Source organism: Uloborus diversus, chromosome 3 (assembly GCF_026930045.1).
Source record: "Uloborus diversus isolate 005 chromosome 3, Udiv.v.3.1, whole genome shotgun sequence".
Taxonomy (NCBI): Eukaryota; Metazoa; Arthropoda; class Arachnida; order Araneae; family Uloboridae; genus Uloborus; species Uloborus diversus.
In genome coordinates, this window is record NC_072733.1 from 64,419,721 (window position 1) to 64,482,118 (window position 62,398).

The 62,398-nt window shown below is 33.7% G+C and overlaps 1 protein-coding gene across 1 annotated transcript; it reads right to left on the minus strand.

Moving 5' to 3' along the window:
* Positions 1-15,617: 15,617 nt before the first annotated feature.
* On the minus strand, positions 15,618-60,707 carry LOC129218199 (DNA-binding protein HEXBP-like; the record flags this gene model as incomplete). The annotated part of the gene is given in 4 exon segments (XM_054852414.1): positions 15,618-16,622; positions 45,390-45,553; positions 47,106-47,236; positions 60,553-60,707. Coding segments are annotated over 4 exon segments (558 nt in total). The 3' UTR covers positions 15,618-16,510.
* Between the last annotated feature and the right edge of the window lie 1,691 nt (positions 60,708-62,398).

Sequence of the window (62,398 nt, forward strand, 5' to 3'; positions counted from 1 at the left end):
TTCACAGAACAATTGACAATTGTTGTAAACTACAATTAACAATTAATTGTGGTAAACTACAACTAACAATTGTTAACTGTAGCAAAATACAATTAACAATTAATTGTAATTTTTCACAATTACAGTTGATCAATTGTTAGTTGTGGTTACGTTTACCAATTAATCAATTGTTAATCTTTAATTGTCAATGCAATTAAAATTTGCCCACCTCTGCATGTCACCATCATAACGCTGTGGTTATGATCTGCGAAGCCTTCACACAATGCTGCGAGGTTCTTGGTGATATATCGCCAGTTTTTTTTGGTCGCCAACTCTTTTTTTTTAATCTGGTTTTTATTTGGTCACTGTTGGTGATATTTAGAGAGTGGACTATTGCATCACATTAAAACTGCCAATAATGAGAATGACATTAAATTGGAGTAAAAGGAAGTCATGTGATGCACACATCAGCTTGTTTGAATTCAATCCCCAACAATCTTTATCAACGGTAAAATTTATTAACAGAAAGCATTTCCACCTAGTATTAACAGTCATATAATTCTCCAAGTATTGTGAAACATGTAGAGCTCAAGGAAAACTATACGTACAAAGATCGTGTTTTCCATCAATTTCATCCACTTGGAGACTGGAGGAAAGAGGGCATTATTGAGAAGTGAAAACTTTTTACTTTCGAGTCCACCGATAGTCATTTTAGGTTATCCAGGAGTTGATTTTTTATGAAAACTAGAAAGCGGTCTCCAGCCGATTCGCTGTATTTCCCCACGCAATCTTTCAGCTAGCGCCGAAAGAATCGTTAAGCTATAATATGTTCTCACTAAATTTCATATCCTGAATAAAATGAAAATTTCGCTACATAAGTTAATTAAAAGTGTTCTCTGGCCACTTGTTGCGAAATTGTTTTTTGAATTTACAGATCTGCAATTAAGTAAATGCATGGGTGCCACTCTAAAAATTGGCCAGGACTGAAAAGCGCGTGGCTCCATTTCGCCACCAAAATGTTAGCGCTTAGTTTGATGTTTTAGACATATATAATGCCAATTTTTGATGCTGTAACTATATAATAAAACCAAATTGTAAGTTTAAGTAAAAATTAAAACCTAAATAAAAAAATAACATATCATTTTCCAAGATTTTTTGGAGGTAAAAGTAGAAAAAGAACCTAATAATAAAATACAATTAAAAAAACTTACTATTTGCTACTGCAGAAAAAAAAGCTTCCGATTGTATAGTTCATGTTACATAAATAGTTCATATTTCATACAAAAAAAAAAAAAAAAAAAAAAAAAAAAAAATTCAGGTATGAGATTCTTGGCTATAAGATGCATTGTGATAAAAACTTTAACGAAACTTTTCAGATTAAGATAAGAATGGTTGAAATCAACTGATTGAGTATCTTAGTTATTTTTTGGGGGGAAAAAACAGCTTATCTTTTTAACTTTAGCAGATGGGCCGGTTTTTTGTCCTCCAAAGAATAAGACCTTTTTTGAGAGTGAGAGATTCAAAAGTAAAGATTTGTTTCATCTATAAAAATCATTTTGAACATGAAAAAAAAAAGAACGATGGCCGAAACGTTTGAAAAGACGGAATTCCGTCCCTTGGACGGAAGTGTGGCAGCCATGACGTAAAGAGCTCCTTAAAAACCTTCATTTTTTCAAATGCCTCTAAAATCTGTAACGAAAAAGTGGAAGCTCTCCTTTTCAGGGAACGTAGTGCTGAGTGATAACTAATAAACTAAAAAAATGAAAACATTTGAAATCGACATATTTGAGAAAAATCAACATTATTTTAAACTTTTTTTGTAAAAGGACTGTGGGGAAAAAAAAACTGAAGCACATATTTCAAAATATTGCAAATTTTTTTAAACAAGAAATAAAGATTTTGACGAAAATCCCAAGCGAGAAATCATGACAGGACCACCATTGGCAACCTGTATCTCGGCCTAGGAATTTTTTTGGGGAAAAAAAAATTTCTTAAATTTTTATGAATTTTAACATATTTTAAATTTAAAAAAAAATCCGAGCCCTTGTTGAATTGACATGGATTCTACCCAATGCAAAAGAAACTATTCTTTGCCGTTGTCCCAATAGTTTTTATACAGGGTTTATATTCATTTTTAAAAGTGAAATTTAAGAACTTCTTTAAGGACACATCGGAAATGATTAGATAACTTTAGGTACACCATTTGAAAGTTTACCAGGGGCCGGGGGCAAAGTACTTGATACACAGGGGCATGCGACCCCCATTACTGAACTTCAAGGGGGGTACCACTACATCAGCGAGTCTGGTGGGTTAGGATAACTACCGGAAAAGGGGTGAAGGGCAGTGGCGAGGTCAAAAAATTTGTCGAGTGTATGAAAACGTTGCCTTTTCAAAAAGCATAATAAATAAAGAGATAATTTTAAACAAGAAAGCTTATTGATAAGTCTGGGAGTCAAACTTAGATCTAAATAATAGAAATATCAACCTAATCGTAAACATAAGATTCAGTTAAAAATAGGAGATTTCTCCCCCCGAGAAATTTTCGAAATTGTAGTCTTAAAAATGCATTTTAGACAATCTTTGGTAATGTTAAGGGGAAAAGGTTCCGCAATGCTTCCCCCGTCCATTTTTTCAAAACTTTATTCGGGGGGGGGGGGGCTCTCCCCGAAAAGTTTTCGAAATTGATCGAAGAACTTTCGAAGATTAACAACAATAAAGCTAGAAGGAGAAACGAGAATCCATAATGCCCCCCCCCCCCAAAGAAGAAGAATTTTAGATATATGGGTCTGAGACGAAAATCTAAATGCACGTTCCTGGGGAGTACCTGAGGCGGAGCCTCGCACCTCCCAAGTCTGTCATTGGTGGGATGGATCCTCCGGAGAGGAATAAGCTTATTGGTCGGCAAGTTAAGCCGATGACGTAGGAGCTTTCCCTGGCGGTCAAAAACATGACTTAAGAAATTTGGAGTCCAGAACTGAATTAAAATGAAAAAAGGGGATAAAAATGAATAAAAACTTAGTCCTCATCAATAAAGATTTGGACTAGAGTTGAAATTTTGCCTATAAGGTTTTCCTGACTTTTTAGAATAGGGAGGGCCGTCCTGAGTTTGGAAAAGACTTTTGAGAGGTTAAATATTTTATTAATTTCCGCAAAAAGTTGCATGAAATCAGTAATTTCGTTGCTGGAGTTAGGCTCCTTAATATTAGGGGTGGAATGCTCAGGTAAATTACTGGAAGTGGCCTCAGCGTAGGAAGTTCCTACTATAACATCCCCTATAAGAGGCTACGTGATCACCCCCACAATTAACACATTTAGGCTTTTCCTTGTTGATTTTGGCCGGGCATTTGTCACGAGAGTGTTCCCCCCCGCAAATGACACAGCGGACTTTACGAAAGCAGTTAGCTGCCAGGTGATTGAACCCCTGGCAGGTATAACACTGTATAACACGTCGATTGGTCCGGTATCGCTCGAAGGTTATGGCAGTGTGGAAGAGTGTTTTTAAATCGTTAATTTTAGTATGTTGCTCACCGGACGAGAGCTGGAGTTGGAATAGTGGGAGCTTAGTAGCGTCCCTTTTGGTCAATTGAGCGACCTTTACAATAGGAAAATTTAATTCGGAAAGTGCTTTCGTAATTTCCTCAGTGTCGGTGCAAGTGGGTAGTCCTCTAATGACATATTTCAATAGTCTGGGTCCCTTTGCCCTTTGAATGTAAAAGTATATGTTACTAGACTTGAGTAGATTAATAATTTTATTGCGATCAGTGGGGTCATCCACAAAGATCGCTGTTTCATCCTTCCTATTCCTAAGTTTAAAGTTCTGACAGTTATCATTTAGCTTGCGGATGAAATCAAGGTAGTTGGGGGGGGGGTCTCCACCACGAGGGGGGCAAGCTGATTAACTCCTCTAGCCGGAGAGGCAGAGGTAGTTTCCTGGGAATTTAAATTTGGATTCGAGACTTGGGGGAGGGTGGAGAACTTATTTTCCAGTGCTACAGGCGCAGCCTTTACGGGCGAAGGCGCTTTACAAGTTCTACGTGGCAGCTGGAATTCCTGAGCATTAAGGTATTCAGAAATGTGAAAGAATTTCTGAAAGGATAGGAATTTAATTTTGTCAGTCAATGCATGACTCACCAGGGCCTCCGCCACTTGAGCGTCCGGGATCCCGTCCTGGCCCAAGAGTTGGAGAATCTCCCGGAGAGTCTCATCCTCACCGTCAGGGAAGAAGATGTCTGTGTATCGGAACATATCCTTGGCTGTTTTGATGATGTCAGTCACCTCGCTGTATGACAGGGGTGAGTCGTACTTTTCTGGGGTGTTAGTGGAGTTGACTTCCATCTCATCATCAGATGGGGTCATGTCCGCCCATGAAGTGGACTGTATTGGGGAGTTTGTGCGGTGGGTGAAGGGGGTGGCCGCCTTGGCCGGAGTCCGCGAACCGGGAATACTCCCGGGAAGCTTCTTCCAAGCGCTCGGCGCCGCATTCCTCTTCGCCGCTACTCCTATAGCGGCGGGTTTTCCTTTTAGCCTCATTTTCCCACGTCCGTTCTTAACGGGATCCAAAGTGGGAATGATATATGGGTCTGCTCAATATTTCTACACAGCCAGTGGCACATGCGGAAGGGGTTAGGGACGGTTTTCCATCCTGGATAATCCCCCTTTTTCAAAAATGGGGCGGCATTTTACCTCAATGGAAAAAAATATTTTGAAACATTTTTTAAATAAGATACAACACATGTTACATTGCAAAATTTGCCGGGGAAGGGATGCCGAACTTCTCCTTCCATTTAAAAAGATAGTCTAAAACTGAGTTTTTTAACAGCAATTTCAAGGCTCTTCTAAGGAAGAAATACCTGGATCCTCCTACTTCTGCTGGAATATATTACTTACGATTAGGTTCTTGTGTTTCATATTAAATTGCTAACGTTATTTTCAAAAAGTGAATTTCTATGAAACAGAGGGGGGGGGGGGCAGCATAAAGTTCACCGGGGACGCTAGATCTCATAGATACGCCCCTGAGCACCTTAAATTTTCACGCGAGCATCTTTATTTCTCTTTCATGAAATGCACGCTATTCCTTAATATATTTTTTCTACTAAGTGTTAAAATGTTATGAACTTCATTTGCGTAAGAGGGTCCCTCAGGGAATAAAAATGCATCGGAGGGGGTCGAAAAGAGCTCCCATTCAAATTTAGAACAGGCTTGATTTCGTGAAATATAAGTTCTTCCTCTCTGCAGCACCGTTTCATGAAAACATTTCTTCTAAAACAAATGCAACATAACTGAAATGTGTATACCCAAAGAAATGATGAAGACTGGGTGTGTGAAGTAGAAGTTGGTAATAAGAATGTTCCCTGCCAGTCAGCCACCCCAGTCTCATTTTAAAACATTATGGTTCTCTGGACTTTAGTTTTTTTTGAGCAATCACGATTGCTCATTGCTTTCATTTGACTGTTTTTGGCGTGCTATGATTTTATTTTCCCACCAGCACCCTCTGGAGCATCACGGTCGACCGTTCGCCTCATGATACTGCTCCTCTAGCGAAAACTGTCTCCAGGTTGCGTCAATAACCTACACTTACACGCATACATCTACACACATACACCCCCCAAACACAAAAACACTCATACACACAACTACCCACACACTACCTGCTCACAGACAAACACATATGCCTACACACACATACCCCCCCCTCGCGATAGCGAAAAACAATTTGAATCAAAGAGGTCAAAATTCAAATTATTATTATTATTATTATTTTTTTTGAGCTAATGGGGGTACCGCAGTACCCCTGGTAACCCCCGTGATACATAATATATATACATCAGGGTGGTTCAAAAATACATGTAAAAAAAGTTTCTCATATAACAGGACAGCCCTCAATATTTTTAGACTTGTGGGTGGTAATATACTGGAAGAAGTTTTAACTTCCTAAAATATTTACAAAAAAAAAAAAAAAAACACAGCTGGGGAAATTATGTTTCTAAATTTTTGGCATTTTGTATGCTACGGCTAATGCTAAAGCCGTAATGGGGGGGGGGGGGTCATAAGCGGTCATTGAGCACCCCTTTTCAGTAAGAAGCTAAAACTTTTACAGCATAGTGTACTATTAGTAAGTCTAAAAAAAAAAAAATAAAGGGTGTCCTGGAAGCCAACTAAAAAAAAGTTCTTCTGAACCACCCTAATCCATACAAATGTTTCGAAAATGCAGGGAGAGATGCAATTGACTACATTCAGGGGTAGAAGTGACCGACTTGTAACATATAGGACATTTTCCACAAAAAATATAGGACAAATATAGGACACATTATATGAATAATTTTGCTATGAAAAAAAGAAATAATACATGTCATATAGTATTTAGTTATTCTTATCAATGATTTTATTTAAAAAAAACTTCAAAAACAAAATTATACCTTACATCTGAAATGACTTCCCTGTAGTTGAAAGAATAATTTTTGAAAAAACAGTGTACTTTATAGACTAAATAACTAAACAAAATTTGGACAAAGATAATTTTTATTTTTTCTACCTCACTCATGACCCAAGCACTAATTCCACTGTTCTTTGATTTTATATCTAAACAAACAGAGCTTGAGAAGGATCCTTCAAACGTTTTTCAGAGTTTTCTTTATGCTTGAATGTTTTAGCATGCTGCCTCATTTGCGAAAATCCACTATTGCTTATGGGCACTGAACAGTTGCAAAAATGGCAAAAAGCGGTAAAATCATCTTTTCCTTTAGTGCACCATGCACCAAAGTTTATTGAAATGATGTCCTCCCGGTTACACAACTCCACAGGAAATTTTGTTAAGCGATGCGATTTCGCCATTATAATTCCACTTATTACAACAAACTTAACATCATAAGGAACTAACATTCCACGATCCCAAAATCGAGACCCACGTGATAACAGGCCAGACAACTCCCCTCCCCCCGCTTCGTTACGCCACCAGTCGTCGATCTATGAACTTGGCGCGAAACTTTGAAAGCAGTGCAGTTTACCAGTAGTGTTGCTTGCTCTGGTTGATATAGATGAAATAGGAAATATGTAACTTCGGATGCACATTTTTGAATACAATTCTGTTGGATTTATCCCTTCTTTTCCACGTACCAGAATGTAGAGGCAATTAAAAAAAATATATATAATATAAGTCTTAAGTGTCTGCTGAGGAAAGTGAGTCAGCGATTTCCGCTTCCGAACAACCTGCATGTGAAGAAAAAAGCTGGGCGCCTCATGGAATAAATTTTCAAGTTCGGAGGTAAGTACTTTTCTCAGATAAACAAATTTACATTTTATGCAGTTAAGATGACTTAAGTTTTCCTCCATTACACAAACAATTTTCAGTTTCCTTTCTGATATCTTTGTCTGCAATTTGTAATTTCAGTATACTGCTTTAATATTTGAAACGGTAAACTTGCAACGGATTTTCCAAGCTGACAATATACATATGTCAAAATTTTCTGCAAATATACTTGTTGCTATCAGAAGCAACGTAACTTGGTGTTGATATTCAGTTTTTATGTAAACGAGTTTATTGAAACAGGCTTTTAACTGAACTAATCTTATATTTTCGGTTTCGATTAAATTGTTTCATACGCTAGCATGTGTTATTTTGATCAAAAAACATTCCTTGATGGGCTTCCGTAGTTCTGAGATAGAAGATTAGATTTGAACGCCGGAGGTCGTGGGTTCAATACTCAAACATTTCCCCCCAACTACGCCCCTGCAATGTTATTCAAACAAGCTGGTTCTGTGCGTAAATTAAAAAAAATATATATGGTTTTTTTTTTCATTGTTGTCTTTAAGTTTTATGTTATTTATGCACACATTGTGGTTAAGTTAACGGTATTCATAATTTCTGGGCTTGCGAAAGATGAATTTTGAGCAGTGGATACACAACGTGTTTTTCCCAAATGCTCTATGCTTGTTTGTTTATGCTTAAAAAGGGCAAAATGTCTTGAACTACATATTTTTTGAACTCCTTGGGTTTTCTGTTAATAAGCTTTCAGGAACTCTGAAACTGTAACATAAATTGAATTAAGGGGCTGTCTGTAAAGTATGTTGCAAACTTTTGAACAAATCCCCCCCCTCTCCTCCTTGTTACATGTAAAGCTGTTCAACATGAGCATATTGTTATAAACAACGCGTGATGTCACTCTTCTTGTTATCACCTCCTTCCCCCTGTCACATTGATTTCCTAAAAGAGCATACTCAGCAAAATGTTGATCTAAATGTAACATATATGAGATTTTAAGCATTAAAGTTGCTAAAATGGTCATTCCATGACAAGTTTTTTGAAAAAGGTTACTTTGTCATCAATTAATGCTTTTTAAAATAATTTTTCAAAAGCCTAAAATGATGAACTATTAAAGCCCCCCCCCCCCACACACAAGAATCATTAGCAGCAGAAAAAGCTGAAAATGGAAAAGTAGCCGAATTCCAAAAAAAAAAAAAAAAAAAAGCTGTTTAGATATTGAATACATTTTTTTGATGTACAAAATACAGTATTCATGATGTTGTATTCTTCATTCTTTAATTAACGTTTTTCAAGTTGAATTCCTGTGTAATATTTCGAGAGTGCCCACCGAAGGGGGGGGGGGGGTCGGAATCATAGTCTCATAGTAATGAGAGCTTTTCAACGGCTATAGTTATAAATAACAGTGCCCTTGAAATTTTAAGGGAGATGTTTTGGGTTTTTTTTTTTGAAGTTTTCATAATTGAAGGGGGTAGGGCACCGTCTACTTTGGGGGATGGCACCCAAGCATTCACGTCTTTTTAAAAGCATAAATTTGCTCAGCTAAGTTAACATTAATAATATGGTATTATGTACTTTAATTTGATGTTATGTCTTTGAAACATACTGCAGTCATGTTTCCCGTTTACTTTAGTAAAAATGTTTATTTTTTAAAATTTCATTTAATTCTTATTCAAATACAATAGTAATATTTTTTTTTTTTTTGATGTAATTGTAAAATGAAAGTTCATTTATTTATTTGAATACTTCTTAAGACTTAATGTTTCAATACAATATATGAGTAGAAAAACAATTTCTAATGAAAAATAAAACTGTGTTTATTTATCTCTTTGTTTTAACATGATTGTAAAATAAAATCGGTATGATTATCGGTTCCTTTTTGTTTTCAAATGAAAAAGTAGAACTTGTAATGCTACTAAAATAACAGAAGACAATAATAAATAAACCAAATAGTTTTATTTAACCAAAATATTAATCGAAGTGCTCACTTCCCAATATCATTGTGGATCGACAAACGATGACGTCATTTGCTAGTTGGATGGCCTTCCTATCTCGAAGGCCTCGCCAAAATTCCACAAAAAGAAAAGATAGCAAAAAAAAAAAAAAAAAAATCAGAGAAGGTGCCTGTTGCAGAATTTAGTCAGTTAAGTTTTTTAATTTGAAATTCGTTTGGGCACGTACTTTGAGCGAAAAATCCAATGTCAAAAAGTTTATTTACTGCTCTTTTTAAAAAGATATATACGAGAATATAGGAAATATAAGACATTTTAGAAAAATATAGGACGATTTTGATGCTTTTTTTGAAAATATAGGAAATATAGGACTACTTCGACCCCTGTACATTGCCCCACTATCAGTGAATTATATTTCAAAATTTCGTACATCACAGGGATGAGAGTGGTCAGAAAGCAAAAAGGAGGAAACCCAAAAAAAGAATTTTTAAAATCATGCAGAAAAGAGATGAGATCAAAATAACCTTGAGTCCATAACATTCCAAAATTTAACAAAAACTGGCTAATTTACCAGTTTTAAAGATTAGAAATTCCTTCCCTATCAATTATATTCAAAAAAATTGGTTTGTAATTAAAATTATACGTGGTAGTGGTACACATTGTCCTCAAAGTAGAGTTTATTTCTCATATTTCAGCTAAAATCTTTTTTTCAAGATATTTTTAACTATGGTGTTATTGCTTTTTATTTGTTATTGTTACTTGTTGAGAGAGCCAGAGTTCACTTGGCTGCATCACTCAATATCAATATTTGAATTTAAAGCGTTGAAAACGAGAACAAATTTTAAAATTAGGTTTGTTCATAAAATAAAAATTTACAACAGAGTAAAAAATAGAAGTTTTCCTAGTGTGGTAGAAAATACTTATCACAGCGAGAACTGAAAATAAATATGTATACATATAAATTGTTTATCCTTTTTCCTGACATTGTAATTCATAATTTGGATTAAAAAACTTCACAATACTATTATAGGATGCGAAGTAGCTTCATTTAATCACGAAAGGCTTGCAAGCCTAAACCATCAGGTTCACAATCAATATTTAGATCGCTTTCTTAAATACAGTAATATAAAAAAAAGTAACCATGCAAAGCTTCAATGCAATCAGACTGTGGGAGTTAAGCTACATTTTTTTGATTAACTTTTATTAAAACTTCCGTGTCTTAGAACCTCCTTATCTTGAATGTTTCTTCTATCCTGTGAAGTTTGCGATAGACAGGTCCGACTCAACATATGAATGGATATTTAAAATATGCATTGAAATTTTTAACTCTTTAAGACCGGGCGGGGGGGGGGGGGGGGAATTTTGCCACAGTTTTCCTGACTTTTTCGACTAAGCTATATTAGAAATGGAACCGTCCACGCTGAAGACCCCTCGACCGTTCCTCTTCCGTTCTTCTGTTTGCTAATTGCAATAGGCGTGGTTAACTGTCACCTTAATCACTCGCGCTTCGGGCACGCGGACTTCTTCACTATTGCTCTAATGGTTTCTTTGATGGCATTCCAACTTATGTCAAGTGGCATAACAGTCACCTTTTTTTTATTTTTATAGTAGGTAAACAAAGAAAAAAAATATTAATCATTTTTAACATTCCAGTTCAAGCACAAGCTTAAGATTTATCATGCAATAATTTAAAATTTCAATCAATTCCATTTGCACAAACTAATGAGAATAATTATATTTAATTACATTAATATTCCAAATTTCGGAAAATATTTTTAAAACTTTGGAAGGAACTGCACCCCTATCTCATCTTTCACTTCTGAGTATACTACGGACAACTAATAAAGGCTATCCCAGTTAGGTGGGGGGGGGGGGGAAGCAAAGTTAATAGAAAATAACAGAAAGATTCTTTTTCAAGAGTAAAAATGGAAAAAAAAAGTTTTTCTCAGAAAAAACGAGGGGCCAAGAGAGGGGTTAGTGGGGAAGCCACAAAATCTTATTTCCCCCTTTTTTTCATTTTTTAAAATAAAACTAGTCTATGTAATTGGAATTTGACATTACTTATTAAATGACAGATAAAAATGGAGTTTGGCGTCAAAATTTGGGATGAATAGCCACTGTAGATTACCTCTTCCAATTATAATTTCCATTCTAATGAAATAACATGAGAAAAGTTCAGTTTTTTGGTTTTATTCAGGTAAAATAAATTAATCTGTAAAATCAATCCAAGTAAGAATAATTTTTCAGTCTATTGTTAATTTTCAACTCTGAAAAGTAAGAGGGCAAGGCCCCTTTGCTTTTGAAAGTAAGGTAAAATTGCCCCACCCCCAACCCACACGAGTTTTCTATGACTTAGCGTATAATTAGCTAATCGAATACGATAAAGATGAGAAAAATTTACAACAACGTTTAATTCCTTTTTAACATAGAAATGCAAGATAGATAAATCTGTACTGAACGAAAGTTTTCTTGTTTTGATGCAACTCTGAAATCGCTTGGGGGAGGGAGGTGACATTTGTTTTCTCGTAAAAATCAATTCTAAATTAGTGCTAAAAGTGTAAATGCAACAGATGTAGAAGCACACATTTAGATTTTTTTTACATTTATCAGTAAGTAAAATGCTGTATGACATGATTTAAAAAAATATTCCCCACAATTTATTCTGATGCTGTTTTCCTAAATAATGCCTTTTATACAGAAGTAAATATGTACTTTAATTTATTTGAAGAATTGAACAATTAATTTGTATTTTCAAAGAAACAAATTAGTGGGATGTGCTACCTAAAGCAAGAGATAATGTCTTTATAAATTAATTAAATGAATTTAGGAAGGAATTAAATCTGATTTTTTGGTGTTAGTTACACTACAATCGTAAAAGGAATGTAACAATGAGACTTAGCGCCTAGAAATTTCTGTTTATCCCACTTCAGAGACAGCTGATTTTGAAGATTTAAGCAGATTGTCATTTTTCACCTTTTTTTTTGGTAAATCATGGTTCTGAATTTACATGTTGACAAACTGACTGAATTTAACAAATTAATGAATAGCGTGCTGTTCAGAAGATAATTAGAAAATGCTGTTTTGTGATTAAATTTTTAGAAGTGCAAATATATAGTATATTGCTAGCAAGTATCACTTTACTCAAAATTTTGAACTCCAAACCTAAAGTGGATAGTACGGTAATTTAAAAATTGTATATCGTAACTAAATTCTTTTCTTTCGACCATTCTGAGAGAACTAGTAGCGAAGACACTTTCTTTAGTCACACGTGCGACCTGAATACTGGAGTTGGTCGAACCATGCGTAAATTTTTACATATTATGTGTGTGTTTATGTAGTTGTAAGTCCTTATGCAATAATGACCTATCTCACTTTTTGTGGGGCGCTACTGTTTGGGTGACAGTTGTGTGGTGGGGTGCAGTATATTTTCACGAGCTCGTTAAAGCTCTGGGCAGATTTGTTTAAATGCCTTCCAAGCTCTGATTTGCTAAGTCTTACTTTTAAGTTTCTAAAACTGGAAAGAAATAATTACATTTGGGTTGAAAATAAAAGTAATGAAAATAGAAAAGGTTAATGGATGGCGAAATATTGCAAGTAGTAATTGCACACTCGTGTTGGGTTCCTTGTAACCCTGAATCATGTATATGCAGTTATTTGCAAAGTTTGTGCTTTATTAATGTTGTTTTGTATAATTTTTTTGATAATTCGTACATTAATTTATAAATCCTAGAATAGCATTTGTTTTTAAAAAGTGGTATAAAAAGTGAAGAGTTAAAAGTGCAGGAAATTGAAACGAAATCGTACAACGCATTCGTCTTTTCTCATTTTTTGAGGAAGCCAAGCGACCTCAAGTCATTAGCAGATCCCCATTCATGCAATTGTCGCTATCAATTGCTAAATAGCTATCGGCAAGAAGAAAGAATCTTCTTTGGGGAGGTCTCACAGTAGGGGGTCTTCTACCTACCACCCCAGCATTCGCAGAACTCGGCCGGATTCGGGCGGTCTCGGATCTAAGCTACAGGGCCGTTTTCGGCCGGCCTCGGTCTTAAGGAGTTAAAGAAAACAGTAAAAAAATTACTTACAATTATGTTTTGCTCACTACTATTTGTATGTTGAAAAAAAAAAGTTATGAAAGTTAGTTAACTTCACAGAAGAGTAGATGCTATTTCTGACACTTGTTCACAGCTTAGTTACCGATTTGTGATCCCAAGAATACATTACCCAAAGTGTCAGGTTCAGTTCACTAGAGAACGAGTGTAGATCGAGCTGATAAATGTCAGGATCTTGACATGAAGGCAAGTGCTAATAAAATTTGTTAAGCGGATGTTTGATGACTGCTACTCATTTCCGGGTCTTGAATGTTTAAAAATGCATGATACGTAGGCAAATTTTATCAGAAAGCTTTTGTGCCCTCCAAAAAAGATGTTTTTTAAAAAAATATAGGTGAAATACAGTGAGGCTCTGGTAACTTGATACTTGACCATAGGCCAGGTCATTTATGATTGGGTCAAGAGAAAAATTTTTTTGATGCAGTGCAGACTGCTTAATTATAACATGTGCAGTCTTTTTAACTTCAGCCGATCAGAAGTCCACTTACCACAGCCAGACTGTAACAAGAATTAGTATTAAGATTAAGAACACAGAAATTAAGTTCTTCTCAGGAATGTTTATTTCAACACTTTAACCTATTAACACCAGTATGTCAACTGTGCAAATATACATAAATTCATCAACGGGTTTATTTAAATGATATAAAGCAATTTTTAAACTTTGTATTTTGGAATAGTGTATATGGTATTGAGCAGTTGAAATATTTAGTTTTACTGAAATATCAACTCCACCTGTAACTTCAATACATGAATACTTGGAAGCAACAGCTTCAACTGCATTAAAAAAGTAGTCACTGAGTATACGAATCTTTGTTAAACTACAGGAAACTTTTATGGAATATTTTAAAGCATGAACAGCTGAGTTGAATGAAGCTAGATTTATTGTAATATTTCATAAATTGCTCAGCATCAAGTTCACATGAAAAAACTACACAGTCAACCAATGTATTTATTCAATGTACCCTTTTGAATACAAAAATTAGATTTTTAAAGAGAATCAAAACCACTTAGTTCAAATCACTTTTCATCTTATTCAAAAAACATACACTGAAAATTTTAATATCACTTAGCTTCAGAGTACTTAAAACTGTTGAAAATGAAAGTACATTTACTAATTACTTTATACAATCAAACACTGTTAGAAAATATTGAGAATAACTAATGCAGCCTTGAACATGCAGATTGGCAAATTTAAATGGGCAGTATCACTATAAGACAAACAATGAATAGCAGCTTTTAAAACAGTTTAATTCATCAATAAAATATGATTAAGGAAAAAACTTAAAAAGACCCCCCCCCCCCTCCCAAGAGACCAAAAGCTTTATATATAATTTAAAACTTTTTTTTTATTTTTATTCTTCATAGTCATGGCACATAATGAACAAAAACTCCATGTTGCACAATACTTATGTCTGATGTATGAATTTATCAAACCACCAACAAATTTTCATGTCATTTATGCAAGCAGATGTTTTGCACAGTATAGCTTAAATAACTAGGAGTGCTTTATTATGGAACAAAATCTAGCATATTAATTTAATCCATATTTTTATGGCTTAACTTTTACATAGACCTTGCTGACAAAATTATGAGATGCTCATAATACTGATCAACAATTTGATTTAAAACTAAGCATCCATTTTAGATTTATGCTCATAATGGCTTCAACAATCTTCTAATGCTGTTCTAAAAACCTTCATCTGTAAAAGCATATGAAAAAAATCTATACAAGCATAATATAATTATATGCTCAGTGTCCACTCAAATGATTCTTCCATTAACATGTACACTAACATGAACCAATTCCCCTCAAATAAACATCACCCCCTGGATTTACACCAATATCCTCCTTTAGTCAACAAATCCCTTCTAATTCAAAACGCAGTTATAAATCTTCAATATAAGTATAAAAACTTCCTACCATCAAACCAACTTCTCTTCAAACTTCACATGATAAAACAAGCACCAAGCTTGAGATTTGAAGCGGCAAAACCGTTCGACCTGACAACTGATGAACAAACCATCTGTAGTGCTAACATTTACAACTTGTTCATCAACCAGATGAGGAACAGTATACTGGCAGAGCCATAAAAGTAACCAAAAAGTCTTCCCTACACTTATTCTCACAACTCACAATTAGATAAAACGTTGATGGAAAGAAAAAAAAAAAAGAAAAGAATACCTATATAAAGGTATTTCAAACAGTAATCATAACAGGTGAAAGAATTAACTAAGCTTATTTTTATAAATTGTCACCAGACAAGAGTAGCATGCATATTTCAAGGTAAGCACCACCATGACTTTCACTTTATCTGAAAAACAACGAATAAATAGAATAAAAATACAAATAAGTTTGGGCACAATATGTGTTATTGTTCCATATTTCAGGATGATTTAAGTCAAATTACAAAACTAAGTAGCTCAAAACAGCATAAATAAAAACATTCATCCAAAACAATGTCTTACCATAGGTTATATACAGATTAACGACAATACTTAACAAGTGCAAAATTTGAACATGAGAATTGCATAGCATTATGATTTGCATAGTTTTCCTTTTAGAACTGCACAGCATTCAACATTGTTTATAAAAAAATAAGGCTTAATTCATATATCTGAATGATTTGTCATACATCAACTAATAATCAACTTGAGGCTTCATAAAATCGAGAATATTATCGCACTCTACATTTGTAGTGCCACAACTTAGGATGGACAGCATTTGATAAAATTATGAACTACATGAGAGTGCAGTCATTGTGCCCAGTATCACACTCAATTTTTAAGAGCTAAAATTGACAGTTTTACACATTTGTCAAAGAAACTTGAAAGGAAAAAAGACAAAGCAAAAGTTTAGTAGAATGCCATCCCTCCCCACGATGACAACCTTGAATTTATTCCACAAAACAGTCCTTTGAATAAGATGTAATCAATCATCTAATGCAGGCAGAAACCACAGGATACCTATAAGTGCATCATCCTGTTTAGTTTTGGAACTGAGTGCATTCGTTCTGAACCCAAAAAGCATTACTTTATGCTCTCCAGACATGACGGCACATAGTTGAATCAAAGATACCAGCAGGGAAAAGGCTTACAAGCCAAAACTAGGCCGTTCAAGATAAATACAGGAGCAGCTTATTTCCCCGCTCACCAAAATGTGTGGACCAATTTCTCTATGACACCAGAGGCTGCAACGTGGGCAGGTGGGAGGCTTATGCCTTCATTTCACATTCACGAGCAATGTGGCCAACCTCTCCACATGTGTAGCACTTACTAGGTCGGCTCGAACGGCAGTTACGAGCAATATGCCCTCTTTCATTGCACCTGCGTAGAGAACAGGTAATTTAAGTCGAAAATTTTCAGCTTATACAAAGAATTAAGTAAACCTAGGCAAAAGTAAGAAATTATACAGAAAAGACAACAGTATGAAGTAAAGAGCAAGTACATATAATAGAATCTGATCAGAGATCAACATTAAGGAAAAAAAAAATTATTAAAATGCATACCAAAAGATGCTAGATTTGAAATCTATGAATAAAGTTCATTTACGGCTATTTTGAAAAAAAAAAAGAAAAAACATAGGAAAGATTTTTGAATAGTTATCAGTGAGCAGATTCTTTTATAATACAGAAATTCGTTTAAAATATAAATTGCATGCTAAGTTAAGAAGTACAGAAGTCTAGAATTGCAAAAATAGGAAAAATAATGATTGAATTTAGGAATTGAAAGGTTAGAATAGGCAAATTATATTGCACACATAATATTAGGGGCTTATCCACAGAATTAAACATTTAAAAAGAAAGAATGAAGTAGGTTTAACAGTAAGAGAAATTAAGACCCTTTTAAAAAATGTTTGGGATTCCAAATACAAACTGTAAGCATACCCCTAAGTACTAAAATTTACCAGGATAGAAATCAGCAACAGCAAAAAAACTAACAAAATTAGAAAAAAAGGAAATTGGAGTTACTAAAAGCAGAAATGGTCCACTCAAATGGTGTTAATCAAGAATGTATATTAATAAAAGTCAAATTCAGGTTTTGCAAGCATGTTATAATATCGGCCAATTCAAACTTACGAAAGAAAATAAGTTATGAAAAACAAGATGTTGTTATACAATAAATTAGTGTATAGAAAAGAATTCATAGCAGGATTCGTACTCTAAGGACCTACCGAAAAACATCTGAAAAACAACTTTAAAATACTGATTGATACAACAGACTCTAGCATGTAGCTAACTACTAAAAATTATGAAAGGTTAGAGTTCTATACTTTCTCCTGTCCCCCTTAGATGTCTGTAGCGACCATGCAGTAGTGAGTACTTTTTCCAAATGGCACTAAAATTGCAAGTGAAATTAAAACTGCGATCAACATATCGCTGCATCCGTATTCCATTGTCCCTCGTATCACCTGCAGCATCCTTTATCCTATGAATTGCGGCAACGTTTCATCAGCATGAAATTTCGAACTTCCATTTTTTTTTTCAGATTTGGTTCGATTACTATGTGAGAGACTTAATGTAATTACAACATAATTACAGTATTTTTTTTTACTATAATATTTACCCAGAAAAGTTATTTTGTCCCTTTGAGTGTATTATAAAATGTGCTTAGTATTATTTTAATCTTTTTTTTTTACAGTTTATTTTAAAGCAGTTTCCAGAAATCGCTACAAACTACTAAAAAATGTAGCCACTACAGTAGCATTGCTTCTTGTAGCACACTACTTCCAACCCAGTGTTGCCAGATTGGGGGAAATTTCCCCATTTTGTGGAAATCTGGTGCTCTCTGGGGAAAATGGATTTTGAGGGGAATTCTTTGGGGAAAAATTTTTCTTGGAGGGGGGGGGGGGGGAACCTTTGGAATTTTTTTTTTCCGTATTTAAATTCGGGTCTTGACATCTGGTAGTTACTGTATCAAACAGCGTTGGTTAAGCTTTGCTCAACTTTATGCAATTTGCATTTTGTGGAATATTATGCTACAGAATTCGCAATAATAGTTCTGCGTGAGTAACTAGTCGATATTTGAAACAGGCAAAAATAAGTGTGATGAAGAATGTTCTTGGATAAATATATATACTAAAATCAGCTTAATTGTACATACAGATGCAGAGTAGTAAAAAATATTTAGCTATTTCTTATCTCTCGGTTATGAGTTTGTATTTATGACTAGTGGCACCCGCACTAGGGTGGGTCGAAAAAAACTTTTTTTTTTAATTCGAAACGCTTTAGTGCGGAAAAGTTGTCAATTGCGATAAGAATTAAAAGCACACCAAATAGAACAAAATCGGATAACATCTTCCGGTCGCGCAACGAACTTGAATGTCATAAAAAATTGCTAAAATCGATCTATTTTGTCATTTTTTTCTATCATTTAAAAATTTAATAAAAAGCAAGCTTTAGTTTTCCACGTTCGGATTAAGGTTTAAATAACTCAAATAAATTATAATTTAACCAATTTACAAATATTATCCGCTCGCGCAATATCTTAGAAAAAAGTGATCTTTACAAAGACCTTCACTTTTTGAGGGGCAACTCTGAATTCGTTTTCTAGAACTAAACGAACACGAACACTATTTAAACGGTTTAAAACTAGACTGAAGTAGTTGAAACCGGTTTAAAACTAGAATGAAGTAGATTTCACTGCCCTTCCCTCCCTCATCTATCGCCTGTTCCTGCTCACACATTTCGCTGTGAGCGTTGCGTACCGTTGAGTTCGTTGCGCGACCGGAAGATGTTATCCGATTTTGTTCTATTTGGTGTGCTTTTAATTCTTATCGCAATTGGCAACTTTTCCGCACTAAAGCGTTCGAATTAAAGCATTTCGAATTTCGTCTTCACAGCATTTCGCTGAGTTTTTCAGATCAAACATTGTGTTGCTTCGCAGATTTTTATTACATAATAATGAATGAATCGCAAAATATACTCACACTCACTAGGAGTGTGATTGCAAACTCCCGACGAGAGTTTTGTTGCCCTATATTTGGTGAGCCTCGAAGTCTCAATCAAAATAAGCTGCCGACATACGAATGTGTTCTTAAGTGCTGCTTTGAAGAGAGATACATTTTATCACTTGTGACAAAAAACAAATGCGTAAGTTTCGCCAAAGTAGCCTCTACTGTTGCGGGACACGTGAAATGTTTGTATGATAAAGCATCGATTCCTGCATTATCTGACTGTCGAATTGTAAATATGATCAATGCGTATCACGACTCCTATACCAACTTAATGAAGTCTTACAAGCGTGACAAAGACAAGCCTGCATTTAAATCCAGACTAGAAGATTTTAAATTGAAAGCTCAGTCACTTTTTGATGTCTCTGCATGTAAATGCACAATGACAGTGAACTGTACATGCAAAAAAACACCGGATGCATGTCAATGTGCAATTTCAATCCAATGCTCCTGTGAGAAATCTAAGAAAATTCCTGTTCTTGAGTTGAAGTTCATGTATCTTCAAAGGCATTACAATATCGGAATGATCGGACCTATTGATAAGAAGGTTACAAAGCAACTGAATATCAGGGCTGAGAGGAACGCCCGCGATTTTAAACGAGTAGTGAGTGGAGATAAAATTTCTAACATAGGCGAATATTCTACAATTGAAGAGCAAAAACACAGTTCCAGTGAGGACTCATGTGCAGATGATGAATACATACTACCAAGTACATCTACTACAAAGCCAAAATCGCAGATGAGAGTTAAACTCAGCGCAACAGCACTAAATAGCGATCGGTTTGGAGTTTCTGATCGAGCTACAGCAGCCATAGCATCCAGTGTTCTTCAAGACGTCGGGATGATAACTAAAACTGACTCTTCATTTGTGGTTGATAAGTGTAAAATAAGAAGAGACAAAAGTCGCATTAGAACAGATTTACAAAGTGAATTTATACCTCCTGAAGAAAGTTGGGGTCTTTTCTTTGACGGACGAAAAGATGATACTTTGGTTCTTGAAAAGTTGAATGCGAAGCAATTTCGTAGAGAGCTGAAAGAAGAACACTATTCTCTTATCATGGAACCAGGATCAACTTATATAGGACATATATCTCCTTCCTCAAGTTCATCGAATGATATAATGCAAAGCATTATTCGCTGTTTGTCTGAGCTTTCAATGCCATTAGAAAAGCTCGAAGTAATAGGCTGTGATGGCACTGTAACCAATACTGGTTGGAAGACTGGCGTCATCTCTCGCCTAGAAAACTTCATAGGACGTCCAGTTCAATGGAGCATATGCCTTCTGCATTTTAATGAGCTTCCTTTTCGCCACATTTTTCAACATATTGACGGTCAAACATCAGGACCTAAATCTTTTAGTGGACAAATAGGACAGCAACTCACTTGCTGTGAAAAACTTCCGATTGCCCTTTATGAACCCATAGACTGTTTGATTCCTGATATAGACAAAAAGAGTTTAAGTAAAGACCAACAGTATTTGTTAGAAATTGCAAATGCAATCACCGAGGGAAAATGTCCGGAAGATTTAGCAAATCGGACTCTTGGTCCGTTGTCCCACTCCAGATGGCTAACTGTGGCCAACAGAATCCTTAGGTTGTATATAAGTTCTGCAGAGCCATCAGAAAACTTAAAAGAAATACTTTGCTTCATCTTGAAATCATATATGCCTGTGTGGTTCGCCGTTAAAAAAAGCAAGTATTTTACTGACGGACCAAAACACGTCTTCCAAGCGATTCAAACATCAAGATATTTATCCAAAGAGTTACTGCAAGTTGTTGATCCAGTCATACAACGAAACGCATTTTTCGCACATCCAGAAAATCTTCTGTTAGCAACGCTAGTGGATGAAAGAAAACATATTCACGAGCTGGGTTACAGAAGACTTTTAAAAGCAAGACAAAATGTTCTGAAGAAGAAGATTGTCAGAAATTTTGTACCACCGACTATTAACTTCCAAGCAACTGATTACACCGAAATTATTCATTGGAATTCTTGTGTGCTGTATTCCCCTCCAATTCTACGTGACCTTAATGAAGATGACATTAAGTCATTAATTAATTCTGATTCTACGCCCATCAGAGAAATATAAAAGTTCCCCTGTCACACCCAGGCTGTTGAGAGATGCGTCAAACTTGTTACAGAAGCCTCGAAGAAAGTATGTGGGCTTGAAGCTAGAGATGGATTTATCCGTGCAACTCTAAAATCTAGATCAGTTATGCCTATTTTCTCCAAAAAATCAGCATTTAATGTTAATGTTTAAATGTTAAATATAGAAATACCACACTCAATTATTGGATGGTTGGTTGGGTTGGGTGGGGGTGGAACTCGAAGTGCAACCACCTCCACGTGGTGAGTTCTGGGTCATTTTGTTTCAGCAAAATGGGCGAAGAGTTGCACACACATTGAATTTTGAATTGACACAGTGAATATGGTGAATTTTTGTCTTATTCTAAGACGTTGTGCGAGCGGATAATATTTGATAATTGGTTAAATTATATTTTATTTGAGTTATTTAAACCTTAAACCAAACATGGAAAACTAAAGCTTGCTTTTTATTAAATATTTAAATGATAGAAAAAAAATTACAAAATAGATCGATTTTAACAATTTTTTATGACATTCAAGTTCGTTGCGCGACCGGAAGATGTTATCCGATTTTGTTCTATTTGGTGTGCTTTTAATTCTTATCGCAATTGGCAACTTTTCCGCACTAAAGCGTTTCGAATTAAAAAAAAGTTTTTTTCGACCCACCCTAACCCGCACGGCTTTGCCCGTAGCAGAAAATTAAAAGGTATTTTGGTTCTCCTGTATATTTACAAATAATGCATGATGAATTTCTCACCAATTGGCTTACCCACGTTACGGTTCCACATTATGATAACTTTGTGATTTAGTCGTCCATCTTATAATTTTGCTCGGGAAAATGTTCTTAAAATTGGAATAGAAAGAAAAAAACAAAATTGAATTTTCGAAAAATCGCTTAATGGTGTACACCCCCATGCTACAAACTAATTCTTTGCCAAATTTCACAAAAATCGGGTCGAACGGTCTAGGTGCTATGCGCACCTCAGAGATCCTGACAGAGAGAGAAAGAGATCCGGACAGAGAGACTTTCATCTTTATTATTAGTAAAGATAAAAAAAAGATTAAGATAAAGACAAAGGAAAAAGCGAAAATGGGAAGAAAAAAAAGTTGGAGAATTTATAAGAAAATTTGGCTATTTTGGGGGGGGGGGGGGGGGAATTCAACAGATAAAAATATCAGAGGAGAGGCTATTAGTGGAAAAATAATTTTTGAATTTGGGGAATTTTGATAGAAAACATCACTTTTTGGGGGAAAGTTGGAAGGGAATTGGGGAAATCTGGATTTGACCATCTGGCAACACCATTCCAACCACTACATTAGGGTATTGTTGGACCTAACGAATTTGGGAGTCTATGGCTATTCTGGGACTAATACAAACTTAAGAGGATTTCCACTCAATTCTGAGGGGAATATTTCCTGTATGAATGCAACATTAAAAATGAGTGAACACTGATATCTGTATAAGAATTCATTCAAACTGAAATAGGGCAGTGACTTAACTTTTCATAAAAAAAATTCATATCAATTCATTACTTGGATCTTTGCAAAAGTTAGGCAGAAAAATAAATTGACAACTAATCCCACACTAAAAATTAAGTCAGCATAAAATTGAAAACTCATGTCAAATAAAGCAGTTTTATTATTATTCTTTGTTGTGATCGACACATCAATATACTTCTCAACTGTTCCCAGGTTTAAAAGGGCTTTTCAAAGCTTCCTGCATTTTCAGGTTTTTGAAATGCCAAAAATTACGTGGCCTTTATCTCTAGAAAGGACCTTAATTCTATTACAGGTTAAAATTAAGAATGTACTTCGATGATTATCTATAACTAGCCAATTTTAGCAGATTCATTGGCTGCAAAACTTTTTAAATTGAAACTAGAAGGCCCTACCACATGCCTTGAGTGGACGGTGGTACCACTTATCCCAGTCTTCATGGGTGCCACTCTAAAAATTGGCCAGGACTGAAAAGCGCGTGGCTCCATTTCGCCACCAAAATGTTAGCGCTTAGTTTGATGTTTTAGACATATATAATGCCAATTTTTGATGCTGTAACTATATAGTAAAACCAAATTGTAAGTTTAAGTAAAAATTAAAACCTAAATAAAAAAATAACATATCATTTTCCAAGATTTTTTGGAGGTAAAAGTAGAAAAAGAACCTAATAATAAAATACAATTAAAAAAACTTACTATTTGCTACTGCAGAAAAAAAAGCTTCCGATTGTATAGTTCATGTTACATAAATAGTTCATATTTCATACAAAAAAAAATTCAGGTATGAGATTCTTGGCTATAAGATGCATTGTGATAAAAACTTTAACGAAACTTTCCAGATTAAGATAAGAATGGTTGAAATCAACTGATTGAGTATCTTAGTTATTTTTTTTGGGGAAAAAAATCAGCTTATCTTTTTAACTTCAGCAGATGGGCTGGTTTTTTGTCCTCCAAAGAATAAGACCTTTTTTGAAAGTGAGAGATTCAAAAGTAAAGATTTGCTTCATCTATAAAAATCATTTTGAACATGGGAAAAAAAACAAAACAAAAAAAACAACGATGGCCGAAACGTTTGAAAAGACGGAATTCCGTCCCTTGGACGGAAGTGTGGCAGCCATGCCAGTCTTCAAATGTATGAAAACTTCATTATTCTGCCATCATAATTTTCCTAAACTTGCAGACTGGGATACAACTGCAATTTTGAAGAAAACAAGAAGAAATCATTTTTTGACTTACACCCTTTCCAATGTCAATGTCTCAACTGATAACTTTAATGCTTTTACTTTTGGCCCCTGAAGGTTTAAAGGAGCGAGATAGGACAGAATGGTTCTCCTGGATGTCGTGTATCAAATCATACCAGTATATGGGTAATGTTATGGAGGAAACAGGGTTAGACAGATGTGCACACGTTTTACTTGTAAAAACCAGTAGACCCTCATTTTATGCGGTTTAATATTTGACACCTTTATTTTATGTGGACGAGTTTCGATTTAACATGGATGCGGCGACAAAAACATTCTTTTGAGAGAATCCATTTATTATTTGAAAATATAACACTTTCAGCTCATGTTGTCATAAACTATGATACAAAAGCAAAGCAAATATTACATTAGTTTTAGTTAAAAATAATCAGCAGCTAGCATGCATTCTTGCATAAATAGAGGCAGATGTTTGAATTTAAAAAAAGGGAAAATGACTGAAAATACAGAACTTAAATTAATTTGTTCATAAATATTTGACAAAATTTATAATAAAATAATGAAACTAAATAAATAACAAAATAAGTAAACTAAAGGGTTTGTACTGTGTTATGTATTTTTAGCATTCAACAAACATTTGTTTCATTCAAGTCATTTATGGGGGTCAATTTCTGCCCTCTTCCTTTAAAAAATTAATGGTTAACTATACAAGTTTGTACAGGTTTTTGTTGTTTCCAGATTAAATTTGCATTCAGTATACATCCTTCGCTAGCCACCTCAGGGGGGGGGGGATCAAAGTGACGGGGCCAGTTCAAACAATCAAGCAATAAAAACTAATATATCCTTTAATGGTTCAATGATTTTTACCTCATTTTTGTTCAAAAATTTGTCACGAAAAAAAGGAAACACCCATGCATGGTAAACATAACGTTTTAATCAAAGACAAAGATCAGTTGCTAAACCTGTGCATAAAAGGGAAGTTTTTCCCTGTGCATAAAAGGGAAGGAATCTCAATTCTCACCATACAACAAAAATATTCATTCGGAAATTGTTCACGAAATTGAGAGTGAGGGTTGAGCACCTGGCATCAAATGCTTGCATATCTCTCCCCCCCCCCCTTTGATCAGGTGCACTAAGTACAACAACTTACAGTAGATACGCCACATCGGTATAATTACCGCATCTCAAAAAGAGTAAGAGTTTTCAAAAATGCCGCATTGCCATAAACACAGCACATAAAAATGATGAGCAACTCCTCGATATTGGGGATGTATCAGAGTAGAAAATACCCATCAAAAAGAAACATACACATTTTATTGCGGCACTATCCCAACTTTTAAAAATGAAGAAATAAAAATGAAATCTCACATTTAAATTGTTTTCCGATTTTTCTCCAAAAATCAGGAATGTATTGGAACAAATACATTCTTTGTAAGGAAAGAAAATGAAATTTTATAATCATGTTTAGGATTTAGAATAAACAATCATATTTATGTACGAAAAAAGTTGGTTTCTGCGATTATTTTTTGAAGTGGTTTGTTTTTGTGAATTTCTGATATCTGTTACTTCTATTTTGTATTAGCATCATTAAAATATGTACAGTGTACAAGCTTTTAATTTTTTGCTTCCTTATGTTACTTTTAAGGTATGTGACTACCCAAAAATGCCAAATATCGCGGAAATTTTCAATTTTTTTATGCATTCATTTTATAGTCCAAACATTTAAGAGTCCAAAAATGTTTCATTTTTGTTTCTACGAAAATTAGAAGCAAAGATATAGCATGATTACTAGACCGGAAATCAAAATTTTGTAACCGGAAGTGGGCGTTTAAAGGGACGTTTATGCAGTATTTCTTCTTCCAAAATATAGATTAGCCTTCTTTTATTTATTTGCTGTATTTTTATTTGTATTTGGCAGCTGCTTTTTCATTGAAGTTCGTGTTACTGAACGGCAACACTATCTTTTGCAGTTCGTTTACATTCTTGTTCCCTAAAGCGTTATTCTTATACTCTGGCATTTTTTTGATATTTGCATTAACTAATCTTTTATTTTACCGTATTTGAGGTTTAATTTGAGTTAATTTTTCTCAAAATGCCAAAAGCTAGTGTAAGGAAGTTTAAAAAGCGACATTTTTATGGAAACAGATACACTAATTCTGTTCTGAACGTCGAGGTGACTTCTGCAAGCACGAATAGTGATGTTCCTTCTACAAGTTCTATTAGTGATGTGCCTTCTGCCAGTGCAAATAGTGATGTGCCTTCTACAAGTGCAGAAAATGATATGCCTTCTGCAAGTGCTGAAAAATTAGACTTTTTTGAAATTCTTGATGCTGAAGAATCTAGTTTTCAGAACCTCAAAGGAAATCGAATAATAGATATTCAAACTTTATTTGGAGTGTTTTCTATTCTCTGTTGCCCACGGTGTTTTGCAAGTGGACTGAAGCTGACTGAAGACTCGAAAGAAGGACTTTGCTCAAACTTTACAATTATGTGTAATTTTTGTGAATTTATGTCTGGATTTACCTCAATTCCAAAACAGAGTAAAAAGTCTAACAGTCGAAATACTTTGTTGGTATTTGGATTGAGGTTGATTGGCAGAGGGTTTTCAGCAGGAAAGAAATTGTTAGGCACTTTAAATTTGCCATATATCTCCAAGAGAGCTTTTTGAAATCATGAACTCAAATTGCTTGAAGCAGTTCAACATGCTGCTGAGGAAAATATGAAAGCCGCAGCGAAAGTGCAAAATTTGAAGAACACCACAACTTGTGGTGTTTCCGTTGACGGCACGTGGCAGCGGAGAGGCCACATGTCACTGAATGGCAGCGTCGCCGTTATTTCTATTGACACAGGAAAAATTCTGGATTTGGAAGTGATGACACAATACTGTAAAATGTGTGAAAGGAACATTAAAGGGGCCCATGAATGTTCCAACTACAAAGGATCAGCTGGAAACATGGAAGCTGTTGGGGCATTTCGAATTTTTGAAAGGTCTGTTAAAAAGCGAGAGTTGGAAAACAGTGATTACTAAGGTGATGGGGATTCGAAGGCTTATTCCCAAGTGAAGGATATTTATGGGAAGAACTCGGTCACGAAATTGGAATGCATTGACATGTGCAAAAGCGAGTTGGCTCAAAGCTGAGAAAACTAAAAAAGAAAACTAAGGGACTGGGTGGAAGAGGTAAATTGACAGACAAATTTATTGACAAGTTACAAAACTACTATGGCATTGCTATTCGTAGCAATGTTGGAAATCTTGATAGCATGCAATCTGCTGTCATAGCTGCTTTTTTCCACTGTTGCTCTAGCAACCAAAACCCCATGCATCGACAGTGTCCAGTAGGGGAAAATAGCTGGTGTCAATTAGGACTCGACCGATGCATCGGTGCCGATGGTTCAACAATTTAGCCATCAGCATCGGCGGCCGATGCTAACTTGCAGGAAACATCGGCCTGAAAAACATTGAAAAGCCGATGGAAGTGGCCGATGTTTTCGAAAAAAAAAAAAAAAACAAATCTTTGCTGTTTTACTTTTTAATGCAAAGGAAGTTCTAGTTTTCATACAAAATTGTTTACTTAAACTTCAGTATGAATTTCTATTTTAGTCATCCCTGAAAGAGTTTTTAATACTGCATTCAGGTACCAAACAAGTTAATAATTGCGTTGTTTCTTGGGGCTGGATGTACGTATGTATCTGTCATAAGTCATAACTCAAAAATGGTAACTGTAGAGTGTAGAAGGTTAAAATTTCGCAAGTAGGATGTGCGTACGTTCCAGTTGTGCACTTTTCTTTTTGTTTTCGATCGGGTATTCTAAAAAACCTATTTATTCATTCTTTTTTGGCTATTAATTACTTATTTCAATACAAACCTATATAGCGTCTCAGCCCGACAATCATGTGGTGATACACTCTATAACAAAAAAAAACGAAAATTGGTAGAGAGGAAGACAATGCACATAATAGTAAATATTTAATTTATTAGAACAATTGAATAATTGATGTCAGAGTTACAGTAACAAGTTCAGTAAGGTATTGACCCGCCTCTAGCCTAAATACAAGCTGAAGCACGATGTGGTAAACACCGAGAAAACTCCCGGAGGTTGTCCTGTGGTATTTTAGGCCAAATATTCGCTCCAATTGTCGGCCGAGGTTATCAACAATTCCTTGCCAGACGCAATCGCCATCCCATCATATCCCAGACATGCTCGATGGGAGAGAGATCTGATGATCTGGCAGGCCACGGAAGAGTTTGGCAAGCTAGAGGACAGTTCATAGCAACACATGCCGTATGTTATCTGTCATTGTCCTGCTGAAAACCAGTCGAGGATACTACAAAAGGAACGGCAACAAAACAGGTCTTAGAATGTCGTCGACCCACCACTGTGCAGTAAGTGTACCTCTAATTACGACCAAAGTGGTCCAGTTATCAAAGGAAATGGCACCCCAGACCATAATGTCTTGTTGAGGGCCAGTGTGGTGTGCAAAAGTCAAACCAGGATCCCTTCTCTGCCCTGGGTGTCTTCAAACACGTCTTCGATGATCGTCATGACACAGTTGGAAGCAGGATTCGTCGCTAAAAACTATACATCCCCAGTCGGCACCATTCCAACCTGATCGAGCCATGCACCACTGTAATCTAGTTCGGCAGTGTGTAGGCGTCAGTGGCAGGTGGTGTAATGGTCGGCGCGAGCGTAGATTTCGTTGTCCGTAGCCTGTAAATGGTCACGATGGAGACTGGTGGAATGTCTGATGGTTCATAGAGATGAAGAAAGCTCTGTGACAGCTGATCGGACAATCACTCTGTCATCACGATCTGTTGTGACCCTAGGTCGAGCGCTAACATTCTGACGCTGAACTCTGCCATTTTCTACCCATCCTTGAGAGCATCTTTGAATCGTCGCACCACTTCGACTCAAATGAGGAGCGATTCTCCGATTTGACCAGCCGGCCTCTTTCAATCCAATGATATGACCTCTTTAAAACTCTGACAGTTGCTCGTAATGAGCACGAACCATGCAGCGAGGCCTTTTAAAGTTGTTGAAAGGTAATCTGAATCGCAATCAAACCGAAAGTTTTAAAAACTGTTGAAGAACTGCTGGATGCGCTGGAGATCATTCTGATGATATTCACTCATTGGACACCAAATGTTAATCATTTCCACATCTGGTCAAAACAATCCTGCATACAAAAATTTAAAGCAATCGGATGATTGCTTCTTGATGCGAGATTTTTTTATTTTGTTATAAGAGTGTATATACTCGAATTGGAGACTATGGCAACAAATATGAGATGGCGAAACCGGTTTTTGTGTCATTTTGTTAGATTCCCGTTGAACCGATGGTAATTTTTAGAACTCTTGCGTGCCCCCCTCCCCCTCCCTATATTTCTGAAATTAAACTCTAGTTGCACATCCGAGTTGTTTAAAACTAACACCATTCATAAAAACAGAGATTTTTCTTTTCAAACTTAATCTATTGTTTAGGAAGAATTTAGAGCATTAATGTAAGAAATTGATTAAATACGTTTTGAATGGTGACATAATTCGGAAATCAAAGGGACTTTTAATTTTTTCTTCGGAAGTGCCGAAGTCGACCCAGAAACTCTTCCGAGGTGTTGGTGGTAGCGGTTCTGTACTAAACAAATGAGGCCGAAGTTGGGAACGAAGTTTAATGTTGTGAGTAACTCCAAAATCAGCGGGTGACTATTTTTATGTATTTTTATAAAATCAATGAACGAGTTATTTTCGGTTTCATCATATTTTTAATATGTTATAGAAAAGTTTCAAGGATTTTCTATTAAGCAATTTTTTAAATTTCAGCAAATTATTGTTAAATTGAAAAAATTAATTTGAACTTGTTTCTAGTGCTTCATAAAAGATTTTAAACAATCAAATTGTTCAATATTATGTGTGCAAACATCAGATCAAGTAGTATATGTATTCAATTATTAACTTGGAGTAAATATTGAGTTTTTTTTATTGTAGCTGCGTTTTAAGAACCTCACTCTTTTCATGGCTATTTCTCTTTTCTGAAAAATTTATGCCCCTCTTATAGCTTTTATGAAAAATGCAAATTTTTCTATTCATAAATTTTAAATAAGTATAAAATTATTCCTAATATGATTTATTATTGTAATTTATCTGTTACTTTTTTTGTTTAATTTCATGACTAAAAAATGTCTATGTGCAAACTTTTCACTTTAATTGCAATTTGTTGACGGTTTCATATTTTTATTCTTAATTTTTTTTTTGAATGATTAAACAACATAATTTAAAGTTTTTTAACTAAGTAGGGTCTGGTGGGGGAAAGTGGTCAATGGGGTAAAGTGGTCATACGTCAAATAAATGGCTATAGCTTGGAAATAAATGTTCGAATGAATGTGAAAATTTTATTTTAGAGTAGGGCTGTTAGAAACTACATTTTGAATACAAAATTTTACAACTGGCAAAATTTTATTTGGTGAAAAAAATATTTTGCGTGAATATGAAAACTTTTAAAATCTAAACACCTATTTTAACTTCCTTGGGAAATTTTGTTTGTTAGAATTAGGAACAGATTGACTGCACAAGAAGCTTCCTACATGTCTCAAGAACTCTTACTCATTAGCATTTAGCTGAATCTATTTTAGATAATTTTTTAGAACAAATTAAGTGAGATGGGGTAAAGTGGTCATAATATTAGGCTTAACGAATATTGTTCTTCTAATGTCACTTAATCTTTAAGTATAAGGCAGATACAAATTAAATATTAGTTTTACTTATTATGCATTGTTTTTACAGTAAACGGGGTTAAATATACCGACTATATGCGTATATATAAGCATAAATACTCGTGTAGGCACGTACATAGGCGTATTCAAATAAATGCGCCAATAAATACGTATATGGATATCTGCAAGTATCTTTTATCCATACAGCTATACATTCTACTATACATGTATATGCTCGCTTATATTTGTATACACAAGAACACTTATATAATCAGGTATACACGTAATATACGCGTACCTACTCGAGTAGACACTTAACACTTACATACAAGCATAATAAATACAAGTATACAGGGTGAGTTTAAACCCTTGAGCACATTATTAAAAGGTGTTAGAGGGGAGGATAAGAAGGAAGAATCATAAGGAACATATGGTCACAAACACAATGCTGACGCACTATATGCACGCAAAGCCAGAAACTGATGGATGCAAAAAAAAGTCACAAATTTATAATACACAAAGATAATTTTACACAACATTTTAGGTCTTAAGAAAGTTTTAAAGCGATTGATGAAATTTGCGGATTGCAGATGTAATAATGCGTCGCATTCACAGATTACTCTATGTTGCAATAACGAGACTTTTGAAAAACTTCCATCAACCGCTGCGCCTTTGTTACGATGCGTGTATTAGAGCTACTACAGGCCGTAACTTTAAACAACTGCTCTATATATTTCTTAAAAACTAAAATGTTACGTAAAATCATCTTTGTGCAACAAATTTGTGCCCTGCTTTGCATCCGTCAGTTTCTGGCTTTGTGTGCATGTAGCGCGTCAGTGATTATAACTTCCTTATGATTCTTTGCTTCTTATCCTCCCCTCTTACACTCCTTTGATTTTTGCCCAAAAGCTTAGTTTCACTCAGTAGGCCGACATGTATATAAGCGTATATTCTCGTGTATACATACATATACTGGTGTATGCACGTAAATGTACTTACATACGTCTATACAGGTATATAATCGTGTTTACACGTATACATGCGTACATACTCGTGCTTCCATATTATATGTACGTGAGTAGACACATACAAAGACGCACTGAATGTATCCACGAATTAACTCGTTTATACTCTTATATGTATGTATGTATGTACACTTATATATGCATATATACGTCTACTCTACACATATGTACTCAAGTATGCACGTATTTTCTCGAGATACAACTGCATACGCGCATATGATGTTCGTTTATACGCGTATATACTGGTATACACGTGACACGCGTATAAACGTGACACGTATATACACGTGCCACGTATGTACTACACGTATACACTCCTGTAGGTAATCATATATATATATATATATATATATATATATATATATATATATATATATATATATATATATATATATATGCTTATATACTCGTATATACACGTATATACTTGAGTGGGCACGTGCATGCATGTATCTGAAGTATACATGTATCTGCTCATATACGATCGTGTTTACTCGTGCATAACACGATACGAATATATTCGTGTATACACGCATATATTCATGAATATACTTGTAACTATAAAAACAACCGAAATATCCAAGTTTTAGGGTTATCTATAACGGTTTTGCATCTATTTTTAACTATGACCACTTTACCCCATGCTATGACCACTTTCCCCCATCCCATGGGGTAAAGTGGTCATAAAAACATAGGGAAAAGAAAGTGCTATAAAACTACTAAAATCAATGTTTTTCTTCCTTAAATGCAATGTACCGTGTTCTTTAATAATGCAATGTAAAATAACAACAAAAAAAGTTGAAGTGTTTAAAGAATTTGTTGTATTTATTATCCACCTAAGTTGAAAACCTACGATTTTATGACCACTTTACCCCACCAGACCCTTTAATGCACATAATCTATACATTACAATATTGCTGAAATCTTAGTTATATGTTCAATTTAAAAAAAAATCAGTTGGTTATGAATCAGTGTCTTTGTTTTTCTTCCCTTTTATTTTTGGTTGTTCTTTCTCTGTCATCTTACAACAGTGAAACAAAAGAAGCATAACTACATGTAGATTGTACGTAGTACGATCCAAAATTTCGGGGACAAGCTGTATAAAACTTTACCCAGAATAGTTTACATTACCGAAGCACATCCACCTTCAAAGTGTCACCTTGAGGAACTATGTACTTCTGCCAGTGTTCATATAACTTTGGGAAACACCCCTGAAAGCCATTTTTGCAACCTACTATGATGCACCTTTATCTTCTCTTGACGGAAGAAAGCGTCAGGTAAGAGTCACATGGAGCTTAGTCCGACGAAACATTATGTTATTTATTTGTCATATCAGAGCATTGATCAATCAAACCGTGCATCCTCAACATGAAAGTCGCCTTCTTCCCCTCGATAAAGTTAAAGCAACAGCGCAAGAGACCTTACAGGAGGTTGAGGAGAATGGCTGCCAGGAGTGAATCTAAAAGCTATACGAACGTTGGCAGAAGTGCATAGTCGTTCAAGGTGATTATTTTGTAGATAGATGTGCTTCGGTAATATGAACTATTCAGGGTAATGTTTTATACTGCTTGTCCTCGAACTTTTAGATCATACTACGTACGTATGAGTTTTCAACTTACTATTTCACAACGTTTCTGAGTGACGCAAGTTTACACGTATGAAGACATCACAAGAGAACTTGCGATAATTAACTGAGGAGGTGTTCAAAATGGATATTTTGCTCATCTATATGTTCTTTGGTACATATGCGTGTACAGATGTGTCGAAAAAACTTGTGAAGTTTAAATTGGGTGATCGTAAAATAGAAATTAGGTTGAATTTTGATTTTTTTTTGATTACAAGTCCTTATTCACAGAAAGGAAGTAGAGTGAAATGAATAAATGATCCTTTAAATCCCTGACAATCTTATCAATTTATTTCCATTAGATTTTTTTTTTTGCCATTGGCAATCGGCCATCTTTGAACAATCGGCCAACAATCGGCATCGGCCCATCGGCCAAAAAATGCCATCGGTCGAGTCCTAGTGTCAATATCAGCCATGGGTGCAAGTTTGGTGATGTGTTCAAGACGGAAAATATTTTTAGCCCCCCCCCCCCCCCGCATGCGGGCTTAAGGAAAAATTTGTATGTATAAATGTTTGCAGTTTTGTTGCAGATTTAAATTTTAAGCCTTAAAATTGTAATATTTAAGTGTTTTGACATCATAATTCTAAAAAATCAAAAATCCGGCAATAAAGGGGGGGGGGGGGGTCTGGGGGCTCTCCCCCAGAAATTTTTTCAAATTGAAGCCAAAAAAACGCTGTGGTAGGCCATTTTGGTAAAGTTCAGGGAAAGGAGGGGTTCAGGGACTCTTACAATTATTTCAAACTGATAGTCCCAAAATCACAATATTGGGCAACCTTCAAAAACTATTAAAGAGGGGGGAGGGGAGACGCTATGGGGCTTTCCCGAAATCGAAGATTTAAAAACGAAATTGTAATTTAAATTTCATAACGTTTATACTCTTTTTGAATGCACTATTGAAGGGATGGAGTTCAGCAACCCTCCTTCGGCAATATTTCGAAATTGAAGTTTCAAAAACGCCATTTAAGACGATGTTGGATAATGTAAGGGATAAAAGCGTTTGCAGCACCCCACCATTAGTTTTTTGCTTATCCTAAACATTTTTGTTGTAACAATAAAATCGCTTAGGACATAAGATTTTCACTTTTGCAACATAAATCAGTTCTGATTCGAAAGTCTACCCAAGGTACCGCCAACAAACTAGAAAAGAAGGAAAGGTGGGTGAAGGGTAAGACCGACTAATGATAATGAACTGTCACCATTCCCCCACAGTCTTCATTTGAAAAAGAATTCTTTTATAGGATAGCAGGTGGTGAAATTAGCAATAAAAAATCGCTTCAGTGAAGTAGATTTATTTTTTAAACAAGGTACCCTTTCCAACATTCATTAATTAAAAAAAAAGAAATAGGGGAACTGAATCCTAACTCCAGGCAGGGTTCCCGAATCACATCCCTCTTAAGGCACTCAAATATAGCCTAAAGTGGCGCTTTAAATATTTCAGCATCAAAGAATTTTCGGAAGAGAACTCCCGAACCCCTTCCTCTGAGTTCACCACAAATGTCCTAAATTTCAATTTTTAAGGCTTCAGTTTCTAAATTGTTTTGTAGGAATAGTACCCATCTTACCTATAAACATGATTTATGACCGCCTAAAAATTTTAATACTTTAATTTTGGAAACTTTTTGAAAAAATCTTCCTACACCCTTCCCCCTTAAGTCATCCAAAGATAGCCCAAACCAAAGCTCTTAAAATTTCAGAAACTAAAATATTTCGGGCTGGGGGTGCGGAATAACCCCCCCTCTCCTTGTGTTTACTAAACGCAGTGTAAGTTTTTGTTTAATATTTATTTTTCTATTGAGAGAGCAACTCCCTTCCACACATCGCCAAAGACAACCCAAAGCTTTAAGACTTCAATTTCGAAAATGTTTCGAGAAAGAACCCTGAATTCCCTAACTCTTAACTCACTCAAAAATAGCCAAAATAGCATTTCAATACTTCGGGGAGAGAGACACCCCCCCCCCCCCCCGAACTCTTTCCTCTAAGTTCACTAAATCTTACTCAAATTTGCGGTTTCCCCCTTTTCATCACCGAAGATTTTAGAATTTAAATTCTAAAACGTATTGAGAGAAAACCTTCGAATTCCCTCTTCTTAAGTATTCCAAAGATTACCTAAAGCCGAGTTCTGAATACTTCAGCTTAGAATATTTTTTGGGAAAGGAGAACCCCGAACCCCAAGACAGACCAAAGTTGCGCTTTTAAGACTCCAGTTTCGGAATTTCGCCTAAAGAGAGGCCTCCCTCTTAACATTGCCAAAGACAGCCTAAAAGATTTAAGACTTCAATTACAAACTTTTCGGGAGAGGGTCGCAAATGCCCTTTAACTTAAGTCATTTAAGTATAGCCTCAAATAGTTTTTAATACATCAGCTACAAAACATTTTCATGTTAAAACACCAAAACCATCTCTCATAAATTCACCAAAGATTGCCTAAATTAGTGTTTTTAAAACTCCAATCTTCGATTCTTTTTTAAAACCCACTTTTACATCATCAGAGACAGCCTAAAACTTTTTGACTTTTAAATTTTTAAGAGTTTGCAGTGGAGAAATATCGAACCACTCCTAGCTTCAAAAAATATTTTCAATTCAGTTTTTCGATATTTTATACTGTAACCCGTGAGTACCCCCCCCCCCTTAGATTGTCCAAGATATCAACGTTTTAAGACCTCAGTATCGTGGGTTAATTTGCGGACAGATTACCCTCTTTGCAAGAGCAAAGTTTTTTCGCAAACTCGTGCTGCCGTTATTTTTCTCCTTTCCTTTCTCTCTCTCTCCCCCCCCACCCGTATTTCCATTCTAGCGAGCGTTCGATTCAATGACATTAGAATTTAGTGATTCCTCAAGTCTGTCAAAAATGCAGGATTGGTTTGCCCATCGGTGTTTCAAACCAGCTTGAAATCCCCCCCCCGATTATTTCCAAAATTCCCATTTTCATTAAAATCTTCAAAATCCTGGATAGTTTCTGTTTTACCTGGTATGTGGACGCCCTTTGCTGTGGCGAAAATATTTCATCTTGTCAGCAATCACTTTCAATCGGTGATGCAGATTCAACTTTTAAGACATTTTAAGAGCGTACATAATTTTAATTTATGCATGTAAAGTTTGCAAAAAAAAACCCCACAAATGAAAAAAAAAAACGAAAGGATGATCGAAAATAGCATGAGAAAAGGCTAAATTTTCAATTAGAGCCGATTGCTTCGAAAAATCAGGGAGAATAGCGAGCAACTCCTCGGTTTGCAATGCAGTGAGTTGGAAATAAAGCTATACCTAAAAAAAGTCACTCCTCCAAAAGCACGTTGCAAACAAAACAAGCACATGGCGGAAAACCGAGAGAATGTCGATGTAAATTCGTGGTTATGGAACGGTCCAGTAATATTAAAGCATATTTTTCAAACACTCAATTTTTCTTTTTTCATTAAAAATTAAAAGAAAGTCATTGAATTTCTTTCCGTCCCGACCTCCGTCTCGGAAATTTTGTCAAGACGGAAATCCGTCCCGAGACGGAAGGTCTTGCACTAATGATATCAGCGAGCACTGAGCACAGGTGCTAAATATGTGGAAAAATCACCAGGACTTCCTGAGTCTGTAATCAAAGCGGTCAAATCAACTTACATGGAACTTAGCGATAAAAAGTTGCTAGAAAAATGCTTGCATGGAAAGACTCAGAACAACAACGAGAGCTTCAACAACATTTTATGGACTATTTTGCCAAAAGAAACTTTTGTTCAGCAGAAAACTTTAATTTTAGGTGCTAAAATTGCTGCAATACTATTTAACTCTGGATTTTTAGGACAAACCTATATTTGAACATTTAGGCATAACAATTGATGCACTGACACTAATTGACTATATGGGAATTGACAATGAGCGGATTAAAAAATCCAAACGACAGTCATTAACATCCACAAAACTCTCAAGAAAAAAATTGAAAGCTAAAAAAAAAAAAGCAAAATTAGTGAAAAATGAAGCTAAAGAGGACATATAAATATGGTGAATTTAAATGAAGTAGAATGGATAGAATTTTTCCAATGCTGTATTGAAATCTTTAGACTTGTTTTCTGAGAATCTGTGTTTTGCGCTATTGTGCATTGCAATAAACACTACCAAAAATCTATTTGAGATTTGTTATTGAAATTTTAAGAAAATGATTTACTCAACCCTTTCTATATAATGAACTAAAATCTAATCTCTATAAATGCATTTACTTTTTTTTTTGCATTTGTTTTGTTAAGTTTTGGCACAAAATTTAGTGTTTTTCCAAAAGTTTTTGAGATATTGCATATCTTTTAGCTTATCACATAGATAAAGATGTCATTGATGTGCTGTATAAATATTTTTGAAATGTATTGAATAGAAATTTAAGTACAAGGTTTGCCGTAGCTGCAATTTTTTACTATAATTTTACTAAAAAATGCCAATATTTTCAAATTTAATGAAAAGTTTGCCAAAACACTTAAATCATCAGTTTTGTGTCCCATTTTAACTAAAACATGATTCTTTAGTTTGAAATTCATATTTTGGACGAAAAGTGCTCCGAAGGTAGTCACATACCTTAAGGTTTTACATTGCCTTTCCATTTAAATAGAGCTAAAGGGAGATTTTAAACGATGCAGGCCTAGGAACAAAATAAGTACCCGAAAAAGTAGAGAAAAGATACTTTAAACCATAAATAAGAGACTAAGAGTAGACAAGCTCAGGCCTATTTTGCAGTAGCCCAGGGGAATGTGCCTTCCATCTTTTCGAGTATAATAAATTTGATTAATCCATTAAATATTTTAACAGTATTAAAAAAAAAAAAGTTTGCTGAACAATAGTAGATTAGGCACTGACTGTTATACGCCAAAGGAGTGATATTCGAATCTGTACAAAAGAATACATTTTACTTTATAACTAGTTCACTTCAGATTCAAGGTGCATTTTATTAATTTTGTATTTCAATTCGTTCACTGACGTTTCTCTGATAAGATCAGTAAGAGTGGATCAGTAAGGTGAGTGTGTGCCTGGGTGCTTAGTACTTATTTCAGGATGCAAATTTGAATTGAGGATTGCTATTTCAACTTGTAAGGAAAAAGGAAAGAAACATGGCACATAAACAGCAAAACTATAACATAATGGGTAAATGGTACCAATGTAATCTTAACTGCATTATGGGTTCAGAAATAAAAAGGAACACTTGCTATTAAATTCAAGTTTTAACATTATTCTAGACAATAAATGCTATAAAGTATAAATGCTCAATATCTGTAGTCTAGTTAATTTTTTCCCCAAAAAACATGCCCAAGAGAATATATTCGGCTGAAACCCTGCCACAGGAAATACAACTTATAAACACTCAAGCTTTTTCTTTTAAAGTTCTTAAATACTCTTTTCTTCTCCATTTGAAAAACAGTGATAATAAATATCATACAAATAAGTTGTGTTTCAAAATACTATCGTAATTTAAATTCAAATAAAAATCAAATAAATCAGTCTTTCAAATCTAAAATACTTTGGAGCATTAATAAGCAAAACAAGAAAAGTTATAAAGCCTGTGCTAAGCATTTGTCACCACGCCAAATGCTATAAAACCATAACAGCGAAAAAACTCCTGTTAGGCAAAAATATTGGCTGACATAAAATTCTTAGACTTTCCACAAAAAACAGAAATAACATTTTCCCTAAATCCTCAAAACTATGTTTAGAAATTCTGTAATAAAAAAATAAGAATAAATTGGAACTCAATGTCTAATGCATTATTAAGTGTTTATTGAACTTAAGGGTAAACTGCATAGTGAAAATAATAAGCACTTACAATGCATATTTTATAAAATTATTCCAGTTTTCCTGCTTGAGAAAAAAAAAACATGAAAATTCACCTTTAAAAAGGTTTAAATTTAAGTCTTTTGCGAAAAGTTTTGGGATAAGGCTAAAACTTTTAAAATTTGGCTAATTGTTGACTAGCAATTCGAGAGCCGTAGCACAGGCTTTGATAAAATACTTCTTTTCTGCAAAGCATACAAAGTTGAAAGCTTTTCATTTATATATTTTTTAATGGATGCCACAATTGCCAACTCGATTAAATCCACTTAAAAAAAATCCTCATGTCTGCTTTTATAGTCTTTTATCAATACTTAGTATATGAATTTATATTAAATTTGGGTTCAGTATCTTTCTGCCTATTTACTCTTATGGATAACACCATCTTCTCATAACTATTATCTACTTTTTGTGTTATAGAGTTAGTCAATTTGTCAAGTGAGGCATCCAAATATCTCATTAGAAATTATAAAATAAATATTTAATTTATTCTTTTTTTTTTGCAAATGTTGATAAAAAAAGTGCTAATTTCATTTAAGTTCAGTCTGCAAAAAGGATTTATCAATAATTCATTAAGAATAAAATTAAAATAAAAAGGCATTCTAAGCTAATATGATAAAAATAACTTCCAGATTTAAAACTAATTGAAATAATTGCAAGATAGATAAGGATTTATTTAGCAAGCAATTATCTGCGAAACATGTTGCAATGTTTACATACTTCTCTTTGTTAATTTCAAATAATAAAGAAAATGTTTATTTGTTTCAAATGTGGTACTTTCCTTAAAGTAAGTTTATTGCAATGAAAAAGCCATTTCATACAAGGATGTGATAGTTTTCAAACTTAATTTTATTATTTTCGGATGCAAAAGGATTGAAGCCTAAAATACAATAATTGGTTTTTCGTGAATCAGGGTTAAGTTAAATCAGGGGTGTCCCCTCCCCCTTAGAAAAAGGGTGCACTGCCCCTAAATTTTACAAAGACCCCCCCCCCCCACAAAAAAAACCAAGAGCCTCCCCCCTTAAAATGAAAAAAAAAACTCTCTCACAACAACCCTCCCTAAAAATTTCAATGGCACAGTCTGTGCCATGAACAACCCCTAGGTCGGCACCCCTGGTTAAATAAATACCTTTGTGCATAAAAAGTAAAATAAGAAATAACGTTATGTTGGCATATTATTTTATAATTTTCAGTTGTTTTTTCAATGCTTTTCAAAAAATGTTTTATTTACATTTTAAACTAATTAAATATCAAATACTTATTTCTTTCTACCCTAAAACAAAGTTCATAAAAAAAAATTGAAATACATTATATTGCAATAAAAAAGCTATCCTACACTGGCATATGATTGCTCCAAAACTAAAAAATATTTGAAGGATGCAAAATGAAATCTTACATGGAAATTTAGTTTGCAAAAATAAAAATAAAATACATTATTGCAGTACAAGAAGCTATCCTATACTTCCATATGAGAGCTTCGAAAGTAAAAAATACATGAAATATTTGAAGGATGCAAAAAGATTGAAATCTAATATACAGCGATCAAATTTCGGCGAAGTACGTGGCTCCGTGTTCGCAAACTTTTATTTTTCCATTACTTTATTAATTTTAAACAGCTTTTCAATAAATGTTCTATTTTAGCTCACAAGAAATTAAAAATTTAATGCTTACGCCTTTCCGATTCGATGTTTTCCAGAAATTAAGTTAACAAAAAGAAAAAAATAAAAATCATAAAATAAATTATTTAAATAAAGAAAGCTGTATTACATTTGCATATAATAGCTTCCAAACTGAAAAATAATTGAAATATTTGAAGGATGCAAAGAGATTGAAATCTCATACAAAGGGACCAATTCTTCGCGAAGCACGCGGGGTTCCATGTTTGCATGTTTTTATTCTTCCATTACTTTATTTTTAGCGTCTTTAAAAAAAATGTTCTATTTTAGCTCAGAACAAATTAAAAACCAAATGCTTATTCCTTTTCGATCAAATGTTTCCCTGAAATTAAGTTCACAAAAATGAAATAAATTATAACAAAAACAAAAGCTATTCTTCATTAGCATATAATAGCTTCCAAACTGAAAAATAATTGAAATATTTGAAGGATGCAAAAAGATTGATCTTATACACAGCAACCAATTTTCCGCGAAACATGTGGCTCCATGTTTACACTTTTTTCATCGTTTTAATCTTCCACTCCTTTAACATGCTTTCAACAAATATTCTATTTTACTTTAGAAATAATTGAAAAGCAAATGTTTATCCCTTTCTAATTTGATACTTCCCCCAGAAATTAAGTTCAGAAAAGAAAAAAAAAAAAAAAAAAAAAACTACATTTGCACAATAAATAAAGGTATATTCTGTATCGATAGCTTCTGAACTGTACAGCTTATCCTAGAATTGGTGACACAGAGGGCTTAAGGACTATCCCCCTCCCTCAAGCTTTTTACAAAAAAACTGCTCATCAGGGAGTGGTTTGATACACTACTCTCCATTGACAAAGCTCCTTTTTTTCAGTCATTTTTCTGATCATTAGAAGCGATCTGATTAGTCAAGCTGCGAACTCTTGCTAAACGAAATTCCACGAACTGAAATCGTTTCAACAGGCGTCAAAAGTAAGATTTTCATAGCACTTGCGGAAAAAGAGATTTTAGGGACTAAATGATGAAAATAAAAACTTGAGACACTCAAAAAAAAAAAAAAAAAAAAAAACGAGCTGATGTGTGCATCACATGACTTCCTTTTACTCCAATTTAATGTCATTTCCCCATTATTCGCTATTTTAATGTGATTCAATATTTATTCTCTAAATATCACCAACAATGGCCAAATTGAAACCAAAAAAAAAACTCCGCCAAATTTGTCGCCAAGTTGGCGACAAAACTTGGCGACCAAAAGACTGGTGATATATCGCCAAGTGTCCGACAAATTATAACGCCACTTGAGTTTACATCGAAATTAACAATGATTTCCCCCCAAAAAGGTGCAAAAGACCCCCTTAGGAACATCCGAAAGCAACCAAAAGGGGAGGTGCACAACTAGACCCCACTACGAGTCTATGTACCAAATTTCAACTTTCTAGGACATACCATTTTTGAGTTATGCGAGATACATACGCACATACATACAGACGTCACGAGAAAAGTCGTTGTAATTACCTCGGTGATGGTCAAAATGGATATTTCGCGTGTCTATACATTCTTAGGCACTTTTCCGCATGTGGTCGAATCGAAAAAAAAACTCAACATTCATTTGGGGGTGAGCAAAATGGAAATTAAGGGCGATTTTTGAGTGAAAATTTTTTCGCGAATACAATACTTCCTTTTTTGTAAAAGGAAGTAAAAAGAGAAATAGCTAGAAAAGAGACTAGTTCCGAGGCCTGAACGATACTATAATGAATAAAAAAAACTTATATCAAGTATTTCTAGTTTAAAGTAGATTAATGTTACATAATGTGTTAATTTAGTGCCATTCCAGTGCAGTTCTTTAAAAATTCTTATAGTGTTGATTGAAAAGGGTTGATGGACAGTTAAAAAAATATAATGAATACAGATATAATCAATTGCTTAAGTTTATTTTTTTTATATTCGCAACACCTATTTAAAATACAAAATCATTCTATAATTGTTCTATAATTATTATAACTTAATATCAGATAAAAGTTACAAATATCAAATTCTTTTTCCTGTTAATGCAATTTCTATATATTATATATTACATGTTGAAACTCAATTTAATTTTATGAATGTTAAACTACCATGCACGCTGTAGATCAAGGATCAAAATGAAAACACGCGGCACAGTTAGCATGCGCCTGAAAACTGAACGATATGCAAAAACTGAGACGGCACATGCGTGAGATAGTTCGGTCGACATTCTGAACGCACCCATTGGATGTTTTCCACTCACTGAGGAGTGCAGGTTTGTTCTGCTAGCCACGCCATTTTTTAGGGCTGTGAGTAACTAAATAACGTTTAATTTAAAAAACCCCGAAAAGAATAAAAAAACGGGAGAAATGGATACTCTAACGTACAACCGGGAGAATGGAGTAAAAAACGGGAGTGTCCCGTGAAAAACTGGAGTTGCCAGGTCTGTGAAGAGGAAATTCAGCTTTTCTCGCACTTTTTGAACAGTCTGCCATTTACTTTCATTAAAGCTTCTAATTGACGGGTAAATACTATATAATTGCATCAGAATTTGCCAGTATATATATTCTTTAGTTCCATTAAAAAAGTAGGACTGAAGTCTGGGCGATATAAAGAAAAGTCTATCGTAAACGCTGCACCCACAAAAAAGTCACTTATGAAAATTTTAACTTTTAAACACGCAAACGTCGCAGCATTCCTTTCAGAAATTAATGCAGTCAGTCAATGAAAAGCTAAAGATCTGCTTGCTTCTTTTGCTTTTCAAAATTGAAACATGCAGAAAATTACCAATGCAGCATTTTAAAAATAAGAATCAATGCAAAATTAGATGTGCTATACTCAGGGATGAGTGGTCAGAGAGCAAAAAGGAAGAAATCTAAAAAAATTTTGTAAAAGGGATGGTATCCAAAAATTTTTGTTGAAAGGTATGACATCCAAAACTGCATCTAAATAGAACCTGGAAGCCATGATATTCAAAAATTAAACAAAAAATGGCTAATTTACCAGTTTTAAAGGTAATATGCATTTAATTAAGTATGAGTAATAATTTTGTACAATTTGCTGCATTGTACCATTTCTTGCAAGGGTTTTATTCCTAAATAAATCTAAATTTTGAAAAAGAGGCAACAATTTCTAACCCTTGAGTCTTTGAACAAAGGGTTGGGGGAGCCAGAGTTCAATCTTGGTTGCATCACACAATAGTGTTAACTTTTCATTTTTTAGAGAAAATTCATTTTTTCATTAAAAACATTCGAGTTTAGTGTTAAACGAGTGAGAACATAAATTTTAAAATTAGGTCTGTTTGTAAAGTAAAAAATTACAAGAGAGAAAAATTTAAAATTTATGTGGTAGAACAAACTTTTCATAGTAAGAATTGAAAATAAATAAATATATAAATGATTGGCTATTTTTTCCTTGCATTGGAACCCAAAATTTGTTTTTGAAAACTTCCTAATACAATTTTGGAATAAAAAGAACAACTTGCAGCTGCCTCATTTAATAACACTTTTAACAGGTTGTAAAGCCTAAACCATTTGAGATTCACAATAAACATTATTTACTTTCTTAAATATACAAAAAAAGTAACCATGCCAAGTTACAAAAAAATCGAGACTGTGGGTGCTAAGTCACTTTTTCTGATTGAGTTTTGCATTTTTTCTAAAATAAATTAAAGAAATAAAATTATTATTGAAATGATGAATTAAATAAGCAGATATAAGGTAGCACATAGTAAAAAACCACCCATCATTAAAAGTAATTGAAATACTTGCAGGATGCAAAAAGATGGAAATCTCAAACGAGACATGCAATTTTCGGCGCAGCACGTGTTTGACGTCGTTGGCATGATTCAAAAACGTACGTTTTTGGCAGATATCGCGGAGAATGAAGATTCAGGGGGAAACAATAGAACAAATAAGAAATCAAAGACCAAAAATTTTAAAAAATCGTATTTTTTTACGATTTTTGAGAAAAATAAGGCCTGAAAGAAGCAAAAAACGGAGGAAAAGGAGAAAAGGTTTTAAAAGTCAACAGAAAAGCCGGAATTCCGGCAAAAGCAGGAAAAATCTCATCCCTGTATACTAAAGAAAGAAAAAGTAGGGGGGAAAAAAGGAAAAAGTAGAAAATAAGGCGAGAGCTCGAAAAAGTAGGAACTCTTCGGGATCTGCACTGGTCATACTCTTTAACGGGGCGAAATTAGTCGGTAGTTCTTGAACATATTTCACCTTTTAATCAACTTAAATGAAAATTATTAAAAAAAATTAAGTAGTCTTGAACTTATGGGATTCTAATTGTATAATGCAAGTTGGTGTTTTTCAAAGCACTTGAGTACGAACCCTGCATAGGATCAATACTTTACGTTAGTCGAAATTACACAAACTGCTATGATAAACACTGCAGAACCAACTGTACTAAAAGCTTTAGCTATTTGCATTTAATCTAAGTTTTCAGTAAAATGCAAAGTGCAATAAATTTTTTTTCCAAAGTAAAAAATAAAAACTAATTTATTCAAAAAGATACTATAACCATTATTAAAAGTTTTATTAATAAAATCCAATAAAATAAATTCTCACCGATAACAAACAGTTTCATCCACTTCAGCAGAGTTCCCCCCCTCTGGGCAGTCTCGGCTAATATGTCCTGTGTCACCACATGAATAACATTTGCGTTCCTCACGATCTCTGTCTGCTCCAGGACAGTCACGGGATACGTGGCCAGATTTTCCACATTGGTAGCACTATAGAACATCATGTGGATTTATAACTGAGTATATTAACTAATTACAAAGACTCATTCAAAATTTTCTAGAAGTACATAATTTTGACATTACAAATAAACAATTAAATTTGAAATAAATGAATTTTAACTTTCAATAGATATTGGTTATACAGGGTGGCGACAGAAACTAAAAAAAAGTTCCCAGACTTTTCCCCCCGATAATGGTTTCTTTGCTTTGCCCTACTTCAGGGGTAGAAGTGATCGACTTGCCACATATAGGACATTTTTCACAAAAAATATAGGATAAATATAGGACACATTATACAAATAATTTTGCTATGAAAAAAGCAATAATACATATCATATATTATTTAATTATTCCTATCAATGATTTTGTTTAAAAAAACCTCAAACAAAATTATAACTTACATCTGAAATGACTTTCCTGTAGTTGAAAGAATATTTTTTGAAAAACTGTACTTTAGACTAAATAATTAAACAAAATTTGAACAGAGATAATTTTATTATTGTTCATGCTTTTTATTCATTTTGGAAGGAGCATTTTTGTTCTGTCTTGTGAAAATGAAGAATCTTCGACACGCCATTTTGAAAATGTGGCTCCATTTTGGAAATGCCTTGCTTAAAAAGTAGCGCAAAGCTTAAAAATAACCTTTTTAAAGGAGGAAAAAAATAAATGAACAAGTTTACGATCATCAGAGACATATGTTTTAAAATAAGAGATGTGTGTGTTTATGTTCGCAAACTTTATAACTTGTTGTTTTCAAAATTACGATCTTCGTTACGAATTTGCGGCTGTGATTGCGATTTTTGCTTCTTTTGCTGTAACCTTTCAGTACATGATGAATTTTCAAGCAATAAATTATAAGGGTTTTGCCAACTTAAGGAGCAAAATCCTTTCTTTCGAAAAAAATGGTGCCCATGTGCAATTTATTACTACTAAAAAATTATGACAGGATTTTATTAATTTCTCACTCTTCATTAATATTAACTCTTATTTACTTATTTCTTTTCTGGACTCAAAATAAAAACTAAATTTATAATGAATTCACTTAAACATTTTGGAGACTTACGGTGCTAGTGCTGTCTGAAACAACTCTTAGAAATTGTTTTAGATGTTTTAAAAATAATGATTTTGATCTTTAAGATACACATTATGCAACAAGGCAACCGCCAAGCATTTTTACTCTGTAGCCATGCTGTTCATGGTATAAAACAAAAACCACCAATAGGCTTGCTGCGCACTTGGAATACCTTCAATCACCGAGAGGCACAAGTCAAAAACAAATGTCATCCTTCCTCCAATACTAGCAAGCGTGACACTTATGGCTCAAAGTGGCAAGATGTTCGGAGGGAAAAAAAACTTAAGAGGCTGGGAGTTTTGTGAGATTTTTCTTTTTCTCAAGAATTTTGTGAAAGGTCCGATTTTAGGGATCCGAACTTTGTGAAGGATCTATAAACTTACTAAATTTCCGTTCAGATTATCAACAGTTCTTACAAAAAAAAAGTGAGAACCCTTTCAACATCCCAATAAAGTTTTATTTCAAACTTACTGTTATCTTGCGTTCGTCTTGTTCACAATCCCTGCTAATATGTCCAGATTTTCCACATGTATAGCAAGTCTTATCTGATTCTCGGCATTCTCTTGCAAAATGCCCACTACGTCCACAGTTGAAACATGGAGCTAGAGTTTTACATTGAACTAAATAATTACTTCTCAGATATAAATCAGAAAATACAGTTTAACACATGATATCTCTTGCTCATTAAAAAAAAGACAAGTTATAACAATATACAGTGAGCTGGTAACTGACCCGGGGATAAATTGAAGCAGCTGCTTTAGTGAATCAAATTACTAAAAACAGAACAAAATCTAGCATCAATATTAAAAAACGGCCAGATATTCGAATCAAATATGCTATTTCAATAAATCACTCACATTAACCAGTTCTTACACACAATGCAACAGCTTGACTTTTTCTCTTTGATTTCATTTAATAAAATAAGATTTTTTTTTGCCAATAGTGAACAGAGGGCAGGAAGCTGCAATTTTAGTTAGTTTATTTGGAAAAATTCAAACAAAACAAGAGTGAGAGACATGGTGTTGGATGGGGATGCTTGAAAACATTAAAACCAATTCTAGATATTTTATCTACGTCACATTTGAAAATTTTCTACCCATTTCAACACAATATCTATAACTAAGAGCTTCATAATAAATTATATGAATTAATTTTAAAGCTCAAAACCTTCAGAAACACCATAAGTTTAGAATACCAAGTTTTGCAATACACAAGTTGGATCTTTATAAGCTTATAGACTACATAACATAAAAGATGATTAGCACTGCTGTGTCTACATCTTCAATTAGGTGGAAAGAAACATTTCTATTCAAAAAAGGAACTAATTAAGGCTGCAAGAAATACAGAAGTTTTGCTGCAAAACTTTATTGACATCCAACAGGGTTCATACACTTTTGGTTAAAAAAAGTTCCCTGACTTTTCCAGGTTGTTTTTTAGAAAATTCCAGGTTACTCGCTTCATTCAAAATTTAAGTTTAAATAGTAATATTTTCAAAATAATTAAAATTGTTTAAAGTAGCGATGCAGAAGAACTGAAACTTCTCCCCTTAGATTAAAAAAAAAAAAAACTTGGTTTTTTTTTCGTTTGTTTTCTCTGTCAAAATTTTAAGTTTTTTTTAAACATTTTGTTCAAAATTATTTTAATTTGTTTACTATTTGTTGAAAACAGAGTACTTTCAACTTATTTTAGCATTTCTTTGATGTCACGCGTAATATTATAGCGTTTTGCTGTAGTCCTGCAGCAATCTTTTAGCATCCGCTTTTGGTTTACAATGCTTTTTATTTTCTTATAAGTAGGTTACACGAAACATATTGAGCAAAATGCAATGCTAAATTTCAGTATAAATATGATTAACTTGTTGCATCAATCAGCATACCATGTAATGCATAGTAACAAAAATCAACATCCGCCAATCATAGGCCAATGCCAATAATCTTTTTTTTTTTTTTTTTTTCACATATTAAAGGACGCTTACATTAAAATTTCAAACTTTCTTTTCCAGAAAGTAATAGTTAATTTTCAAAAATTCATAACTTTTTGCACGTTTAATGTTATTTTCAATATTACACATTGATATAAACGTCCAATTCTGTTTCTGGAAGTTTAAGTCTACTTCCATTGTGCAAACGATCAAATATGGCGACAAAGTGAAAAATTTAAAATAATAAGTAGATTTTTGGATTTGTAGTATAAAAGTAGTAATAAATAATTAATAATCATTAAAAAACTACAATAAAAGCAAAATAGTCAGTATTTAGCACATAAGAGTCTAAATCAATTAAAACAAAAAAAATGTTATGAAGATTAAATTTTGCATTTTTCCAGAAAATAATTACAAATTATCCGGAAAAAAAGGGCACAATTTGTGTTGTTTTCAATAGTTTGCATTGCAATTAACATCCAATGCCGTTTTCGGGAACTTTGGCACTTGAAAAAGTCTTGTGTACTTCCATCTTGGGAATGACCAAATATGGCGGCTGTGCCCAAAAAATAAGAAATAACTTTTTTTTAATTTGTTGCATGAAGACAATTAAAAAATAATAAATCTTCATGATATTACAATTCATTGAAAAGTTTTTATCACATTTGCGTCCGAGGCAGTGAGGATAAGATTAAGTTTTAAGAACAAAATTTTTCATTTCTCAAGAAAATTATTTCAAATAATAATAGAAAAACAATTTGCAGACCATTTTTTGTTGTTTTCATCAGTTTTCAATTAAAGAAGACATCCAATTCTGCTTTGTTTTTAGAAACTTAGGCATTTTTGGATCGTATCTACTTCCATCTTGTGAATGACCAAAGATGGCGACTACGTTTCATACGTAGCTGAAATGATTTTCCGATCAACAAAAAAAAAAAAAAAACATTTTCCCCGATCGACCCTCCCATCTACAGGTTGTGCTTCCGAAGCAGTAAATTGTCTTCTCTCCTGTTGAGTTTGTGCATAATTGCTGTTCACCTGATTTTTTTTCCCTTGGGAACTACTCAGAGCCAAAAATGGCGGCTGCTGAAGATTTTTTGGGTCGCCACTTTTTTCATTGCTTTAAAATTGTTACAATTTTTTTTTAAATACATCGATAAAAATGAAGATTAGATCTTATAAAACGAAATTCCCTGGGAAAAAATTTGGAAAAGAAAAATTTTGGGGACACATTTGGAAAATTCCTTGACATTTTTGACTAAGTCATTTTCCCTGATAATTCCAAGTTTTCCCGGAACGTACGAACCCTGAACCGAAGAGAATGTTGTGGCAACTCATCTAAAACTTTAGGCAGTAGAAAGAAATGCGTTTCCCTCACTGACTCCATGTAAGAAAATCTTCGCTCTTTTGGCGCATTTTTCGTTGTGAAAAAAAAACGTTCATTTTTCGATTGCAGTTTTTAAGTGCCAGCGTCGGTTTAGATAAAAATTTATAATTTTTTTCGTGAAATCACAATAAAAACGAAGACTAGATCTCATAGTACTTAATTCCTTGGGAAAAAAATGGAAAAAAAATTTTTGAAGGACAAAATTTGAAAACTCCCTGACTTTTCCCTGACATTTTTGACAGTGTCATTTTCCCTGACAATTCCCGGTTTTCCCGGAATTCCCGGAGCGTACGAACCCTGTCCAAATTACAAACAACAAATGACAAAATACAAACAGCAGTTTAAAAAGCTATCAGAAAAACTATTTACAAAAATAAAAGCAGTATACATTTATGAATCTTTATTGCATTTCATTTTCCTACTAAAAACTATTTTCAAAAAATCAACGTGGTTAAGAGTCGCAATTTTATTTACTTACTTTTTCGGCAAGTAGGGCAGATGAATGTTTTTTTAAATATTTTTCTTGTCTCATAGTCTGACCAAAAACAAATGGCACTTGTTTAAGGAGAGAAGCACTTAAGTTGGTCATAGATGCTTCTCTATGTTTCCTTTTTATTTCATTCACAAATCTTGGTGTGCAGAAATGGAGAGACATACTTCATTTGAATGTAATAGGGTTGTATATTCATTACAAGAAACTATTTACAGGTTAAGTTACTACAATACTTTTTAGATGAAGAATAATGGAATAAATGCCAAATTTAGCCAGATTACAACAAATTAATCACAACAATTACTATTTACAGAATTTGTAAAAATATTTTACACGTTTTTCATAAATACATAAAAATGGTTAATTGAAATCCGAGACCGTGAGAGTATAACCCAATCAATGGTTTTGATCAAATTTTGCATTTTTCTAAAAAAACTTTAAAAAAATTTTTTTTATTGAATTAAATAAAATAAGTATATATGAGATAGTATAAGGCAAAAAGCATTTGCACACAAAAAATGATTGAAATCTCAAACAAGGCACGCAATTTCCGATGAAATCACTGGCAAGTTTCCTGAACATACTTTTTTGGGAGATATCCAATTCAGGAATAGGATGATTCGAGGGAGAATAAAAAAACGGGGACTGAAAATTAGGTTAAAGTGGAACCTTTTCCGATTTTTAAGAAAAACAAGATTGTTATAAAGCCTGAAGGAGGCAAAAAAGGCAGGGGTCTGGCCAGAGGATATTTCTGTCCGTTAACGGACCCTTCACAAAAATCCAATCAACCAAACCGGACCTTTCACAAAATCCAGATCAACCAAAACGGACCCTTCACAAAATTCTGATAAACAAGATCGGATCTTTCACAAATTGTTTATTGAAAGAGCAAATCTGAAAGCAAAGTAAGGTATATAAAACCAATAATTTTTAGAACCTTTTCTGAAGTCAAAATAGAGGGATCAACTTATACAAAACCTGCTAATTTTGCATTAAAAAAAAAGAGAAACGGCACTCTTGCCATGCTTCTGCAAGCGATAAATAATTGCTATGGGGAGAAAATATGATTATGTCAGATAGGGTTACCAACTTCAAAATTATCACCACTGGGTTGTGTCTGGTGTTGAACCTTTATAATGACTTGATTAGAAAATATTCTCATCATTTTACCAGCTTGTTACAGTGCTGTGGTGAGATGTTTAACTGTTCTTTTGGGAGAAAATTATATGGGTTTGATTTTTCAATGTTAACAAGGATGATTAACTTTAAATAAGCTCTTTTAATTACCGTTTTTTTCTTTAGGTGTCTCCATTTTGAAAAATGCAATCTTTTAACATCCAATATGAGAATCATATTTTGTTCTCATTTCATGCTAACCTTGCTTTATTAAGATGCAATCATTTCAAGTTTGTAAAGCATTCCATTTTTTTTACAAGTCAAAAATTAAAATGCTGAATTGATGGTTTAATTTTTTTTTTTTTAGAATTGCGATCTCTTTGCATTCGCTATGGGAATCTGATTTTCGAATTTTTGATGTTTAGTACGCTTTGTTAAGAGGTAAACAAATAAAATCTCTTTATTTTCGTTAAAACCATGGAATTTATAAGTTTTAAACGAAATTCTGTGCTTTTTAAAAGTGCCTTGGGTCAAAAAGTTAATTCTGAATCCTTGTCTGAATTTTAATTTTTTTTTGTTACAATTATTTTAAATACTTTACAGAAATATTTCTAGTATAATTTAACACAATGTAGAACGGTAGATAAATATTGATACTTGAGAGAGCGATGCTGCCCCCCCCCCCCCCGCAAAATACTGGAAAAAACCCCCAGAATGATATTCTCAACATAGAAGAGGAAAACACTCAACTTTAAGTTGAAATGATGCAGCTAAATTCTGAAATTTTGTTTTAACAAAAAATTTTTTTAATTTGAGAAATTATTTGATTTTTCACAAAAAACGGACCCTGTGAAAAATCTTGGACATACCCCAGAAAGGAGGGAAGTTTTTAACACCAAAGCAGAAAAATCTTATCCCTAAGCATCAGGGATGGTCATCTTGCCGGGTCAGTGCAAACTATGGCAAAAATCCAATAACCAATAAAGTTGCATGAAGTTATGCTAATTATGGAATAGTAATGATGTAAATACATAACAATGAATAAAAATTTTACTCAACTTCATACCTGCCAACCTCCGAGAAAAAAAAAATCCGGAAGATTTTTTTATTTTTATCCACAAGATTTTAACGCAAAATAAAACAGGACACCTACCCTCTTTACATTTAACAATATATTAGTTATGAATTTCATATCAATTGAAATTACTTTCGTTTAGTAAATATTACTTTTATTGCTTTCTTTAAAAGTTTGGAAATAACATTTGTTACTCATCTTAAAAAAAGAACGAAGCAAAAACAGCTCGAATTGAGAGAATGAGAAGATAATTGGCACCGAAATTGTGCCCCTAGTTGCCCGCCGCGACGCTTGCTTTGATTGGATCCTGATGAAGTCATGCGCTGTATCACTCAGTGACGTCATAATCTTGCCTCGGTTCTTCTCGTGCCATTCTCTTACGGCAACCTTTCCTTGGCTACTTGGCCTAAAACGCGGTGCCGCGTTTCACAAAAGTATCGTTAGCGCCAAAACTGGCGAGATAATTATTTTTCCTACAAAACGTGAAAAATCCGGAAGATTTTGCTCATAACCGGAAAAGGACATAAAAATCCGTAAAACTTCCGGGAAATCCGGAAGGGTTGGCAGGTATGCAACTTTATTTTTAATCACACTGATTATTAAATAGAAAAAAAAAATCTACTGTAATACTAATAACAATGATTTTGAATCTATGCTTGGACATGTTGCTTGTTACAACACAAACTACATGAAAGTGTTGAGGCTTTTTTTTTCGCATTGACAAAAATCTATTTTTGCAGGGTTCTATCTACAGGGATGAGAGCGGTCAGAGAGCAAAAAGGAGGAAATCCAAAAAAATTTCATAAAAGGGACGATATTCAAAAAAATTTCGTGAAAGGGATGATTTCCAAAACTGCATCAAAATAGAACCTAGAAGCCATGATATTCAAAAATTCAACAAAAAATGGCTAATTTACCAGTTTTAAAGGTAATACGTATTTAACTAAGTATCGGTAATAATTTTGTACAATTTGCTACATTGTACTATTTCTTGCAAGGTTGTTTATTCCTAAATAAATCTAAATTTTGAAAAAGAGGCAACAATTTCTAATCCCTGGGTCCTTGAACAAAAGGTTGGGGGAGCCAGAGTTCAATCTTGGCTCCATCACACAATAATGTCAACTTTTTATACTTTAGAAAAAAATACATTTTTTTCATTAAAAAAATTTGATTTTATAGTGATAAACGAGTGAGAACATGAATTTTAAAATTAGGTCTCTTTGTACTGTAAAAATTTACAACAGAGAAAAACCTAAAATTTCTTTATGTGGTAGAACATACTTTTCATAGTAAGAATTGAAAATAAATACATATGTATATAAACGATTGGTTATCTTTTTCCTTGCATTGGAACCCAAAATTTATTTTTTAAAACTTCCTTATACAATTTTGAAATAAAAAGAATAACTAGCAGCTGCCTCATTTAATCATGAAATCTCAATTAACAGATTGTAAAGCCCAAACCATTTGAGATTCACTATAAATATTTTTTACACTTTCTTAAATACAAAAAATAGTAACCATGCCAAGTTACAAAAAGAATCGAGACTGCACTGTCAAAACTACGGGTGCCTTTGACTAACTATTTGGCTTCCTGGAGTGAAAACACCGGGCCTCAGGGTGCAGTAGAGGCTAGGAAGTGTGATCAAGGTGAATGACGCTAATAAATGTGAAAACGGACCTCCTAAATGCATGGGTGAAACGCTGGCGCATGCGCTCTCCGCTCTGACATCATTCAACCACAATCAATGGCGGACGCAAGAATAACTACGCACATGCACTTTCCCATTGAATGAAGTACGAAATTGGATTAAAACTTATAAGTTTCTGCGATTTACTCTTCAAAGTTTCGCGTAAGTACATGCATTTGATCATAGTGTAGCTTTTAAGGCTTTCGAACATATTTAAAATTGTTTCAAAGGTACGTTGATTCTTCAGTTAGCCGTTATATACGTTTGCTATTCCTATCATGCATAAATTTTACCTAAAAATAGCTATCAGCACCGGATAAGTAACATTTAATAATCAAAACGCTTAAATTAGATGATATTTGAAAAGTTATTTCAACTATTAATTTTGACTATGTGGTTTTACTTGCTTGTATTATCAACAATCTTGTGGATTTTTAACTAAGAGATTCATTGTTAGCAATGTGATGCACTCAGCAAGTGAACGGAAACTCTAATTACGATGATGCAAATAGCAAAAACATAAAAGCACGAATAATAAAGGAAAGCGGATTGAGAAAAAGAAATTTCTTCTCCGTCTCGATTTTTTTTTTATTTTATTATCTCGTGTCTAAGTTAACTAGCTTTCCTCGGCGTTATTGCTTAAAGCGAATGACTGAACTTTTTTCGTCACTCTAGTAATAGTAAGAATGAATAACTCGTTAGAATTTGTTTTGGCTTTTAATTTATCGAAAGACTTTTGTTCTTTTATATTCTTTACGGATATTCAAATGTCGAATCATATATACGTACGTACTAATATGGCGCTCTTTGATTAAAATTTTGAACGTGATGAAAGGTTTTATTTTTCCATGATTGCAACATAATTGAATATTTATTGTTCGTGTAAATGATTTACAAATAGTACCTACGTTCTTCATTTTCGGTACGATCGTGCTGCAGTAAATGTCAATAACATATTAAAATTACTGAGCAATCCAAGTGGATGTACGAAAATTAGTGCACGGCAGACAAATTTAAGTCATGAACACTTCTAAACTATGTTCGAAAGTTGAAATGTGATCAAATGCCTTAAAGTACAAGTTTTAATCATTTTCAGAACTATTCAATGTGGAAAATGTACCAAGACTTAGCTTTTTATAACTCAAAACAATAAATAATAATGTATACAATTGTTTACGGAAATGCACACAAAACCGAGGGGGGGGGGGTGCTCAGCAACAGAAAACAGAGGGTGCCAATGTTCTGCCATAGGGTTCCGTTTTTCACCGCGGTGCACGCTGGGTGAAGGGTGCCGGTTTTTCGCCCGTGTTAAGGGTGCAATTTCGGCACCGTAAAGAGTGCCGCTGGTGAACAAGCTTTTCACCCTCGAAAAGTGCCAAATGCAACCTGTAGTTTTAACAGTGTGTGGGTGCTAAGCCACATTTTATGATTGGGTTTTGCATTTTTTCTAAAATAAATTAGAGAAATGAAAATATTATTGAAATGATGAATTAAATAAGCATATATGAGGCAGCACATAGTAAAAAATCACCAAACATTAAAAATAATTGAAATACTTGCAGGATGCAAAAAGATTGAAATCTCAAACGAGGTATGCAACTCTCGGCGCAGCACGTGTTTGAAGTAGTTGGCATGGTTCCAAAACGTACGTTTTTGGCAGATATCGTGGAGGATGAAGATTCAAGGAGAAAAAATAAAACAAATACCGAAAATTTTAAAAAATCGTATTTTTTCCCCGATTTTTGAGAAACATAAGGCTTGAAAGAGGAAAAAAAAAAAGTATCCCTGTATCTAGTTTTGACTATCTAGTTTGATTGATGAATTTTATATTAACTCGTCTTCTTAGTGATATTAGCTCATGCTACAGATGGTTGAAAAGTCATTAATCAACTATGATTAAGAAGTTGCTCCTGTGGGTTTGAAGTCAAGTGCATTATTCAAAGATTTCTACACACTAGTTACAGCTCTGCAAGTGCATCAAGTACAGCTACATTACAAAGATATTCTCAAATTTTTCTTTTGTTAATAAAAAATCTGAAAACATTTGTCAGTTACTGCCCTTAGGAAACTAGTTTATTCTAAGGCCATGCTGAAACAATAAATAGCTCTTCAAAGATTTTATAGACTGATACTTAAGCGACGTTGTATTTAAGCGAAGTATTATCTCAATTTCTTTTATTTTATTGTTACATATTGATTTACAAGTAGAATTTTAAAAAATATGGAATGTTTAAAAAGACTGCTTTATAATAAACAAGCTGTTCTTTCTCACTGCCTTCCTGTATGATGGTTATTTTACGTTGCTTGAATGTTCTTCTTACGCGATTCAGGCCATGTAAAGTAAGCAAGGATACAGTGAATTAGGAAGCCATTTGCACAAGATCAGATCGTTTGCTCCTTTGTCTTGACTCTTTGTTTTTCAAGTAATTAGCGTACTATAATCATGATTTCAAGAAGGAATCATTATATTTTAGATTGTATTTCAGATTAATTTTGATTATGCCTTCAAAGTAATTACCTTTTCACGTTTTTAGTTTAGTTGCTCAAATGGAATATTAAATGCAAACTTTCTTTAACTACAAACTATTGAAAACAATGCAAAATGTGCTGCAACTTGTTTTTTTTTTTTTTTTAATTTTATTTTAAATATGTAATTTTCTTGAGAAATGAAAAATTTTGTTCTTAAAACTTAATCTTATCCTCATTGCCTTGGACGCAAATGTGCTAAAAACTTTTCAACTGAATTGTAGTTTCATGAAGATTTATTATTTTTAAATTGTTTTCAGCGACAAATTCAAAAAATTATTTCTTAATTTTTGTCGTAGCCGCCATATTTGGGCATTCCCAAGATGGCAGTACACAAGACTTTTTTTAAGTGCGTAAGTTTCCGAAAAATGGCATTGGATATTTACTGCAAGCAAAGTATTGATAACAACACAAAATGTGCCCTTTTTTTCCGTGTAATTCGTAATTATTTTCTGGAAAAATGTGAAATTTTATCTCCAGAACATTTTTTAAAATTCTCATTGATTTAGACTCTTATGAGCTAAAAACTGACTATTTTGTATTAATTGTAGTTTTTTAAGGATAAATTATTATTTATAAGTACTTTTATGCTACAAATTTAAAAATCTACTCATTGTCTTAAATTTTTTACTTAGTCGCCATATTTGGTTGTTTGCGAGATGGAAGTAGACAAAAACTTACAAGAACATAATTAGATGTCTATCTCAATGTCTATTGAAAGTAAATGTGCAAAAAAGAAAATTTTTAATTTTAATGCAAGCATCCTTTATAAGCAAAAGGAAAAAAACAAAACTGATTATTGGCATTGGCCTAGTGATCGATGGATGTTGAACTTTTGTTAGAATGCATTATATGGTACGCCCATCAATGCAACAAGTTAATCATATTTATACTGAGAAATAGCTTTGTACTTTGCTCAATATGTTTTGTGTTACATACTAAAAAGAAAGTAAAAAGAAGAATCGTAAACCAAAAGCGGAGAAAGATTGGCGCCGATTACAGCAAAACGCTAATATGCACAGGGGTCTGTCCAGAGGATATTTGTGTCCGTTAACGGACCCTTCACAAAAATCCGATCAACCAAAACGGACCTTTCACAAAATCCCGATAAAAACAAAACGAACCTTTCACAAAATTCTGATAAACAAGATCGCATCTGTCACAAATTGTTTATTGAAAGAGCAAATCTGAAAGCAAAATAACGCATATTTCTGTGTATAAACCAATAATTTTTGGAACCTTTTTTTAAGTCAAATTAGAGGGATCAGCTTATACAAAATCGGCAAATTTTGAAAAAAAAAAAAAAAAAAAAAAAACGGCACTCTTGCGATGCTCCTGCAAGCGATAAATAATTGCTACTGCCAAATAAATATAATGGTTGTTTGTTTTGTCACAGCTAATTAGCAGCGTTGTTGTTGTAAACTTTTCTGAAAAGGCATTGGTAAGCACTTTTCTCCGCTCATGATTTAATAAACAATAATAATATATATCTGCGAAACGAACTTAGAACTGCAAAGGGATAGTAAGGGTGAGGAAAAAATATGATCGCTTCAGGTAGGGTTACCAACTTCAAAACTATCACCACTTAGGGTCTGGCGTTGAACCTTTATGACTTGATTAGAAAATATTCTCAACATTTTGTCGGCTTTTCAATATTTGCATTTTTACGGTGCACTGTGATGTTTAATTGTTATTTTGGGAGAAAATTATATGGGTTTTGATTTTTCGATGCTAACAAGGATGATTAACTTTAAATAAACTCTTTTAATTACCGTTTTTTTTTCTTTAGATGTCTACATTTTGAAAAATGCAATCTTTTAACATCCGATATGAGAATTATATTTTGTTCTTTTTTCAAGCTAACTTCGCTTTATTAGGATTCAAACAAATGAAAAGTCTCTATTTCTGTTAGAACTCTCATTTTAAGTTTTTAAAGCAAAATTTCATTTTATGTTATGATTCAAAAATTAAAATGCTGAATAGATCGTTTATTTTATTTTATTATTTTTTTTTTTTTGGGGGGGGGGGTCAACTGTGTCCACAGATATTAATGATATGTTATCATAGGACTCTAAAATGTAATTTTAAAATAATTTTATCAAAAATATTTCTTTTACAAGCTGTTTTTATACTTTTGATGCCTTCACTTTGAGAATTGCGATCTCTTTGCATCCACTATGGGAATCCGATTTTTCGAAATTTGATGATTATTACGCTTTGTTAAGAGGTAAACAATTGAAATATCTTTTTATTTTTGTTAAAATCACGGAATTTATAAGTTTTAAACGAAATTCTGTGCTTTTTAAGAATGTCTTGGGTCAAAAAGTTGAATGCTGAACCCTATTCTGAATTTTGTTTTATTTATTTATATTTTTGTTACAATTATTTTAAATATTGTACAGAAATATATCTAGTATAATTTAACATAATGCAGAATGGTAGATAAATATTGATACTTGAAAGAGCGATGCCCCTCCCCCCCCGCCAAATATCAGAAAAAAAATCCAGAATGATTTTCTCGTCATAGAAGAAGAAAACACTCAACTTTAAGTTTAATTGATGCAGTTTGTATCATCTCTAAATTCTAAAATTTCGTTTAAACAAAAATTTTTTTTTTGCGAAATTTTTTGATTTTTCACAAAATTAATTCATTTTTCACAAAATTATTTGATTTTTCACAAAAAACGGACCCTGTGAAAAATCCTGGACAGACCCCTGATGCATGATATGTGGCATCAAAGAAACGTTAAAATAATTTGAAAGTACTTTGTTTTTAACAAACAGTAAACAAATAAAAACAATTTTAAACAAAATGTTAAAAAAAACACCTTGTGATAGATTTTTTTTTAAATCCAGGTTTTTTTAAAATTATTTTACAAGTGGAGAAGTTTTAGTCTTACGCATTGCTACTTTGAACGATTTTGACTATTTTGAAAATATTGTTACTTAAGCTTAATTTTGAATGAAGCGAGTAACCTGGAATTTTCTAAAAAATAGCTGGAAAACCTGGAAAAATCAGGGAATTTTTTTTAACCGAAAGTGTATGAACCCTGTACTTTTTTTGAAATTCTTTTTCTAAAACAGTTTTAAGTTTTGCTTTAAATCTTGTTCTGAAAGTATGAAAATATTATACAAATTTTGGTTCTTTAAAAAAAAAACACCAAAATGTATGTTTTTTTACATAAACCCTCAAAGGTCGTTCCGATCCTATTTGATTCCCAATTAACTCAAACAGCCTTTATTCTGAAAATCGTCAAAATAGGAAGACAAATTAATTAATTTAAAACTTCAAAAGGCAACTTGTTTTTAACCTGCACAAAGACCCCCCCCCCCCATTTTACCATTCCTTTGCCATAATCAATGTTCCATGTTGTCTCAAAATCCTGTATTTCATTAAAAATCCTATACATCATTAAAAATAGTACGAAAAAAAAAATTTCTATAAACTATATCTTATAAGCATCACTTTCATAATATTTGTTTCAAAAAATACAAATAGATATCCCCCTCCCCCCATTCTCGTACCAAAGCGCTGTTTTCGAAACCCGGTAAAACTGGTGGCCACCAAGTTTTTTGAGTCTAGTGGCCATTGGCCACTTGAAAAATTTCTGAATCTTGAGGTCTAGAGTTTCCATTAAAAACGATAGAGTTTGCAAGTATGCATATTCAAAAAAAAAAAAAAAACAAATGTCAACAATTGAAAACTTACCTCTAGGAGACGAGCGGGAATCACCACGCCCACGATATCCACCACCACCTCCACGGCCACGATACCCACCACCACCTCTAGCATCTGCCATTGGACATTCACGTGCAAAATGCCCCGTCTTATGACACTTATAACACTCACTGGAGTTCATTTTCCTATAGCGAGAAAAACTTTAGAATAGTATGCAGAAAACGAAACATTTAAAAAAAAAGGAAAAAACAGAAATTTAATGGCAACTACAACATTGCTTCAATGGCATTCTTGCCAGCCTTCGAAGAAACAAAAACAGGAGATTCCACTAGAGGTATATAGGTGATTCACCAGCGACACATCTTCACAACAGAATTATTAAATTATGCTTTTAAATAACATGAATACAAAATTTAAAGTGAAATGGAGATTTTTTACAGTTGTAAGCACAGGGTTTGAAATAGAGCGCGGGATTGCGTGAAACGCGCACAAAATCTGTAAATCCGCGCAATCCAAAGGTCCGTTCTGGATTCCCCCGCCCTACATTTTTAAACTCGGTAACGAACTCCATGCCGGGAAAGCGGAGAAGATAAAAAAAAATTTCCAAATCCATTTTCATTGTAGAAAGATAGGAAAAATTTAACAAAGCGTCCGTCAATTCAAAGCAATTCAAGTTACATTGATGAATTCCGATTCGCTGGCATCACCCAATTCCGATCCGCCGACACCAACTGATTCCGATCCTCCGACATCAACTGTTCGATTCCGATCCTCCGACATCAACTGTGCGATTCCAATCCGCGGACATCAACTGATTCCGATCCGCCGGTCAAAATGCGATCCGAAAGCTGCTGGAAACGACAGTCCGTTTTCGAAGTGTATAGGCAATTTTTTTCTTTTAACTTTTTGATCTCAAGAAAAGTCTTTGTGCAATAGAAATATTATTCTAAACATTGGGAACCGAACCCCATTCGGATAATTAGATCCAGAAAATGGTCTATTTAAAAAAATAATTGAGTGTATGTGCATGTTACTATTGCAAAATTACTGAATAATTTGAAAATGGGGTTGATATTACACTAATAAAATTATAATTTAAAAATGAATAAATAGAAAAATGAAATAAAAAAGAATTATAAAAAAAATTCTAAACAATTTTTCAGAACTTACCAAATTCAAAAAATCCCCCCTGAATCTGAAGTAAAGGGGGGACATTCCCCCCCCTAGAAATTGAACCCTATTTCAAACCCTGAAGCAAGTTGCAAGACAGACTTACTGCAAAGGAAAAACCAAATAATAAGGAATGAATTTGCTTCAAGTTTTGTATATTCCACAATCTCTACCAAAAAAGTTGCTACAAAAATTTAATTACTAAAATCTGAGAGGAAAAAAAAAATCAATATACAGTAAAACCTGTCTACAACGACATAAGACCGGGCTCCCTCGCCCTTTTTCATTATTCATTACTAACAAGCTAATTTTCCGTTAGTAGCTTCATTTTGTAAAGACGCCCATAGCCAGTACAAAAATTTTGTAAGTGGTAGCTAATGGGGGTAATAAGGACATAGTTTGTTGATTTGGCAGTTAACAAATATTTATAACTGGATTTTTTAAATATTTCTCATAATTATCTAAATTAGCCGAAATTTTTTTTTCCTACAAAATTAACTCGATTTGATCAAGATGTCCCACTTTTGCAAAATGTACTATTTACGAAGACATGAAATATAATTACTAATCAGCTGAATTTTTTTTGGTCAGTTAATATTTATATAATTTAAGATACACATTGTCCTACAAAATTGCGTGGTATGCTTTTCTGGTCCGACACTCTAAAGTAGTAGTACAAATCCCAAATATAAAAATAATTACTATC